A 72,089-nucleotide genomic window follows, 5' to 3' on the forward strand; every position below is an offset into this window, starting at 1 on the left:
TCTTTATAGGAGAAGACACCACCACCGCTACGTTAAGAAGTGTTTTTTTTTTGTTTTGTTTTGCAATTAATGTTCTGTAGATAGTTCATTTTATTTTATCTTTTCCAGATACTACACTATCCAGAAAAGGCAGTCTCTGTTTTCTGGACAGCGTCCCTTGATTCTAGATAGTCCAGAAAAATTCTGGACTGTTGGCAACCATAGAGACAAGGCTGCTGCACTCTGGATTGTGTAAACACTCAAATATAGAAGTAACTGAGAAGCGCTGGAAGCATGAATGGCAAAGCATTATAGAGAATGATGAGGATTATATCACAAGGAATCACCCATTACCAACAGTTCAAAAAACAGATGTGGTAGTCCATGAAAAAAGACAAAAATATTACTGATCATTGAAATTGCTACATCCAGTAATTACAGTGACTCACATGCAGAGAGTGACACAATGTCATAAATACCAAGATTTGTTAGCAGAAATAAGAGCAATGTGGAAGAAAGATACCCAGACAGTTCCAGTTGTAGAAGGAGCAACAGTTTTAATAAAAAAATAATTTAAAGTTGTACTTAAATATGCTACCAGTACATGTATCTCCATATGAATTACAGTAGGAGGCAATTCTGGGTACACTGTAGATGCTGAGAAGAGCACTCTTAGCTAATATCAAGGACTGAAACAATACTAATTTCATGAATTCTAATCAGACCCTGACTTTAAGACTGGGGTTCATTCCCGTTATGGTATTGGAAACCCAAAACACCTGGAAAAGTTAAACAGCTAAGATTTAAGATGAATTTTAAAAAGTTACAGTTGTACATGCCACAAAAGCAATTTTGGGGGTGGGAATCTCTAGTAATGGATATAGACCAGTGTTAAAGAGGATAAGGGTAACACAGAAAGTGCTTCTTCCCAAAACAGTGGCTTTTCTGGGAAAGTTTATGGTCGAACATATTTCTCTAGATAATTTGTAGATGGTTATGTAAACCTGGTACAATCACTATATTGTTTGTTTAAAATTGCAAGTGAAAGAAATCATACGGTGTAATGGACTGAAGAAAAGTCAAGTTGATGTTTTGTTTTCAAATGAGAAAAGGCATTAACTGAAGCTGTATTTGGATATATCCTTCTCACAAACAGACATTTTTTTCAACTTATATTTTATTGCATTTTCAGATTTAAATGTTAACAACAATGACAAAAAAAAAGTATACAATGAAAGAAAATGAAAAACATTATACAGACATTTAACATAAATCGCCTATATCATCCTGTCATGACAGAAGAAAAAAGAACTGGTTATCTACTGTATAGTAAATGACATTAGCCAACACAATAAGACATTTATCTAAATAAACTAAGGTAATATAGACAGAATATTAGGAAACAAAAGGTGACCAGTAGATAATATAAGTAGTAAATTAAACCTTTGAACTCAACTATTTACAGTTGTACAAATAGTGCCACTAATAGTTGAGAGTATTATTCTAATATGTGGTCTAAGATATTTTTCCATATTTTTAGGAATTGTATTTGTTTCTTTTTATCATTAATCATGAGCTTATGTGAGATTATGTAAATGTGGACCATATTCATAAATTCTACCCAGTTTAATTAAGATCTGTCTATCCAGTTTTGAGTAATATATAATTTGACTAGTTCAAATATGGGGATCAGAATTCTTAAATCTGATGTGGGTACGTGAAGTGAGTTAACATGCAGAATTGCAAATTCCCAGGATAATGTAGATTTCCTATAACCTATTTTGTCGAGTTTAATTCTTAATGAGTCCCAGAGGTTATGTGCAAATTTGCAGTACCAGAGGATATGTAATAAGTCTGCTATTTTTGATGGACAGAAGGGACAGAAAGGTGAATTATTTGGGAAAAACTTATTTAGTCATTCTGGCGTGTAATAGGCATTATTGTTGACCATTAACTGGGTGTAAGTCAATTTCATGTAGAGAGAGTATTTGTTTGCATTAAACCATGCTTGTGAGAGCTGAGCATTAGTTATTTCTGGTTCTTGTCTTTCCAGTATTGAGCAGATGTAAAGGTGGACTGGTACTTTATAGAGGTGCTTAACTTGTATGTAGCTGACAGCATTTTTTTGGAAGTTTTAAGAACTTGACTAAGGCCTGTGTGTTTATTATTACATTTTCTATTTCTTGTGGGATGTCTCTGAAGATAGATATCTTTTCTACCAATTGTCTCAATATTATTGTGTATTTGTTATTAAGGTTGACATGATGTTTGATATCTTTTAATGACCTGTTTTTAAGTCTATATAGATCCCAGACTGTAAGATCTTTGATTTGTGGATATTGATTTAGGTTGATCATTTCATTTCCTATTTTTAAATTTGGGTTCAAGTGTATTGGCTGTAATAGGGTTAAAGCACTTTTTAGTTGTAGGTCTGACAGAAGCGATTGAAAGGTTTTGATTTTGTGTTTAATGGAGGGATGAAGTTTTATATCCTTTAGGTTAGATCGATCTATAAATGGTATGGATTTAGGATTTATACTAATCTTTAAAACATGAGCGTACCATACATTAACCCATTTTGGAAAGGATTCTGCATATTTTGGGATGTGGTCGGCTATTAAAATAAGTCCATTTACGCATATTAGATCATATTAGAGTTTAAAGTCTGGCAACCCCAGACCTCCTTTGTCTTTAGGGAAAATAAGTTTTGTTATAGCTATCCTTGGGTTTTTGGAAACCATATGAACTTAGTTAGTATTTTATTGATTTTTGTAAAGAAGTTGGTAGGAATAATAGCACTGGTAGCGTCAAATTGGTATAATATTTTTGGTAAAATATTCATTTTAATTACTGCCACTTTTGATAGAACTGAAAGTTTCATTCGTTTCCATCTGTCCAAGCCATTTTCTATGTTAGTCCAGGTTTTAAGAAGATTATTTTGGTAGGAGTCATTTTGGTTATGTTCAAAGTTAATAACTAGGTAGTGGAATGCTTTTTTAACTGTAATTTCTGTGTCTGGGAGAGGGAGGAGATTTTGTCCTAATGGGTTGATTTGAAATATGAGGGATTTAGATGGATTTACTTCATAGTTAGGTATATGGTGAAATGTTTTTTGTGCCAGGTAGATGAATAGGGGCTCTATATATAGATTAAAAAGATAGGGAGAAAGGGGGCATCCCTATCTTGTACCATTTACTAGTTTTATTTTATTGGAAACAAGTTTATTTATGACCAATGTGGTGTAAGAAGACTTACATAGTGCTCTGATTTTTTTCTATAAATGTATTTGGGATATTAAATTGTTTTAGAGTCAAGAAAAGGATTTTAAGGTTGACCCTATTGAAAGCTTTAGTAGCATCTAATGGCAAAAGGTATCTAGGAGATTTGTCTTTCTCAAGAAGATGTATGGCTACATTGAGGGTCAGGGTGTTATCCCATGTTTGTCTCCTTGACATAAAGCCAGACTGATCTGGGGATATAATTTTAGGTAATAGTTTTTTAATTCTAGAATGTGCCACGGAGACCTTGTACCAGCAAGCACCACAAGCGTAGTCTTAACGAATTTTTATTTTTCACAAACGTTTTCGCCGCACAGCAGTGCGGCTTCCTCAGAGAAAAGCAATTAACAATGAGGTAAAGTGCACACCCCTTTTATACAAGGCAAAAGGGAAATGACAACATAGTTAAAAACAAAAACAAAACCCATTGTTATCTTAAAAAACAAATTAAGACTTATCAAAGTCAACATATTCCACGAAGAGAATATACAGGCCATAGTTCATGTTGATATTAGCCATTTAAAAATATAATGAAATACTACCAAAGAAAGAAGTTGCCCTGCCACATGACTCTTTAAAATTACCGAGTGTGTACAACCCTCCCATCCATCCTTCCCTTCAGCTGTTTGAAAGGGTCTGTGAAGCAGATATTAGACACTCCTTTAAGGCACGCAATAATTACACCGAAATCCCACGTTATAACATCACTAAAGAACAAGTTTCTCTTTTGGATGAATTATGTCACTTCCCAGTTCGAGTAGTTAAACCCGACAAAGGAGGTGGTCTAGTAATTATGGATAACTTAATGTACATTGAAAAAATGCTTGATGTTCTTAATTCACCAGCCTACTCCCCAGCCTCCCTAAATGAAATACACCGCACTCACAACACGATGAGGGGCCTCTTCCGAGACCTGTTCTTACAGGGTAAGATTGACCTTGAAACTTACAATTTCATTGACATTACACTGCCAAAAATACCAGTCATGTTTGGCATCCCTAAGGTCCATAAGGATGTCAACAATCCACCTATGCGTGCGCTGGTTGATGGTAGATCATCTATGACATATCCCAGTGCCAAACTGGTGGATAGGATCCTGTCTAAATACCTGAAGGACCTTCGCGGTGTATGTAAAGATTCCTGGACCTTTCTAGGTAACTTTAATAACATCCCGTTCGATGCTGAGAATAACTTTCTCACCATCGACGTTGTAGATTTATACACCTCCATTCCACATCAGGAAGCTGTGGAATGGATATCACTTTTGCTTACAGATTGTGGAGCACCACAAATTGAAATTGATTTGGTCACAGAAGTCTTGGATATAGTCCTGTCATCCAATTACTTCCTCTTTGACAAGGAGTACTTTTTACAGAAAAAAGGTGTGGCGATGGGCTCCCCTTGCGGGGCTTCCGTCGCCAACTTTTTTATGGGTTTTTGGGAAAAGAACTTCCTCTTCTCGGCTAGTGAAAGGATGCGGCCAGTGCAATTTTACACAAGATATCTGGACGACATCTTCATCCTTTTCCATGGTAGTGACACAGAAGCCATAGACTTTGTCCATTTTCTAAATGGTACGACTGACTTCTTGAAATTCACTTCAAAATTTTCATCACTAGAAATTGACTACCTCGACGTAAAGTTGAGAAAGGAAGGTAACACTTACACATCTAGTGTCTATAGAAAGCCAACATACTGTAATTCGTTCCTGCACTTCACAAGCCACCACCCCTTCAAACAAAAGAGATCTATTGTGAAGGGACAAATGGTTAGGGCTGTTAGAATGTGCAGTGATTTTGACACCTTCCAGAATGAATGTACCCTATTGTGTAATATGTTCCTTAATAGGGGTTACCCAACATACCTCGTTGATGAGATTCGGTCGGAAGTGACAGTTAAAAGGACAAATGGGGTTTATAAACCAATCCTGCAATGTCATACATCACTTGACCTTAGCACCAACGATGCCTTACAGTCACCCGTTGATGGTATCCCCTTACTAAACGATACCTCTTTGACTAACCATCAGCTACGTCCATACTTATAGTCTCAACTCTCAGACTACTACTGCACTCATTAGGAAAAATTGGCAATTCATTTTGGGGAGCCCAGGTTTCTCTGAGAAATTAGGCCTTTTTCCTAATTTTGTTTTTAAGAGAAACAACAATCTTAAGGAACTTCTACAGAGGGACCTAACCAAAAAAACTTTCAACAAACGCATGGGTATGTACTCATGCGGTTTCTGCAACTGGTGTCACAAAATGAGGGTAGGGCAGACCTACACAATACGGGATAGGAAGTATTCGATCCAAGCCCCACTTAATTGTGAAAGTAGATCAGTTGTATATGCGGCCTTCTGTGATTGCTGTCCCTCATTCTACCTGGGGAAGACCGATCGCAGACTTAGGGATCGTGTCTATGAGCATATGTATGCAATTAAGAAGAACTCTGATGTAAATGCCTTGGCTAAACATATTGACAACCATCCTGGGCACTCCTTTTCGTTTATGGCCATAGATCAAGTGACCAATAACATTCGGGGAGGCCCTATACCTCTACTTTTAGAAGTACGTGAACTGGAGTGGCAATTGCGTTTCAACGCATTTTGCTACCCAGGTTTAAACGAAAATTGCAACATCTCAGCAGTACTTAAGCTGAGGAGTTACTTAAGGTAGTACTCTACTCTGTAGGTATACTTTATTAGTTCATGCATACACAATGCTCTCCCTTTTCCAACTTTTTCCTGCTTTGTACCTGGTTATTTATTAGTGTGCTTAGGCTGAGGCACCACTTATGACAGGTTACTGCTTAGATTTCATATTGTAATAGCTATATGTTAAAATATATATCTACATGTCATTCAGCTGTGTACTGTGTCTAATATTCATAATGGGTGATTAGTATCTTCACCCCTCTCTTATCTACTGTTGCTTTGCATGATTTACCTCTTTTCATGAGTCACCATTAGATCGACCTTCATGTTGAATATTTTTGTTATCATGATTTTATATTATTTTTAAATATTTTACCTTATTTTTATGTTAATTTCTTTGGTAGTATTTCATTATATTTTTAAATGGCTAATATCAACATGAACTATGGCCTGTATATTCTCTTCGTGGAATATGTTGACTTTGATAAGTCTTAATTTGTTTTTTAAGATAACAATGGGTTTTGTTTTTGTTTTTAACTATGTTGTCATTTCCCTTTTGCCTTGTATAAAAGGGGCGTGCACTTTACCTCATTGTTAATTGCTTTTCTCTGAGGAAGCCGCACTGCTGTGCGGCGAAAACGTTTGTGAAAAATAAAAATTCGTTAAGACTACGCTTGTGGTGCTTGCTGGTACAAGGTCTCCGTGGCACATTCTTGGATTTTCAACAGTTTCTGGTTTTCGTACTTGCTAGTTTTTTAATTCTATTTTCTAGGACCAGGTAGTACATTTTAATGTCAACATTTATGAGGGAGATAGGTCTATAATTAAATGGGTTGGCACAAACAGACATTTTACATACAAATACATGTAGATGATACGAGTATTTCCATAATTTAATTACAAGAGATTTGGAGAGTCAGTTAAGACCATACTTACTCAGTTGAGACCAGCAGGATATTTTAGTCAAATGTTCATGATGGTAGTAAAAAGGGTCTACCCCATATGTAAAAAAAAAAAAATGTTGGATGTTCACTGCATGATGCAAGAGACAAAGCACATCATAGGGTTTACACCCTTGACATTGTAAGCATCACTTTGCATATTTAAATTATTGTCCAAACAACCTAAGGGTATGAGTGTCACAAATTATGCAGAATTGTTACATTTTGAGAAAAAAACATAGAGGTGGAAATAGGAACAAATTATGCTTTACCAAGAAATACAGTACAATAGCAGTATGTTTAACTGTGTACTTGGACACAATCCAATGTTACCTTCTCCTTTTGGGGCTGATTATTGACTGGGAATCAGAAAGGTATTCATTGATGAACTGCAGTAGTAACATGAAGGAAAATATATCACAGAATCTGTAGCAGTTCCTGACAAAATAAAAAACTCTAAAACTTAAATTGCCAGACTTTACTTCAGCAGAATGAACAGAGCTCAAAGCAGATTTACATTTCCTAGAAATACCAGGTTTGCCTGTAGACCTGTTCCCTGGTAGTTCATATATAGTGACAAGTTTGACATGGCATCTTACTTAACAAAGAAGGGTACTGTAGAAGTCTGGCAAACCTTTACAACATGCACACATACTAAAAATGTTGTTTTCACTGTAGAAGTCTGGCAAACCTTTTGAACCTGCACACATACTAACAATGTTGTTTTCACTGTAGAAGTCTGGCTAACCTTTACAACATGCACACATACTAACAATGTTGTTTTCACTGTAGAAGTCTGGCCAACCTTTACAACATGCACACATACTAACAATGTTGTTTTCACTGTAGTAGTCTGGCAAGCCTTTACAACATGCACACATACTAACAATGTTGTTTTCACTGTAGACGTCTGGCCAACCTTTACAACATGCACACATGCTAACAAATTTGTCTTCACAGGTCTGGCAAACCTTTACAACATGCACAAAAACTAACAATGTCGTTTTCACTGTAGAAGTCTGTCAACCTTTACAACATACACACAAACTAACAATGTTGTTTTCACTGTAGAGGTCTGGCAAACCTTTACAACATACACACAAGCTAACAATGTTGTTTTTACTGTATAAGTCTGGCCAACCTTTACAGCATGCACACATACTAACAATGTTGTTTTCACTGTAGAAGTCTGGTCAACCTTTACAACATGCACACAAACTAACAATGTTGTTTTCACTGTAGACTGGCAAACCTTTACAACATGCACCATACTAACAATGTTGTTTTCACTGTAGAAGTCTGGCAAACCTTTACAACATGCACACAAACTAAATTGTTTTCACTGTACAAGTCTGGCCAACATTTACAACATGCACACATACTAACAATGTTGTTTTCACTGTAGAAGTCTGGCCAACCATTACAACATGCACACAAACTAACAATGTTTTTACTGCAGATGTCTGGCAATCCTTTACAACATGGACACATACTAACAATGTTGCTTTCACTGTAGAAATCTGGCAAACCTTTACAACATGCACACAAACTAACAATGTTGTTTTCACTGTAGAAGTCTGGCAATCCTTTACAAAAAGCACACAAATTAACAATGTTGTTTTCACTGTAGAACTCTGGCCATCCTTTACAACATGCACACATACTAACAATGTTGTTTTCACTGTAGAAGCCTGGCAAACCTTTACAACATGCACACAAACTAACAATGTTGTTTTCACTGTAGAGGTCTGGCAAACCTTTACAACATGCATACAGTAACAATGTTGTTTTCACTGTAGTAGTGTGGCAAACCTTTACAACATGCACACATACTAACAATGTTGTTTTCACTGTAGAAGTCTGGCAAACCTTTACAACATGCACACAGTAACATTTGTTTTCACTGTAGTAGTGTGGCAAACCTTTACAACATGCACACATACTAACAATGCTATTTTCACTGTAGATGTCTAGCAAACCTTTACAACACGCACACATGCTAACAATGTTGTTTTTACTGTAGTAGTGTGGCAAACCTTTACAACATGCACACATACTAACAATATAGTTTTTACTGTAGAAGTCTGGCAAACCTTTACAACATGTACACAAACTAATTGACTTTTTAAATTTATTAAGTAAGTATTTAAACTGTGACTTCCTGTTTTTATTGATCTGAAGAAGTTTATTCATTGCAATAAACGAAAAGCACTTAATCTTTTACTACCAGTGTTGTACTACAGCGTGGTTCTTTTTCTTCTTTTTTCGATTTTCAGTAGTTTGTTTTTGCCTGTGTTTCTTGCCAGTTTGTCTGATGGCGTTAGAGAAAGATTCTCACAGTCCGAGTACCTCCCTGGATGATATTCCTGAAGTTTTCATGAATGCTGCTAATAATGAACATTCAACTGAAACTCCTTTCGAATCAAGTAACAATAATCATATTCTTACCTCTTTGATGGCACGACTAGACCTGCTTTTCGGCCGGATGGAAAATCTCGAACGGCAAGTGAAGATTATTAAGTATCCTTCATCCATTTTGGTCACTCCGACCGGTTTGATTACATCGCCAGGTCCGAATGGAGAACCGCTTCAACCTTCAGCAGCAGCGTCAGTGAACAAACGGCCATCTAGTACCGAGATAAGACCAACAGCATGTGGAGTTAATGGGCCCGACAACTCACAGGTTATTAACCAGTCTACCACTGAGTGTGGGCAGAGGAGTATTACAGCCTTAGAACTCCCTACAGTTCCCAACCATCAGCGGCAGAAGTCTAATAATCCTAGTTCAGATTCAGTGATTCATTCGAGTGTTATAGGGGCAACCAGTATACCGGATATTAATTATTGGTTAACGGATAATTTTTCGTTTACTTTAGCATCAGACCAATTACCTTCAACGAATGCCGTCTTTCAAGGTGAGCAGGTTAATATTTCTACTCATCTTAAAAATTTTGATAACTTCTTGGTGAAGCTGAAAAAGACTCAGTTAGAAATATCATATTTTCAAGAATGCCTTAGACTCAAGATAGTTCCGAAGAGTCTTCGGCATCACCAATATCCTACTGGTCTGACTGCAAATTCACAGTTTCACATAGATCTCCTTGCTCTCTTTGATCAACAAGGTTTAGAGTTGCTTAACCTAATGATTAAACATTATACTATCTTGGTTGAATCTCTGAGTAAACAAGTGGCTGAATTAGATGAAATAATTAAGCTAGACTCAGAGTTCATTCGTTACAAATATGAATATAACAGGATCTTTTCAAGCATAGAGCAGTATCTTGGCAAATTGAAAAACAAAAAAATTAGAAAGATCAACAGAGACTTGAAGGCGTATAAAGATGAAACAGCATATCCAAAACCTTCATTTGCACAAGTCTGGCAGCCCTTCAATAGACATGCCAAACTTGCTCAACCTAACAATGGTGAATTACCTTCTAATGTGAATTCATCCCAGGCAATTTATGTCCCGGGCACTGTTGCCGACTGTCTCAATGCTTTACCTGACTTGGATTCTGTTCCACTTGACAATCATAAAAAATCTGGTCATTATAACTTAAGGTCTAATTACCCTAATTTTTTAGGAACAAAGCCAAAACAACAGGTTGGTTTTCCCAACCAGAAGAACAAATAGAAACAGAGACAGTAGCGCTAGATAAATCTAGTGTCGAGAGTCCACTGAGAGACTGTGTGGATGCAGATATTGTCCCTATATGTAGACCTGTTAACGGACATCGGGACATTAGCTCAACAGTTGACTTAGACATTTCTGATGCTCCTGTTGTCAGTTATGAAAATACAGTTAATATTCCTGTTATACTTACGAACAACCAGGGTGACTTTAATGTTTATAATTTTTCCACTGTGAATGTTTCTCCTGAACTAGTTGAGTTACTATCCAAAGGTTACACTTATGTGCCAGCTCAAAAAGCAGATTTGGTAAAAACAATTATCGATCTGAAATTATATGTTAGGAAGCTCAATTTGAATTTGATGTTTGGAGGTTCTTATTCTTTCGATGATAATAATTTTAGGATTCCTAGCACTTATAATCCCCCACTTCAGCCCCTTCTACAGATGTTTGAAATGGTTTGCGAATTAGACATTCGTCAAAACTTTAATAAAATATTACATTATTCTACACCGAATGTGTATTCCAACAAAAAAGAAATGGAAATTATAAACTTGATTAAACTCCAGAACATCAGATTTTGCAAACCTGATAAGGGAGGGGGTCTTGTGTTATTCGATGAGACTGATTATCAAGAAAGGATGATCAGTTTATTGGACAGTCCTTCGTACTCTATTAGCTCTCGCTCTGAAGTAAATAGAGCTTATACCAACATTAAGGAACACATACAAGAAATGTTTATTGAGGGTAGAATAACACAACATATTTATAACTACCTATCTATCACATTCCCAAGATTTCTGTGCTTGTTTGGCATCCCTAAAATCCACAAGGATGTTCATAACCCACCCATGAGACCACTTGTAGATGGCCGTGGTTCTCCCACCTATCCATGCGCCAAAGTTGTGGACAATATCCTACAGAAATACCTAGTCAACTTTTCCCAAATCTGTAAGGACTCTTGGTCCTTTTTGGGTAAAATCAACAACTTAGTCTTTAATGCAAAGTACAGTTTCCTTACCATTGGCGTTAAGGACTTGTACACTTGCATTCCCCAAGACTTAGCAGTTGACTGGGTGGAAAAACTACTTAGGTCCTATGGTGGTAGTGCGAATGAAGTGGAGTTGGTCCATGAACTGTTGGATTTAGTCTTGACTAATAATTATTTCACATTTGGTAATAATTTCTATTTGCAGAAAACTGGAGTAGCCATGGGTTCCCCTTGTGGGGCTAGTGTCGCTAATCTAGTTATGGCCCAATGGGAACATGACCACATATTTAGTAGCTGTCCATTTAAAGATGAGATGATTTTTTTACACTCGTTACTTGGACAATATCTTCATCTTATTAGATGGCGACCTACCCATGAACAAAGCATTAGTGGAATATTTCAATTCAACCACACAGTTTTTGAAATTTACTGCCACTTTTCATACGAGTGTCATCTCGTATCTGGATATTTCACTCTCCAAAGATATGGTCTTCCAGAAATACTTAGCCAATATTTTTAGGAAAGTTACATACTCCAATTCTTTTTTGCATTACTCTAGTTGTCATCCTACCTATCAGAAGCGGGCGATTGTCAAAGGTCAGTTAGTGAGGGCAGCCCATATTATTACACTAGACAGTGAGTTTGTTAATGTATGTAGGCACCTAAGGAATATGTTTTTACATCGAGGCTACCCGGATGAAATGCTTGATGCCATTATAGAAGAAGTTTCAATTAAGCGTCAATACCACTTTTATGAACCGATTCTGAATGGTGATTCGGCTCATATTAACAACTTTGTACTACCGAGCATAGGCTCAGAGAACAAGCACTTGAATAATTTCTCATCTGATAGTCCTGGGGTCTCATTCATAAGTACTTACAGTCTGAACAGTAATGATTGTGTTCAGACACTACGCAAAAATTGGGAGTTACTCAAAAATGACAACATCATTTATCAAAAACTTGGCAACCATCCTTTTGTCATTTATAGAAAGGCTAGAAATCTTAAAGCCCTCCTGGAACAGCATAATGGTTATAAGCCTTTGACAGTTGGAATGTTTAAATGTCAGGCATGCAACTACTGTCAACACATTATAGAATCCAATAGATTTAAAGTGCATGATCATGAAAAAAAAAAAAAAAAAAAAAAAATATTTCTCCTTTCCTAAACTTTCCTAGCTAGTTGTTCCAGTGATCAGATTTTGCTGATCCCTGGGCTTTGTATTTGGTTTCTGTGTTCCTCCATTTTCTTGTGTGGCCAGAGGTAGTTTCTTTACTCACCAGTGGGAGTGGGGAGTACTGAGCTGCTTGTTTGTCCTCAGAGGAGTGGTTAGAAGCAGCAACTAGTAATTCGTCGGCCATTTTCGGTCATTTCCAGCCCCCTGCTATAAAGCACGCGTTAGCGCGCTTTAGCGCAATTTAGAGCGATTTAGAGCGGAGCTGCTACCGTTGCACACTAGGGCAGCGCCGGTTAATCAGATTTAAACTATTAGGGCTACCTAAAGTCCACTCTTCAAATTTTCCCTTAAAACTACCTTCCTCAAAGTATACTACTGTTCTATTTAGTGTATCCTACAACTATAAATTATCTCTACTTGACTCCCAAGTAGACTATTCTCTATCTGTATAGCGAAGCACTTGCTCCTACAGTACTTATCACCTCGATACAGCACTCTTGTTATATAAAGTACCCCAAAAAAGCAAACCCCATTTCTCGGTCACCCACATCCCCAGAACCTTTTCTTAAGTTTTTCTGTCTATTCCTTCTAGCATGTCGAGGGATCAGTTGCTAATGTCCTCTCCTGCTCAGCTGGTGAACCTGGGAATATTGAGGCAATGTTACAATTGCCTCATGTACACAGACAACCCTCTCCTCCTCCCACAAAACACAAATACATGCGAGAGATGCAACTATATGGCCAAACTGGAGGCTGAGCTCTCTCAACATAGGACTGGCATGACCAGACAGGAGGAGAAGGTAACCACACACACTATAGACCCAGTCTCACATAATACCATCACAACCTCAAATCATATACATAAACACACAAAGACATACTCGGAGGCTCTGATCAAAATCTACCAAAACAGCAGAGGCCACCAAAGCAGACACCCAAACAACTACCACCTCAGAACACAACACCTGCAACACATAGACCACACAGTCAGAGTGTCAAGCAGTCACAACCCTTAAGGCCAAACACAATGCCAGACACACTAGTCATTGGTGACTCCATAGTCAGACACACTGACGTCCCGCTCACCAGACTGAGTAAGGAGAAGGTCACAGTAAGCTGCCTGTCGGGTGCTAGAATCTGCCACATAACGCATGCACTCAGGTCTCTCAACAGCAGGTACAAGTACGACTCAATCATTGTCCACGCTGGTGTTAACGACCTGAGACATACCTCCTTGGACTACATGAAAAGAGACATAGAGGAGCTCTCTGATTATGTAGCCCAAGCAGGTATGACCCTGACCTTGAGCAGTATCCTACCTTCACCAAGAATGATGCCACAATACAGAGATAAGATGATCAGCTTTAACAATTGGCTTAAACTCTGGTGTCATTCAAAGGGGATCCAATGTCTGTCTGCCTGGGATGACATGCTGGACAAGGCACGCTCGTTGTCAAGGGATGGCTTGCACTTGTCACCCCTGGGATTCCAGATTTTGGCAAAGGCTCTTGCCACCCCCATAGTGCCTTTTTTAGGCAAGGCTCAAATTCTAAACCTACCACCCTAGAACAAAACAAAGAAAAAAAACTAAGGGTAATGCTGCTCAATGCCAGAAGTCTCAACCTCAAGATGCACGCACTCAAGGCCCTTCTCAGTATGGAGAACATCGATGTCTGTGCTGTGACAGAAACCTGGTTCAAGGCTCCTGAGAGCACCCCAGCACTATCAGGTTTTACCTCATATCATGCGTTCCGGCCCCAAAACCCGGACAATACCAAGAAAGGAGGAGGGGTATCCATATTCATCAAGGACACCCACACCTCAAGATTGGTGGCATCGCACGATGCATCGGAAACCATCCAGGTGCAATTAACCATAGGCAAGATTGCTCTGCAATTTGTAGCATGTTACAGGCCACCCTCGCAAACTCAGGAACCTCATATGGCCTTCCTGAAAACACTGGAGGGGATAAATGTATCTCCGAACACCATCTTACTAGGTGACTTCAACTACCCTAATATAGACTGGGAACACTACTCAAGCCCAAACACTCTAGCCCAAAAGTTCCTGGAATTCATAAACTCAAATGCCATGGAACAACTAGTCACCATCCCCACAAGAGGAGAAAACATACTTGATCTCATCATCACGAACATGGGAGCACAATGTTCAACGCCAGAAGTATACCCCTCACTGGTGAGATCTGATCACAAACTAATCTCGCTGGAGGTCCTCATCCCGCCCCCACCGAAATGAAAAGACCACAGTAAAGAACTTCTCGAGAGCCGACTTCACACTTCTAAAGACTAGTGTGGTCTCCTTTAAGGCCCCTGAGCCGGCAGTTAACATTACTCAAACCGCTGAATCACTTACAAATGCCTTCTACCAGCACCTGCAGGGCTGCATGGATCAGGCAATCCCAAGCAAAACAAAGACTCTTTGTACCAAAGGCAAGCGTCCAGTCTGGTGGACCCCAGCCATAAACAAACTCTACAACAAAAGGAGAAAGCTACTACAAGATAGAGCAAAATCCTTAAAAGGTAAGACACCGCTGATCACTATAAGTAAAAGCTAAGAGCTCTCATAAAATCATCCAAAGCTAATTTTGAGAAAAAATAGCTAAGGACTCTAAAGACAACCATAAGGCATTCTTTAGCTATGTCAGAAACCTAGGAGGAAACTCCCAGATATGCTCAGAATTAGTTCAAAATGATATGAAGATTACTGATCCTACAGACATTGCCAACATACTGGCTGACAGGTTCAGTGCAAACTCCCCCCCTCCCCCCCCTAAAGGAGAGATATCTATACCAAATGATTGTATGCCCCCAAACATCTCTAACGCCCAGGTGAGAACTGCTCTCTCCAAGGCAAAGAACACAGCATCCATGGGACCTGATGGTGTCCCCGGCTGTGTGCTCCATGAACTCAACGAGGAATTAAACCCACAGTTAGGACAGCTGTTTAATCTTAGCCTCACCTCGGATATGCACCCAGGAGTGGCACAGCGACTGTGGTCCCACTCCACAAAGGCGGTGCCTCCACCGACCCTGGAAATTACCGTCCCATTAGCTTGACAAGCCTTATCTGCAAAGCCATGGAGAGGATCATAATGGATCTCATAAATAAAGACATAGGGAACTTGCAGACTTTGGATCCAACCCAGTTTGGCTTTGTCAAAGGCAGATCATGCCTTTTAAACTTGGTTGACTTTTTTTGAAACAGTCACCAAGGCCATTGACGAGGGAAAGGCAGTCCATACAGCCTACCTAGACCTGGTGAAGGCTTTTGATACAATACCTCACTCGGGTATCATTGAAAAACTCATCAACTTAAATGTAAACCCATACATTACAAGATGGGTTGCAAACTGGCTGAGTGACAGAACCCACAGGGTCAGAGTTGCTGGCGCCATGTCAGACTCAAAGCCTGTCACAAGTGGTGTCCCACAGGGCTCAGTCCTGGGCCCACTCTTGTTTGGCATCTACTTTTCTGAAGTACAAGCAAACACAGGAGGGTTATGGCTGACAAAGTTTGCAGATGACTGCAAACTGGGCCGTAGTTGAAAACACATCCAACACAGATATCCTTCAGAAGGGTCTCATAGAAACGGATAACTGGTGCCAGAGCCATGGCCTAAAGTTAAATGCCAAGAAATGCATAGTCATACCCTTCGGGAAAAATAAGGTTACCCCTAGCTACCATATAGGTGGCAATCCACTGAACACAGAAGAAGTTATTAGGGACCTGGGAACCCAGGTTGACAGTAGCCTTTCATTCGACACTCATATTGCTAAAGTAGTTAGGAAGACCTTCTACATTACCCACCTTATCATGAAGGGATTCACATCTAGATCAAGGGAAGTCATAGTCTCCCTATACTCATCACTCATCAGACCAATGATCGAGTACAATGCCCCATTCGGAATGTATCTGACCCGACACTTGCAGCAGCTGGAGAGGCCACAAAGTTCCTCACCAAAAGGATAAAGGGTCTCAAAATCTGTCTTATGCTGCCCGACTGAAAGAACTCCAGTTATATTCAGTTGCTTACCGCTTGCTCAGAGGTGACCTATGCCTGACATACAAGGCCATGTCAAACCCAGATTTGATGAACATGCTTCATCTCAAAAAATCTAGATCCCTCAGAGCCACAAGGGCGGGAGACTTAAACCTCGACACGGTTATTAATAGGGCGTGCTGGAGGGATAGATTCATCACCCAAAGACTCCCTATGCTGTGGAACAAAATCCCGGTTTATGTGAGGCAGAGCACCTCGCTGGCCTTGTTCAAGAGGAATCTTGACCAATGGATGGGAGATCGCAGATACACCCCAGGGGTTACCTCAGTGTCACTGCTCAACAGAGGCACAGCAAAATAATGGGCATAGTTTCTCCAAACTAAAGGGGTGGCGTAAGCCACAAAACTATGGGCTAGGCTTATAAATGCCCTCGGGCAGATAGCCTAGTATGAACCTATGAACCTATGAACCTATGAATTTAAATTGAATATTAGAGCTAACTGCAACTCAAGATCAGTGATTTACTTAGCTATGTGTCAAATCTGCCCAGCTTTTTACGTGGGCAAAACTGAACAACTCCTACGTGAACGCATATATGAACACATCTATGCGATTAGGAAGCAGAAATTAGATAATGCTTTAGCTAAGCATATTTCACTGTTTCTTAACCATTCATTTAAATTCATGATTATTGATCAAATTAAACAAGATTTTAGGGGTGCCCCACTTCCAATCAAGTTAGAAGAGCGAGAGCTGGAGTGGCAAATTAGACTTAATGCATATAGTGCACCAGGACTTAATGAGAATTGTTCTCTTAGTAGTGTCCTTAAACTTAGGAGTCTCTGTAGGTAGGCTGTGTATAAGTTCTTACACAGCGCTATGATTAAGCTATGTTTTGTTGTTGAGTAACTTCGTTCTCATAGTACTACTTTACTGTGTTTTGTATTCCTCTATCATATTGATTTGTTTGATATATTGTTAGTGCCATGTCATGCACATTTAGTGTGCTAATATAGTTACTAGTATACATTTTTAGATTACGAATACTAATTAGTTTTTTATTATTTATTATTTTTTACGGCCTACTTAGAATTTGTTGTAGTAGGTTAGACATTGACACTATTCCTCTTATAATGTTCGTGAATCACGAGTTTCTTTAAATAGTTTTTTGGTTTAGTTGTGCTTTATAGTAAGATGAGTTTTGCAAGGGTGTTATCACTTTAAGTATGTAATTGACTTTTTAAATTTATTAAGTGAGTATTTAAACTGTGACTTCCTGTTTTTAATTGATCTGAAGAAGTTTATTCATTGCAATAAACGAAAAGCGCTTAATCTTTTACTACCAGTGTTGTACTACGGCGTGGTTCTTTTTCTTCTTTTTTCGATTTTCAGTAGTTTGTTTTTGCCTGTGTTTCATGCACACAAACTAACAATGTTGTTTTCAAAGGGGAATTAATACCCTATAGATGCACATTTCTGAAAGGTTAAAGGACTTCAAAAAATGACTAAAGCTGGGTTACAAGATAATAATGTAGCTAACCAAACCTAGAAACTAAGCGAACAAACTATTAAAAATGACAAATTCCAGTCTACAGAGACTCCAACTGTAACTCCTAAACCACTGTATGATAATGAATAGTTCATACAAATAAACAATACTTAAACATAAAACATGAATTTAAACACTTTTATTTTATTTAAATACCAAACTTCATCAGAACAACAGCCTTTAAAATCATTTAGTTTAAATAAGTCAATCAATAAATCACATGACAGACCAGCCCCTAAACAGCACCAATCACATTCTCTTAAGTCTAATGCAAAAGCGGTCTTGAATAACCAACCACTTAATCAGATACTGTACAAAGCACCAGTTTTATACCAAGCACTTTCTATTCAAACCAAAGCAAGAGCAATAAAACTTCCCTAAAATTAAAAAAAGATGGATAATATATAAAACTCTAATACATAATTATTAAATCTTCCCATAGATAATAAATTAATATAATAAATAAGAAGTTAAAGTTAAATAGTTAAAATGACACCCATAATACACTTCCCCTACCCAGCAGCAACATCAGCAACAACAATCCCAGTAAACAAGGTGATCGAAACAACTAAGAGCAAAGTCAAATGTAAACTATAATCAATGGAGACCAAGGCCAAAAAATCAGTTTTCAGTGAGGGGCCAAACATATTGTAAAATTGGGTCTATATTACATCGTCAAACTTCAAAAAGTTCGAATGATGTAATATCGAACCTAAACGTCTGAAACCTGAAAATAGCAAAGCCACGGCACATTGATTTTTTTACCAGGGAAGAAAAAAATCAGTGGGCTGTTTTTGGGGCTTTGCTATTTCCTCTACTGTGGTGCAATCTCGGAGTAGGTATATTTAAGTGGGGGGGGATGTGGGGGGGCAAAGCACCCCACATTAGTTTAAGTTTTAAGTTGCAGTTTTTTTTTTTTTTTTTTTTTTTTTTTAGGGAACAGCGATATTTTCCCTGGAGAAAAAAATCAGTGTTCTTTGTGTTTGCTATTTTAATGTTTTGGACATTTAGGTTCGTTATTACATTGTTCAAACTTTTTGAACTTCGACGATGTAATACAGACCCGTAAAATTGGGGCATGTGAAAAATCTGCAACTTGCTAAGGTGTACCCAAATTATCTAAAATTTCATTTCGCTACATAGAATGGTTGTACAGTATTTGTATCTCACACAGTCAGCCTTTTCTCACCTGGAATAAATGCATTTCTTATTTACCTAAGCTCACTTCAGAAATACCTGTCTGTTCAACTTTATGTCAAAAAGATCAGGATTTAACCTACATGAATTCTGACAGATATGACAGCTATATGCATTAACTCATATCTATGTTTTAGCTTTTTTATTGCGCTCATTCAATTTACCTAAACCAATGCACGACTTACAGTTTCCCTCTTTTTGTCCTGACGTATTAAAAATCATGACTTTTGTAACTATTTCCCCTAAGAGAATTATCTTGTTAATATTTTTCCACCCTCCATGATCTTTAAATAACTCACATACTTGAAGCCTGATTTATTATATTCTAAATTTTATTAAGCAACATTTTTGCTACTTGTTTCTTCTGTTAGTAGAAGGACCCTTTTTAACAAACATGTCACAATAAACCAACCTGTCATACCTCCTTTTCACACTTATGACTGAATACTGTTAGTTACGATAATACAGTGCAACATTTGCATGATCATATACACATGCTGTGCATATCATGAAAGTCATATACATATACGCTGCATATTGTGAAAATCATATACAGATACTATGTGTATTGTGAAATCTGTATGATAAATCTAAATATATTATACTGAACATTTAAATGACAATATTTTCTACTAATAAATTTTAATAAAATCTTGTGCCCTAATAACACTACCCATTTATTAACTAGGTAGGCTCACTGGATGCACAGTTCCTTTTCAGAGACAACCCAGGAACAATGTCTGGTACCCAGTAGGCACATGAGAACTTAGGGAATCATCCAGCACCAGAGAACCTGCTGCTCACAGCCTTAATCTTTTGTGCCAATTGCCAGACTCATTGCTGACACCCTTATCTTAAAGATAAGAATGTCATTGTATCTGTTTTAATAAACAAATTAGTCCCTAGATCAGTATTACTATAAAATAAAACCACAACCACAAAAAGTGTCTCACACTTCCTATCTAATCGTTACCCCTGATGCACAGACATAAAAGTCATTTGTGACATTTAACATTGGGGGGAATTCTTAAAGGTTGCCATGATGTGCACCTTTATGAATTCTTCCCTTGTCTCATACATCACATTTAATCCTGCAAGTAGTGCTGCTACTTTTGTCTCAGAATTTTCCAATGTGGTTTTCATTATTTTCTCTAACTTTTTGTAGCTAGGTTATTTTTTTCCTCCCTTTGCCCCTGATTAATCAGTCAGTTAATTAGTTACTTAATTAATTGGTCTAACTTTATTCATAGTTCCAAAAAAGGAATGGAGAATTACTAATGACACATCACTGAATATGTGCAGGAAAAACATTGAAATACAAACAATACATTTAGAATGTAATTGTATCTATTTTTCAGTAATTTTAGAAAAAAAAAACATTTGTGAAAGATCCACACATGGGCATACACATAAAATAATCTGGATACAGTTACAATATACTGGTTATTATTTTTAAAGCAATTCCCAATTCTAGTTTGTTACCACTCTCTACAGGAATGAAGGTTTCCATATGTCTGCCAATAATTTTACCAATGCTGAAATCATTTTGCAAAACTAATGTTAATTTTTTATTGACTGTGAAATAAGCATGAAAACATTATTTGTGGTTTACTGATACAAAATAAATACTTGAACTTACTATATACTACAAAACATTTAATTCCTTGTGTGTCAGATATGGACTCTCACTCTGAATCTTCTGCATTACATAATTTGCATTTTTGCTTGGTTTTCACAATAAACACAAAAGGTTTGCATTCTTAAATATTTCAGCCACATAACAGCTTATACTAGCTTATCTGCTTGGATCTCAACACAAGCTAATAAATAAGAAAACAGTACAAAATTCCTCTGTTTTTCTAAATTACTACTGATTTAACTTTGGCTAGAATCTGGAACAGTGGTGAATTTCCTAGCCCTTTGTCTGCATCATGTGACAAATCATAACTGTTTTTCAACCCACAGAGATTGGTAAAGTTTTTTCTGCACTTTGTATGTAATTACCTTTCAAATGGCTTTGGAGGCATGCCTGTCTTGTCTTTACTTCACCCTCTGAAAGCATATTTGAGATATAATTGTGTCTGATACCACACATACACACACACACACACACACACACACACACACACACACACGTGTGAACAAATGTGTCCTTCTTATAATTCTTATTAATTAAATCTACTGCTACTTTCAGTTTACTTGGGCTATCCATCTTATTACAATAAGAAAAAGATGTGAATTCAGCCAAATCAGCTTCTGCAAAAGAAAATCTTATGACATAAGAAAAATTAGAGAATTCAATCAAAAGAGCTTTTGCAAAAGAAATCTTTTTAACCTGGAAAATTACACTTGCATATTTTCTTTCCCCCTTGGCAAAACTACTGTTCTAAAAATATGATCTATGACTATATAACTCAGTATAGTCTAATGCTCTGATATACCTATGCTCTCAAATTAACCTTTATGCAGTGTATATTAAATGTCTTATTTATATTTCAGCATAAATTTCTCATCAATATCTTGACATATAACATATAACCCATATATTCATTATTTTCTTTTTGAGTTAGCAAATGCAATCTGTAAAAGCTAAATCTGACACAGAAATCAGAATACTCTCAGTTTTGTCTTTATTGGATATGCAGCAAATAAATTTGAAAATAAACCTTTTGGATAACTCAAAAACATGTATTTCCTTTTATTGCATCTTCCAGAACAGACAAGGCAGACAAAGCATTTTATTTCACTGCTAAATAATTATAAACACTGTATTTTTATATACTACAGATGCTTTATGTTTCAAAGAAACCATATTTTGAATATACCTGAATTCTTGTTACATTCTGAAAACAACCCCAACAATTCTATGTACATAGAACCTTGTAATCAAATTGTATTTCAAATCCCACAAAAGGACATACATTTTTGCAAGTCATTTGACAACTCAATGCATAGGTAGGGGTTCATGTCATAACCACAGAAATATTCTGCAAACATTCTTTTAATTGTTCCTCACAGCACAAACATGACTGTGAATATGTCAGTATGTCTATTTTCAGCTACCCATGTACAGATCTGCAAATACCTTTATATTATAAGTAATTCCTGTTTCACATGCTGTGATAATATATTGATCACTGTTTATCATCCCCCTTATTTTTCATTAAGAAAAAAAAAATAGCACACAACAAATTAAAAGTCCTCACAGTAAGCATGTAAAAATGGGAGAAAATAAACCTGGCACCCTGAAACATTACATTAATTGCCAATAAAATCATTTTGTCTTTCATTTTGTGTTATAAAACAATTACTAAAAACATTAAATTGTCAGATTTCTAAGTTATGAATCATTTGGTTTACAGCCAACATCTGGAACTCATTACATTAAAATAAAACTGTCACTGAATGTTTTTTCTACACTCTGTGAATGTGATCACCAGTAAAGAAAAAATGTTTATTAACATTTACTTTTTTACAAAAGCATGTAGTTTAAAAAAGGACACATCTTTATGTTATTAGAGCATTGTCGCCTCACAGTAAGACGTCCTGTTCGATTCTCAGTTAGAGCGTCTTCTGTGTGGAGACATGCGTGAATGGGTGTACCTTCGTTGAAGGTTGTGTGTCAGGGCTGGCAACTCGGCATGTAAAAATCTACTGCCAATCATTAGCTGACCGGAGTTCCGCTGTGGCGACCCCTAACTGGGAAAAGCCAAAAGACACAAGTGTCTCTCCCTGTATAAAACAGATAGTACTAATCACTTTCTCTCTCTCTCTCTCTCCCTCGCTCTCTCTTTGCTTGCTGCTCAAGAAACCATTAATGTCAGGAGTGTCTGAATTTACAACATGCAGAATGCAAATACGTGGTATGCTTTCTGTGCTTATACAATCCCTGGAGAAAAAATGAACTGGATGTTTTTTTTACTTTTAAACTGCACAACACATATCTTTTCTAAGAATGAATGTCATCTTGTTGTGACAGTTATCCGAATACTGTACATAGTTCAGGCTTAAATATTTCTCAGAAAACATACTTCATATGACACAACTTCCCTGGAATCTTGCTGAGTTGTTCAATTTACAATACACATGGGAAGCTCTGCTACTTTAAGACTTCTAAACAATTAATCGAAAACACCATATAGCAGTTCAACTTTGCACTGCAAAAAGTTAGACTTCGAAGCATAGTCTATTTGCCTTATCAATAACAGCAAAACATTACTTTGTGTATTTCTTTTCTGCATTTTCATGACAGGGACGTAAATATTATTTCACTATCTGCACATAAGACCATGCAGCTGCAATTGATGTTTTATAAGTCTGAAAAACATGAATTTATTACCTGTCAGCTTAAGGGAAAGGCCCTTTAAAGATGTAACACAGTTTATTCCTGGCATGTAGTTAAAAAAGGTGTTCACAAGTTATTGTCTGGAAAAGAGATTTTATCAAAGGTGGTACTGAAGACTTCATTATCATCTATTGCCCATTATGCAAACTTTCATAAGTAAAGGTCCAGCTGTCTCAGTCTCCTTGTCTTCCAACTATCTCTTCATCAGAATTTCCAAAGGTCTATTCTGTAGGCTAATTTTTGGAAACATTTTGGATCCTTATCCTTTCTTCTTTCTTGACTCTGATTATCTGCCAGTTGTGTCATAAAGTTTACAGGCGCATAAGACAACATGCTAGAAAAAACTGCCTAGCTGTGCCACTGTAAATATTAATAGTTCCATTCTGTCTACAGTATATTTACTGAGACAAAATCAAATAATGGCAAGAAGCTTTATTAGCTCATAATACTATTAACAGTTAATGAGACTATACAAAGGCAGTTAATGAGACTATACAAAGACAAATCTACAGGGGCTAACTTAAATGCAATGGCAGCTTAGGTGGTATCTTCTGCAATATTCCTAAACTGACAGTAACATCATGTAGTCATCAATTAGTGGTAGTTTAAACTGTTAGATTTCAGAATGTTTTCAAACTCTGTGCAAGTTTCTTGTGATCTCACTTGTAATGTTCTAATACACAAACAATACTGCATTCATTACAGAACTTGCAATTAAACAAGGACAAAATACAATGGCTGATTGTCTATGTTTCTGATTACCCTAGGTAGACAATGTTCCATTTGTTTATAACAAAGCAAAACTCTGATTTCCTTTGTAGGCCTGCAACAGTTGCAACATAATGTTTTATAGCACACAAATGCTTTCTGGCCTAACTTGCTCAGTAGTTCTTACAGAACACAAGTCATGTTTCTGGCATAGCTTACTTAAAAATATATCTGAAACAATTATATTTGAGAAAATCTATCCTGACAGTTATATTATGTTAACACTTTGCTATCTAAATTTCCATGCTGACAAATCAAGTCTTTTTTGCTCTGAAAGAAAGCTTTAGAGCATTTTTTGGATGGAAAATACTTTTCTTCTCTGCATTTATTCAGCATTTTTATCATAGTCATTCACTGCTTGCATTACATGGTATATTGTTTTGTTGTGCCTTGCATTTTTAACACAGTTCATGGCTGGAAGTGATCTCAAGTGGCTCAGCTATCTGGTACTCAAACAGCCAGATAAATTGGTCAACATACTCTGATGGCTGTAAAGGGAAAGTGTTGGTGTTAGTAGCTTAATTTGTAGGGAAAGTTAAAAAAAATAAACCATGCATATTGAATACATGCATATTCTAGAGTTCTTGTGTTAAACCAGGAATCAAAAATGTCTTATAATATAATTATAAAGAAGAATATCAGACAATATAGCTACTATAAAAACATGGTGAAATATTTCGGATGTAAAGATATATTGTTTTGTTCTTCTCTCCAGGAAATGTCTGAAGAAAATGATAATGCAACTGACGAAGATATTAAAACCATCCTTGCTCAAAAACTAAAATATGTGGAGCTCAGTCCAGAATATTGGCTGCCCATACTGGACAAAGAGTTGGGTATTACCTGTGTGCAGTCCATAATGAATACTGGAATTGAAGCTTATGAAAAACTGAAACCATATATTCAATTTCCATGGGAAAAGAATGCCTTGTGCACCCTGCTGGCAATATATGGGAAAAGAAAAAGTATTCAAGAACTGCAGGAGAAACAGTATGAGTCTTTCAAAGAAAAACAAAAACAGGCTCAGCTGTTACTAAATGAGTTGCATACATTGCAGACTAAAGGTAAAACCTGCACTGATGACACAGTGAAGTCAAAAATAGCAGAAATGTGCTCAGCACTAAACATACCCATTGAGCAGTGGGTGTTTTCTGGTATGCCCTTGAAAGAAATAGTAGAAAAAATGCACAGACAGTTAATCCCTTTAGAGTCTCTTGTTTTGCAAAGTGAAACATTATCAGATAAGGATGTTTTAAAATATGCATCTGGAGGTCTTGTGTTGGAAGGAGTTTATAGAACTGGCAGACTGGAAGATTTGTTAGTAAAGCGAGAACAGCTGCTGAATGTTCCTGAAGCCTTTTACCTTTCTGGTCCAAACTGTGGTCCAGTATTTGAGACAAAAGAATTCTCATCCTATGAAAAAGAATCCACCTTTAGGAAAGCTATGGAAAAAGTAGGCTTCAGTGTTACCAACACAGGGAAAGCAGGAATCTGGGGCTTCAGCCTGGAAACCAGCACACAGTATACTAAGGCATCAGAGTCTAATAAAAGTCATAGCTCAACCGATGAGCACGGCTACATATGTACAACAAAGTACGATTACATCCCACTAGCCTCTTGTTACTTTGGTAAGAACCAGATTCAGCTTACAAAGGGAGCTTTAGATGAACTTAAAAGCTTCGAGGACATTCTAAATCACAGCACAGAAAACAATGACACTATCCTAAAAATGTTTGATAACTTTTTTAACAGGTTTGGTTCTCACATCAACCAAGGACCAGTTTGCTTTGGTGGTATATTCTGCTGGAATGCTTCTTCTGTGGGTTTCAGTGCAGAAGAGCAAACTGAGATCCAAAAACAGATGTCAGGGGCACTCAACACGTATGTCAGTGAAAGCTATGGTGACTGTACCTCTAGCTGTACTGCAGGTGTTGGCGTGACAAATTCTTCTTCAACAGGCTCATTTGAAGGAAATTCTAAAAAGTGTTTCACCAGTGAGATACAGCTCTCAGTAATTAAAATAGGTGGGCCACCAGAAATTGATTCATTTCGTTTGTGGAAATCTGCTCTAGTGGCCAACAACAAAACCTGGTCTGTCATTGATAGGGGCCTACAACTTACCCCTGTGTGGGACATAATCCTCACTAATCATAGGAAGGATTTTAGAGATGTTGCAAAGCTATCCAAGAGTCTCATCAAAGCATACAAAATTATAACTAAACAGGATGTGGAGATTTCATTGGGAGATGAATATTCTGCCATTGAGCTTGAGTCATTGACAGGTGACATTAAATCATGGAATGCAAAGAATCCAAAGCACCATTTGAGAAAAATTATAGATTTTAAAAACAGACTGTTACATAAAACAAAAAATGTTAGGATGTGGATTGAGGACTTGTTATCAAACAAAGAGTTTCAAAACTTTTGTACAAATATGGTATCAGAATATGAATATATTTTATCTGCAGAGGCAGCAGATCTCAAAGCAGAAATGCACTACATTTTGGAGCCTTACATTTATGCTGTGGACAGTTTCAAGACCCGTTCTTATATTATGAAATGGATTTATCAGTCTGAACATCGGCAGCAGGATACTGTTGATGTATCAGAGGTCTCTCAGCTTATTGATATTTTAGAACATGCAAAACATGATATACAGGAAGCTGTCTGCAATACAGAAATTAATGAAGTCAAAGTTAACACCACATACAATATAAGCCTTTCTGTATACTCACTCTGTAATAAGCTCAGAGAAATAGACCAGGTGGAGATAGAATTCTTGTTATTGTCAGTTTTTGGGAGGTTTGATTATTCCCTTCATGATCAGGCATTCCATCACCTGCTTGGTTTGGAGGAAATTGGCTCAATTCTGAGTGCGTTACAGATTGCTTACGGAAAGTACTGCCATCTACGAGAGAACAGAGACAGAGCACAGGCTTATTTATTGCTGACCTGTTTGACAGCTGACGTTGGCTATAACACGTTAACTCAGGAAATGAAATTGCAGCGTTTACATTTTGCAAAATCACACCTTCAGGGTGTACTTTCTGACGAAGTGTCAAATATGCTGGAATACCATGAGGAATCTAGTATTAACTGGAAGGAACTTGAAAGTAATTTGCATTTGCTTGAATCTGGAATAAATAAAGTGAGAAGTACTAATATAAATGAAAGAGATATAATGAATGACATAATGAGGGAATGTGAAGGAGCCACACAGTCTCCAGTAAAAAAAGGTGAAAATGTAAACTATGCCCCACAGTCAGTTGTAATGGATGAAGGCGTTCTTAAACAGAATAAGTTTAGCACTTTGCTGAGGCGACTGGGTTTACAGCATTTTTACCCTCAGAAAATGACAAAACAGGATGTTTTTACTATTAATAAATCATCTGTACATGGCAGCCAACCTCAAACAGAAGAAGAACTGCCATTATGTTACCTGCAGAAGCTGATGATGCTGGATTACAATGCCAGGTACCTAAAATGCATAGGAAAAGGTATAGCAGATACAGCCATGAACACAAAGTCTATTACAAAAGGAACAGGAAACAATTGTTTAGATTTTGAAGATTTCTTAAGTGATGCTAGTATAGGAAATGACAATCTCTGCTCAAGTGAACAAACACATATACATCCTATGGATATTCAGATGGCAATTTTTCATTGTGCTGATGATTTTTTGAGACAGTATATCTATACGAAAATGTCAATATGCCAGTATGCATTACCATTACTGGTGCCTAATCCCCTTACCTTAAAAATAGAATTTGCTGTGTGGCCTTTTCAGCAAATTAAAAAAAGCTGGCAATGTCTGGCTCCCTCTAAAGAATATCAGCAGGTTATTAAGTGCAAAAATAGTCATATTGCCTCTGCTGACTTACCCCTTGTGTCATTTATAAGGTTTGGCAATTCTTCATATTCAAAATCTCAGATCTTAAGCAATGTGATAAGTAGGCAGAAGCACAATGTGTTCTTCCATCGTCACTGCAGTGGTGGCACCCCGGGTGTGAGTTTAATGGATGGGGTTGTTGAAATTGCTTGGTATTGTCCTGGTGGCAGACAAAATGACATTTTTGACCACTGTGTAGCATTTACCAATCTTCATGGAGATGCTCGAGAACATGATATTCAGTTTAAATTTCTAGATGAGATTGCAGCTATCAATGTAGTTCTGTTGTCAGAGTCTGAATGTGGTGTGAAGGGTAAGGCGATTTTGAGGGAGTTGTTTTGTTCTAAACAGCCACTTATTCTTCTTTGCAGTGACAAAGACACCATCACATCAGGAAATGCTCCTCAGAAAGTGAAAATAGCAGTCAGGAATCGCAATGAGGCTGACCTTATTGATGAACTGACTGCAACACTAAAACATTTTCTAACCCTCACAGATCAGGTTTGTCATCTCAATAACTGCACAGAGTTTGCCAGGAAACTGGGACTTTTAGTTGATGAAGACAGCAATGAATGTAAAGAGGGCAAAGAAATGGCAAAAAGCTTACACGATCTTTTAACAACTACGACCCTGTCAGTTAGGAAGAAGAAATTTCTACCTCTCCAAGGTGACCTCTGGTGTAGATGGTGCAAGAGGAATAAAGACCTTCACTACTTACAGTGCAAAGGAAACAAAAGTATTGAACAGCACAAAAGTGACATTGAATCTGAGAAAAAGTCTATTCGAGCTGAACAACTACGAAAAGCAATTCCTCTTAATGATTTGATGGAACCATTAATCCAGTATTTACATACACATCAAGACAAAACAAAAAAATACTTTTTGCAATATCTAAGTATATTTTTGGATAATCTGTCTTCAAAACCCTTAACAGAACTTCAACAAAAGTACCATACAGTTTGGTCCAGGATCCTAGAATTGAAACAAAAGAATAACGATCCACATACTCTGAGTACATTACAACAACAGTTGGATAGCTTAACAACTGAATTAAATGAATCATCATTTGGGCTTGAACATCTCTTAAGAGAAATAGGTCAGATCTTTGAAGCTGTGGAGGCATCAGCAGACATGAAGAACTTTTCTAATTTGTTATCTGAAATTGCTGCAAAAGTAATGCTAGCTGGGTACCCCCTTGAACTGATGGATGGTGACGTTGCACATGTTCCATTAAAATGGATTGGCTCGGTTCTTGACAAAGTCATTGAAAAAGTTGGGGATAAGAGATTGTTTGTTCTCTCTGTACTAGGTATTCAGAGCACAGGGAAATCTACATTGCTAAATGCCATGTTTGGGCTTCAGTTTTTAGTCAGTGCAGGTAGATGTACTCGGGGAGTGTTTATGCAGTTACTTAAACTGGATGAAGAAATGAGAGCAGAGCTGAAATTTGACTTTGTTCTAGTAGTTGATACAGAGGGTCTGCGTACTACAGAGGTCAATGATACATCATTAAATCATGACAATGAACTGGCTACTTTTGTAATTGGACTTGGCAATGTGACCATCATAAATGTTTTTGGAGAAAATCCTTCTGATATGCAAGACATTCTACAAATTGCTGTTCAGGCTTTTCTGAGGATGCGACAGATAAAATTATCACCAAGCTGTATATTTGTGCATCAGAATGTTGGGGATATCACTGCAAGAGATAAAAACATGGAAGGAAGGCGACGACTGCAGCAAAAACTTGATGAAATGGCATGTATTGCAGGAAAACAGGAGCAGTGCACTGTTACCTGTTTTAGGGATGTAATTCAGTTTGATATAAATCTGCACACCTATTACTTTGCTCACCTGTGGGAAGGGGATACACCAATGGCACCCCCTAACCCATCATATAGTCAGAGTGTTCAAGAACTTAAACAAAAATTGCTTACTACTGGTCAGAATACATCTCAATTCAATGTTTTAAAAATATCTGAACTAAAGTTACGTATACAAGACATCTGGAGGGCACTATTAGCAGAGAACTTTGTATTTAGTTTCAAAAATACACAGGAAATTGCAGCATACAACAAACTAGGGATGAAATATGACAAGTGGGCATGGCAGTTAAGAAGATATGTGCTTGATGTGGAAAATACACTACACAATCAAATTGAAAATGGCATGCTAGACAGAGTCGAAAGAATGGAACTTGATAAAAAAATTCTAGAAACGTATAACGCCATTGAAAAAGATCTTGACAATTATTTTATCAAAGAGAAGGATCGAGAGTTGCTGGTTCAGTGGAAATCAAAAATAGTACTAAAATTGCAGGACCTTAAAGATAGTTTAATTGATGGAGCAAAGCATACATGTGCTGCATTACTTCAGCTAAAAAAGAGTAGGCAAAAATTAGAAGAAAAGAAATCAGACTATGAAGATGAGTTATTAAAAAGAAGTAAAAAATTGGCTTCTGAACTAAAGAGCCAGAAATTAGATGAATCTGGACTGAATGAGGTTTTTCAAAATTGTGGATGAAATGGATGGCTGAAGTGTCCTCTGATGTACCAGCAGACAAAGTTAATGTCGGCATTGATATAGAAAATGTTTTGTTGGAGATTTTTAAAGACAAATGCAATTTGTCTAGCGATATACAGTGTATCACAAACACAACGTGTTTAAAGATTGACTTTAAAAAACATCTAATAATGAAAAATTATATAAATCTTTTTAATATAAAGCAGTTCAAATGCATACTAAACTCAGATGACAAACAACAGGCAATTGATTATCAAACAAAAATAATTAATGTTGTGAATGATTACATCAAGACTAAAGAAGAATTAAGAAATGATTACAGCCCCAACTACATTTATGAAATGTTAAATATAGTTTCTAGTATGATAACTGATGTTAATAATTCTGAAAAAAGATTCATGTTCTCAGATGACTACAGATTTGACTTAGCATTGCACCTTTGTGCTATGGCAAGAAAAAAGTTTGAGCATATTAACCAGAAATTCCAAGAGACAAATCATCCAGCCACATACCTCGAGCACAAGAAAGAGGAATATTTTGACAGTTTTAAAATTTTTTGCCAAGGAGCATCAGCCACTGCTATATTTACATATTTTCTATGCAACAAATTGAAGGCATCAATTTTGCAAGCTGTTTATGACAAGACAGCCATTGATATAGCAGAAGAGATGAAATGCAATCATCCAGCATTCAGTGGTAACAGATCAAAGCTAGAATTCCATATCCTCATTCACCTTATACAGAAGGAAGATTATGAATTATTTAAAAAATACATTCATTTTCCAAAGCATTTTTTTGAAGAATTTATTGAAGAAAAAGTAAATGCGTATTGCTTTTCTGATACTAGAACACCAAGAATAGCTGCACTCTTAAATAACAGGCTTCATGTACTTCAGACATATATTTCAAGGCAAATGTTTGAAGCAACAGAAATGGTTAAAGACAGTGGAGATGTGTCTATCCTGCTAAATGTGCTTTGTAAAAGACTTAGGAATGTAATAAGCCTCCAAAGAAATCATTTCAGAGGAGCAGAAGTACAAGAGATTAAGGACATTGATTTCCTTCATGACTCTTTAAATGAAGCATTAGAAAATGTGGTGAAAAGTTTGAAGAGTGATTTCCAAAATGTGTCTGTCATTAATATGCAGAATTTCAGAAAAAAGCCACATGAAATTCTTTTTCAGCATGTGTGTGGCTGCTGGGAACAGTGTCCTTTCTGTTACACTACTTGTACAAATACAATCCCAGGACACTATGGGGATCATATTGTGCAGTTCCATCGTCCTCAAGCAGTAATTGGTGTCCAGTGGTATAAAACTAATAACTTTGTCACTGACCTTTGTTCCAGTCTTGTTGCAAGTACAAAGCATATGGTCATTTCTGAAAAGAAAACTATACCGTACAAGAATTATCGAGATGCTGGGTCTAGATATAAAAAATGGAGCATCACCCCAGACACATCACCTCAGCTGTACTGGAAATGGTTTGTGAATCATTACCAGAAATATTTAGAAATAGACTATGAAGGAAATTTTGTAGGCAAAGGTGAAATTCCAAATGAATGGAAAAGCATATCCAAAGATGATGTTCTCCAAGAACTAAAATGCAAATTATAAGCGTTGTACCTACTTCTTCTCTTTAGTGCTTTACTGTTACTTACATGTTTTCATGTGCTACCATCATTTGCGAGTTTCGCCAGCCCAGTGCTTTGGCATTTTTTATTGTTTCCAAGTAACTTTTAATAACCTTTTTTTCTGTTCCTTGCCTGCATTCATTTTTGCTGTATACATGCTGTATTTCTTAATGGCACTTAAATTTTAAGTAAAAAATAAACTACAGGAGAATGGAAATCTGTATTAAAGGCAGGGTACCCAAATAAGAACTCCCAAATATATGAATTCATGGCAAATGTTACTAAGGAGAGGCACACAAAGAGAAATGTAACCTGGTATTGATAACCTCTTCACATTTACAAGAAAAAATTTCAGAGTAATAACATAAGAAAGCTTGCCTGGATGGTTAGAAATTGAAGAAATCACACTGGACAAGAACTTTGCTGTTTATGTGACATTTTCAAGTGGTTTGTCAAATAATGGGCATCAAAACTAAGTCTGACCTCCAAAGATCTATCCTTCTAATCCAGTCTAAACTTTGACTAGCTCTCTGCATCTCATGAAGGTTATGATCACATAACAAGTCACAAAAACCAAGAAGGACAGGACACAAACAAATGGGGGAAATTTGATCCAATACAGAGATGGGGGGTATATTTAAAATCAGAAACCAGTGTATCAGAATCACTGACATGCCAGTTTAATTGGAGCTGGTTCAGTAGAGGTGAAGCAATGTTTACAAACAGAAACAAATGTATCAGAATCACTGGCATGGCAGTTTAATTGGCGCTGGTTCAGTAACAGAATCAGCTACTAGAAACATTTCTTAAGTCTCTGAATGGAACCAACCGAATAACAGTTGACCAAATGAGATGGAGCCCAGGGCAATAACGGCTAAGGCCATGGTTGGGCCATAAAATTGGCAATACCTGCACTTTGGGTATGACTACATCTAGTGAGAAAATAAAATTGGGAGTATGTCCCCTAACAAGAGTAGCACAGAAAAAAATTCTGAGTGAAGTCAAGTTGCTCTATAACCTGGATTATGAGCTTATCTGGAAAATCATAGATATTAAAACATCTACAAATTTTACAAAAGCAAGGGTGCAAAAGATTGAGGAAACAGCTACAGGTCAATTAGCCTGTTGTGGAATACAGGAAAGGCCATGTAGAGATTAATAATGGACAAATTCCTAATTGGAACTGGGATCTTTAAAAAAGGGTAGGAGTAAATTACATAGGAAAAAAATGGAAATTGTGAGAACAATACATGTAGTGGAGGAACGAGATTTAAAAGAAGGCAGGATTTGAATAAGCTATGTACTGTTTGACTGACAATGACTGGATAGATTATAAATGATGTATAATGTTTGCAACTGCAATTATGTTAATATGGTTTGTTTTCATTTATATACATGTACAACTGCCTATGTCATACATGATAATTTAATAAAAATGTTTCTTGCTTAAAAAAATAATGGACAAACTTCAAAGGGACCTGAAGCCTCTGAACATGGTCTACATACATTAATAAGCATATGTGAAACAGAGGTCAATAACAATTTGTTACCGGTGCTTTCAAAACCATATGATTAGAGCACTGGATGATAATATAGGAACATAGTAGATTTTTTATTAACTTTACTTCAGCATTTGATAAAATAAATCATGCAAAATTGATTTTAATCTGTTGCTAAACTGGATATTTTTGGGTTTCACAACAGAAAGTGATTGAGTACAAGCCATGTTTAGGGGAATGTAAAGGTTTTGGTAGTGGAGTTCTTCAGGGGTTATTCCCAAGCCCATACCTGTTCTACCTTTATTTATCTGAAGTAATATTCCATTAAATATTTTCTTTGGTCAATAGGCAGATAGTCTTAAATTTGGTAAATATGTAACTAATAAAGAGGGTGTTAAAATTTTCAAATGCGTCTAGATAATTTGTGTAAATGGGCAGATGAGAATTACATGACCTGAAACCCCAGTAAGACTAAGATAATAATATTTAGCCCTAGACAGACTGATTTTGCTTACAGCATTGGTAGCAATAAAATAGATCAGGTGTCTAAGTACAGAGACTGCCATATGGATTGATTTGAACTTAAACTTCTCTGAGTAAGTAAGCAAAGTGTTAAGGGACTGTAACAGAATTATAGGTTGTATAAACATATTTATCAAATCTAGAATTATTTCAAGAAGTAACTTTATTTCTAAGTCCAGTTAGACTAAAACAGAATTATGAGCCCTTTAGAGGTTTCTCTGAAAAGTGCAAATAAATAAACTCAAAATGTTTCAAAAAATATATTAGAATGATTTTTGGCATAGCTCAATTAGGCTACAAGGAGAGACTTAACGTTGACAATACAGCATCAAATATAGTCAAAAAAGGATGTTTGATACAACTATATGATGCTACAGAGATTTGTTTACTCTGGGAATGCTTAGGATTAAAAAAGGGAAAGACTGATGAAATGAGGCTTTGGTGCTTATTTAAAATAAATAATGAAAGCACTTCCTTGTTCTCGAAGTGAATTGGCACCAGCTGGAACAAGCTACTAATCAAGTTAAGTTAAGCAACAGTGTATCTTCTAGCTTCAAATCAATTATTTATAATGTGTATGGTAATATATGTTTTAGGAAAATTGACAAGCTCCTATAGAAAATTCCCAATATGACAGGGTAGACAGTAAATGAAAATAAATCTGCATTTTCTTCCTGTAATACACACATACACAAAGGATTTGGTTGCCACACTACCTGTTTGAGACATTTGTAGTCTTGATCTGACATAAATGCCCATTTCTCCATGTATATATCCTTTCTCATGTTCTGAATTGTTGAAAGGCCTGGCAGTATGGCAAAAGTGTGTAGGTAATTAGTAGAAGATCAAGACACTGTAATAAGCTGTCCATAATTCTGGGCTTCTTCCAGATTGGTACGACATTGTATAACAATGCATGTTTTAATATTTGGGGAGTCCCTTACCCATTATATTATACATCAAATGACAGACAAATATAAAGACAGAGATAGGGATTTTAGTCTATACACATAGGAAATGTTGTTTACACCCTGTATTTTCTTTGAGAGGAATCTCTGAGGTCACTCCAGCTGCTATAAATGCCTAGTCAGCTACATACCAAATGGAGTATTGTACTCGATTATTGGTCTAATGAGGGCTGAGTACAGTGGGACTATAATTTCCTGAGATCTGGATGTCATACCTTTATTTATAAGTTGTGCCACTTAGGAGGACTTCCTTACACTGTGGACACATGGCAGTAAAAGCTCAGGCTACTATCTATCTGTGTACCTAGATCTTTCACCTCTGAGTCTACTTCTAGAGGTGTGCTAATGATGTTGTAATCTGACTTCCCAAAGGGTATGATTATGCATTTTTTTCACATTTAGTTTTAAGCCATGGTTCTGTCACCAATCATTTGTCTGATCTAGACCCTCCTGAAGGATATCTACATCACTGGGAGATCCAGTGATTTCCCCCACCTTGCAGTCATTGGCAAACATTGTCATCCAGAGGCCTTCCACATTAGCCTTGACTTCAGAGAGGTATATTCTGAGCAGGAGTGGCCCCAGCAATGAGTGTTGTGGCACACAACTAGTAACTGGCCTCTTGCTGGATCTAGATTCACCCACTCTAACCACAAATGCCTTTTCTGTGAGTCAAATGGCTATCCATCTGGTGACATAGAGGTTTATGCCCAGTCTTGTGAGTCTCTTTATAATACATGAGTGGAGAACTGTGTCAAATGCCTTGGCCAAGTTGAGGTAGATGGTATGTACTGTTTTACCCTCATCAATGACTTTAGTGACTTTCTCAAAGAACTCCACCAGATTCAGTAGGTATGACCTGCCCTTGACAAAGCTGAATTGAGTTGGAGGTTTCCTTTATCAGTATTTAGCAAGTCCATGGTTATTCTTTCCATGGCCTTACATAAAAGACTAGTCAAACTTATGGGTCTGTAATTTCCTGGGTCAGCAGATGATTCCCGTTTATACAAAGGGATGACTGTTGCTGTCTTTCACTCTATTGTTACAAAGCCAGTCCTGAGGCCCTGAGGCTGTGATAAAACAGAGATCTTAAGTGGCCTGATAAGTCCTGTTTAAGACGCAACCTGGTATATTGTCAGGTCCCACTGAAGCTGTGTTTTTAGCTTTAGAGAGTGCAGTGGCAATCTGTTCTTTGGTGAGAATTGGTAGTGGAGTGGTGAATGGTCTTTCTTGGGGCTGATGGGGAGGTGAAATTTGAGATGAATTTGTCAGGCAGCAGAGGTGATGCCATATACAACTAATTCTGCACATTGTTGGGTGTTGCCCTTAAGATTGCGGACAAAACTGAAAAATGCCTTATGGTTACCCTTAGCTTTGGAGGCTATTTTTACCTCAGAGTCTGCTTTCAGAGATTTGGCTAATTCCCTGATTTGCTTTTTTAGACTAATGAGGGACTTTTTGCTCTTTTATGTGCATTCCCTCTTACTTCTCAACAAGAGTTTCTTTCTTTTGTTGTACAACCTATTAATACCAGGAGTCCACCAGACTGGCTTGCTTTTGCGGTTTGACCCAGGTATAGTTTTGTCCGGTACTGCCATGTCTATACAGTTGTTTATATGGTCATACAGGACTTTTCTGTATCCCTCTGCATAGATTTCTCTGTTTTCTGAATTTGGAGGAGCTTGGAAACTAACTATGCCATGCCTTAATAGGGTGTAATTTACCTTAGAGAAGTTCTTAATGTTTTTGACGTTAGGTGTGGGGACTAGTTTTACCTTTATTTCAAGGGAGACCAGTTTGTGATCTAATCTTACCAGTGAGGACATCACACGGGGAGGGGGGGGGGGAGCACTTTCCCATATTTGTGAGTACCAGATCTAGGATATTTGTTTCCATAGAGGGAGCGCAGACTAGCTACTCCAGGGCATTCAAATGTACAAAGTCAATAAATCTTTGGGCCTGCATGTTAGTAGTCGTGCATGTCTCCCAATTAATGGAGGGGTAGTTAAAATCACCCATGACCATGGTATTCGGCTGGATGGTAAGTGCTTCCAGTAATTTCAGGTATAATGTATGGGTTTCTAGCTTCATGGTGGGGGACCTGTAGCTAGCAAGAATATTGCAATGGATTTTTTCCATTGTTAATTGGACCTGGAGTAGCTCAAGCATGTCATATTGTCTGATAAGCCTTGAGGTGTGTTTATCCTTTATGTTGATAGATACACCTCTGCATTTTGCTCATTCATGTTCAGTGGGTGGTCACAGCTATAGCCATGCACTGCTAGAGTACTTTTCATTGCTTTGAAACATGTTTCAGTAACTGCACAAATGTCAGCATTCTCCAGGGTGAGGGGAGCTTCTAGGGAGTGCAGTTTCTTGTTGAGGCTACTGGCATTCGGCCGTAACATCTTTAGCTTGTCCTGAGTAGATTTTGTTATGTTGGAAGGTTTGTCTGTTTGGCAATGCCTAAAAAAGGTGCTATATTTGTGGCTAATGATTTGGCCAGTACCTGAAAGCCCAGATGTGACAGGTGAAAACCATCCCTGGCAAAGCAGTGTGGCCTGTCAACCATGTCCTCCCAGACGGACAAGTGCTGGACCCTTTTGGAATGGTACCAGTAGTAAGCCAATTGTTAAAATCGGTCATTTCTGCTGGTATTATGTTGCTCATTCCTAGGCTTATACTTTGTCTTTGACACATATTGTGAGAGCTTAATCATGTCTTTCTTCATGTAGTCCAAGGAGGTATGCCTTAGGTCATTCACACCCACTTGAACTATGACTGAGTCATACTGGTACTTAGGGGTAAGTGACCTGAGTGCTTGCATGTTCTGGTGGATCCTGGCCCCTGACAGGCAACCAACTGTAACCTTTCTCCTTATCCAGCCATGTAAAAGGGACATCAGTGTGTCTCACAATGAAGTCTCTTATGACCAGAATATCAGTTGTGGAGTGTTTCACCTTATGGGATGAGACACAATGAGATGTAGCTTTATATGTTGTGATGGGAATTGTCTTGTTTGTGTGCATGTAGAGTTTCTGAGGACTGTGCCTAGAGCGCTTTGAGGTTTGGGTAAGCTACATGTGAGCACCTCTGCATATGTAGGTCTATGTCTGTAGTCCTTAGTGGGTGTGGTGAATGATGTGTGTGTGTAGCTGACAACCTGTTGTATTTGTGTCTGTATTTGAGAGTCTAGCCTCCAATGTCAATGTGCAATATATCTCTCACATACTGTATTTGTCTGTTCAAGAATTAAGTGGTTGTCAGTGTACATAAGGCAACTGCTACATTGCCTCAGGATACCCATGCCCACTAAGCTGGATGCAGAGATAGCAGGAAAGTACCTGTCTATGGTTGTTGTAGGTCCTATGGTGTACTTGCAAGAGATCAGAGTGGAGGGTGTTTGTAACCGGACAAGGAAAACATGCTTACTTGGTATAATCTGCAGTTAACCTAACTAGCAATGCTACCCAGTGCCCAAACCCAATACTGTCTGAACAGAGATAATCATGAGTGCTATAATAAGGTAAGGTAGACCTAAACAATTCTAACTAAATACATAAATGCTGCTCACTGTGCAAACTAGTTGCCCCATGGGTAACATGAGACTGAGGTAAAGTTCTGAGGTGTTTTTTAGGGAAATTTCAACTTCTGATAATTGCATAATTCAAGGCTTACATGAGATAAGAAAAAAGCAAGTTTTACACTAATATGCCCTAAAACCAATCAGGTAAGCACACAATGAGCTTTTCACCAACAATTCCCATCTCATATAAGTGAAAGCTGCCATCTCTGTCACAAGAGTGCAGACTTTGACCCTCTTAATATAAAATGACTGGTTTGGAGCCCAAATGTTAAGGAACCACAAATGGATGTTTAATAATAACTAAGAAACAATAGGTGCAATGAATTTCTGTGCAGAACAGCAGTCCTTACTGCAGTTTGAAAATGCAAACTTAAACTTTAAAGAAGTGCATAAACCCCCAATTAATAGCACAGTAAACTTTCACAGTATAATGAAAATAAGCAATGTTTCTAGATGTTTGCATCTCTACAAGGCAATGGCATGGCAAGCAACTCCATGCAAATGTGCCGAATTTATACCATCACTGGAAATACAGAAGACTGACTACTGAGCCCTCTGACCAATAAAACAACTACACTTAGAGCCCTTTTGTATGCTTCCCAACTCAGATAGATCAGGTAAACAACTACTGCTCCTAGATGAATAATCCCAGTTGTTTTAATGTATAAGCACAGCAAAAGAGTGCCCGGAGTGGAATGCTACCTCAAACTTAAACTTAAGGAAAGGCAATAAGTAATTCTAGATAACAGCAGTGTGAACATTAAACAGTTTATACAAGTGTGATTATTCAATAAAAGTACTTTGTTTTGTAGAAATGAGCCAAAACAAATAAACTAATAAAGAAAAGCATGTGATATGTGTAGCCTAGGTAATTTATCTCCCACACATAACAATAACACCAGGCCAAGCAGATATTTTAACACAAAAACAAAATGGAGCAGTTAAAACAGAAAGCAGCTCTATCAGTTTAAGCAACTCACAAACAAAAAAGAGATTACTTTCCTCGCCAACAGGGAGTCACCAGTAGTGCTTGTAGTTTTTGCAGGCCTTGAGTCTTATCAGAAAAGACAAGATCACATATATACTCTGTATATCTAAGTAGCACTCAAGAGACAAATTAACAAATAAGAAAAAGCATGTGAAATATGCAGCCTGGATAATTTAAGCTTCTTTTTGCTACTTAGAACAAAAACACCAGGCCAATCAGATTGCTTAAAACAGAAAACAAAATGGAACAGGTAAAACAGAAAGCAGCTCTATTAGTTTAAGCAACTCACAGACAAAAAAGTGATTACTTTTCTCACCAGCAGGGAGTTACCAACAGTACTTTGTAGGTTTTGTAAACTACAAGCCAGTCAGGGCAATGAATGTCACTCATTGCCCTGACATTTGCAAGAAAAGTAACTGAATTAAAGCTTTTATGGTGGGGGGGGGGTCCCCTATCTGGTGTTACATAGAAACAGGGTTATTTTACATGTAAATCCTTCATTCATGCTTAAAGTGGCTTCAGAGTTTACATTGAATCAAGCCATCACTCTCTTTGATTTCTATCCAGATCTAAAAAAAATGGGGAAAAGACTCTTCATACACTGGATGTGCATCGGCAACTCACTTATTATCTTGACAGAACGAAGTCATTTAGGAAAGCTGATCAGCTGTTTATTTCTTATGATGGGACAAAGAAGGGTCAGCTAGTGTCTAAACTATTTTCAGATATCTGCATTATTAAGACTCAATCTACTGGGGCTTTGTAGTCTTTGATGGTCTATTGGAAAGTGATGGACTCCAGAAGCATTCAAAAGGCAGCCACTTGGTCATCTGCACATACTTTTACTAAGTATTCCAAACCGGGTTCCTTTTCTAGGTCCACATCTCAGTCTGCTAGGACCATTTCCAGGGTCACCTGGATCCTTATCATTCCTCCTGTTGACATAGGACAGTTGTATAGCTCACATTTACCATAACAGTACTTGTTTGAAGTCTTCATTGTTGCAGCAACAACACCATCCCTCCATCCCCCTTTATTATTTTTCTCTTTTAATGTATATGGTTTATTCAGGAGAGGTGGTTGCTCTTTTCCTTCTGGGGGCAAGACATTCCTGAAGAGTTTGGTGCCCGGACTGCTGCATTATTTTTTTCATTAGGGAGCTTGTGTCCTAGCAGCCAAGGCGCATGTGTGGAGGAAAGTCAGAGACTTTTGTAGAATGGCCAGACATTATATCATGGACAGGATATAACCCAATTAGCTTAGGCTACTTCAGCAGTGAGACTGATGAACATATGATCACTTCCTACATCGACATCTACATGCAAAGACTGCACCAAACCATAACTGTTATCATATAAAATAATGTGAAATACTCCTCTTGCCTATATTTAGCTATTTATTCCAACTATCATGTATTTGTCAAGTCATTGACACCATATTTCTGTATGTTTATTCTGATAAGTGTTTTACAAGTTAGTGTCTGCAGAGTGCACTTAATATAACCTCAAAATGCTGAACAAAGTAAAAACTTCAGGATCACAATGTTACATTGTATCTTCCCCATGATCGTTTTTTTTTCAGTGATTTTTTTTATTAAAATATATGGACTACAAAGTAAGAATATGTGAGCTCCTAAACCCACAGGCTTTCACTGCATCAAATGATATTTTCAATAAAGTAAAATATTCCATTTGCCTGTATTTGGCTTTTAATTCTCAGTATCATCAAGAAGACCACATGTAAATGCATCAGGACTGTAATGCTGCGTGTCTGTGTTACTTCCTCATGAGCTTTTACTTTTACAAATGTATTCGTGCAGTAGAGTTAATATAAACTCCATATACTGTTATATAAAATAAACATCAGGACCATAATACTGCATGTTGCTTCCCCATCATGTTCTTTTTCACAACCACACATGTACAGTATGATTAATACATGTCTCAGATGCTGAACAGCCCCTGTGAAAACATCAGGACCATAATGCTGTATTTTTTTCACCATGAACTTCATAAGTGTGAATATGTATGGCAGAATTTATACAGCCATACTTGTTTTCCATAGTATAAAGAGATAAAGCCCTGTCTCTGATCCAGGTGACCTAAGTTCTATTCATGTTTAAAGCATCTAATGGAACTTGTATAGGAAGAGAGGAATGGTGAGGCTTTGCCTGCTTATCTCCTTAGGAACACACGTATGAGTGACATACAGAAATGGGCCTGCTGTTGCTGAGAACATGGTGGAGACCACAGTCTTGAAATGGTAGTCAAGTCAATCCTGCTTCATTACAGCCAGACCTAGATACATTAACATGTACAGGATAAGTCTGTAACACTAAGGCACAAACCCAACCTGTGTAAGCAGTTACAGGTTACAGCAGATTCTCAGCTCTACTACCTTGTAACATCTAATTCACTTCATCAGCCTTGCCCAGGAAGGGTTGTTGACCACAGCCAGAAGGTGAACTAGTTAATGCTGAATAAAGGGATGTGAAGATGAGGTGTCTCGAGACAACTTACTGCTGGCATTTTGTCATTCCCACTTACTGGCACTCCCACCTTTTTTTCCCCACCTTGCCTCCATGAGCATCTATATGCTACATGACCCACTGGTTGCATTTATAACATTTAACCCTTGGTCCTAGACATGTACCTGTACTACTGGCTTCCCCTGCTACTGGCGGACTCTGTTGGGGCCATCTGGGCTGTCCACCATGGCTTCCCTTAGACCAATGAGAAGCACTGGGCATCCCTTTCCTGTGCAGTGATGTCCTGCTAGGTAGGTGATACCCTCCTAGGTATAGGTCTTCCTTCTTCCCCAACTCATCTGCAGTATTGCATTGTCTATCAGCTAACCAGATTCTCACATCCTCAAGCAAAGGGCTTGTTCCCACATCAAAAGGTCTGCCAGCCCTTCAAAAGTGGTGATCTGACATCCACTCACCCACCTATGAAAATAAGTGCTTAGTTCAGCAATATATTCACACACACTTTCCTCTGTCTTGCGTCTATATGCTTATGAAACTTTTTCCTATAAACTTCAGGTGTTAACTTAAAACATTCTAAAAGACAGTTTTTCACAGTATTATAATTTAAGCAATCAGTATCAGACAATTTATAAATAGCAGTTACAGCTTAACCTTGGAGTAAGGGGGTCAGGAACCATACACAGAGCCCTTGCTCAACATTATACTGTTTACATACCCTTCAAACATATGAATGAAACTATCAAAATTATCCCACTCTGTGAATTGTGGAAGAAATTTACTGACCTTTGTTGCTTCTGGGGTTCAGCTACTCCCTTCCCCATTTTCTCCATGACCCTGGCAAAGAGACTCCTTTTCATGTGGCCTCTGCCTCTCATTCTTCTCAACTTCCAGACATCATAGTTTGTCTGCTGTTCCTATTTCCAAATGCTTGGCCTCCAGTTCAAGTCTCTTTAATGCCAGATGAATGCTTAAGTCCTCTGTGGAATGGTTGAACTGTCCATTTTCTGTGAGTGGTACATCTCCAAGACCAGCCTGGTTGTCCTCCTTATTGATGGTCTGTGATGCAGCTGTGCCCAAAGTTACAATAATTTCTGCTTTAGTCAGGTTAGCATGCACCAGTCCTTTAGTCTGGCACATCTCAGCCAACTGGCTCCTTGTCAGGTTGCCATTCTCCTCTGCTGACATGCTTGTCCACTCTCCCTGACTACCTAAGCTAACAAAAAAAAAATAAAACAATTGTGATATGAAACGCTGAATGTGTACTGTGTGGCTGATTGAGAGCAAACAACTTCCTTAGTGACCACTGTTCACAGGCTACAGGAATTCAATATTCACACCACTACAAGCCAATTAATATGTTATGTGGCTATTTCACCACTACCACAAATTAATATGTGATGCCCCTGCACTGGCCCAGTAATCAAGGAGCCTCAATCCTTACCACTGGCAACAGTGGGGAGTGTACACACTGGGAAGATGACAAGTACACACACAGTAAAGTGCAATTTCCCTTAAGAGCACACAGAGAGACCACAAGTCAGTCTGGGGATGGTTTTTCCAACCTTTCTCCAGATCCCTAATAAGACACCCCACTGGCACAGCTATAGTGTTGAGTCCTTAGCCAGGGTTCCAAGCCAAGTTCTCCCAACCCTCTTTCTGTCCAACCAGTGTTTCATGTCCCTGCCCAAGTAGCTGACACTACCCACACACACTTTGAGATTTGATTTATACACAAACCCACACCTGTGAAAGCCTGACACAGGTTCACAAGCTATGCCACCTTTGCCCAGACTATAAGGTAGTTATCACTGCCACCAGGACACCTTATCAGCTACTTTAAATCCCTTACCAAAGGGTGTCCAATCCTACTGAGTAGTGTTACTATTAATCCAAATGGTAGTCTGACCAAGAGTAAGGCTATTTAGGGGTGGCCTGTACAGTGTCACCAAAGAGATATGCAAGTACTCTAAGAGCTTAAATATGTTTCACAAATATCAGCCACAAAGACAGGTTTAAATATATTTAATAATAAATAATAAAATAACAAGATAATACACAGTAAATCAACACAATAACTTCAGAGTTCAAAATCACAGGAGATATTTAAAACAACATTGCAGGACAGTCTCAGATAAATAAAGGAAACATCTAACCTATACTTTACTATATTCCTATCTGAATCTAAAATAGTTACTATGCCCTAAAAATTTACTTACAGCAAGGCAAGTGCAGATGTAGTGATGAGTAGATGTTTCCAGGTCAAAGACAAAATGCAAAATGCACTCTCTCTCTCTCTCTTTGAGAGAGTTCTTAAATTAATATCAAATATTACTAATGGGTTAGCTTGGATGACATCAGTTTTTGTCACCTCACTTTAGTTCCTAAGTTAAACTCCCATTCTCAGAAAGTGCAAGCATTTTTAGCATTTCCCTGTGAAACATACACATTTCTCAGATGTTTGAAAATCCTGGAAGTCATAAAACAATAAAACACTCCTACATCTCAAACCTATTAATTACTTCTCTTTCAAGACAATACAACAATCTTCTAGCTCCAGACATTGTGTCTGCTTCTGCATTGAAAATGAGAGATAACATCACTTTTATTACGTGGTTGTTTTTTCTAAATTAACCTCCTGTGTTCCAATTTCCTTTAAACATATACATCTAAATAGTCACAAAATTGCAGGTATATATCCTGTTCTATTCCAATAGGGCATGTTGTGGTTACATTTTAGCTCAGTACTTTACACATACTTCTGTATAAATCATATCATATTCACAAATGACATAGAATTATTTACAAAATTCCAGATAGCAGGGCTGGAAGTATTTCCTTTTGTGACACCCTGCATCCAGTTTAAACTGGGATAAAACTTTCATAAAAGTTTTTTTTAATAAAAGGGTTTTAAATTGAAATTGACTTGAATTGATCATTAGTCATCCAATTTTAGATACATTCAAAATAATGAATCCCTGGCAGACAATTGCACAAAAAGGAGAGATGTATCTGAGTATCAGCTGCACAGCAGTCATCCTGCAGACCTCTCTAATGAGTTCACGCAGTGGAAACATATACAGGGAGAACAATAACAGGCCTAAAGTGGAACCTTAAGGAACACCAGATGTAACAAGGTGCATGTATGAAGAATAGACATCTAAAGTTATCTGGTGTATACAACCTGTAACGTATGAGGCAAAACATCCAAGGTCATTACAACAGGCTGCACACCAGGTTTCAATGTTTGGTGTTCATAAAAATTATACTAAAAGCCTAGATAGGCCTTCAAAGAGTTTGCCATCAAACAAATCAGAGTCAAACTCTATCACCACTCATTCAAAGAATTCTTAAAGGAAAGTGTCAGGCCAGTTAAGCAAGATATTGTGATATCCTGTGTCAAATAGATACAATAGTTCAGTGAAGGCTAGAAAAGAAAAATATATTTGATCCCTCAACCAAGGAGATCCTTCAAAGTCCAAGTAAGGCCAGTCGCAGTACTATGTCTGGTGTGAAAACTCAACTGGAAAGGGTCAAGGATATTGTAGTGGTGGGTGGCAGGTTAGAGTTAATTGCGGCAATTGCCATCCTGGTCATCAGGATCAAGTGACAGTTTCTTCAAAACCAGGGGAACCAAGACCTCCTTTAAGAAATATGGAAAAGTCCCATAGTTGACAGACACAGTAGCAACATGACAAGTATGAACAAGTAATCCTTTGGAATAAGGATCCAATCCATAGCTAACAGCATATGTGCCTTTAATTAAGGAAACAAGATTATGATAGCCAAAATCCTGGAACTCACATGAGTTCAAGCAAATGACCTCTTGGTTGTACCACGAGATACCATCGGATGAGGTATTACTCTCAAACAGGCCAGCTTAGCTGTGAAGAAACAAGCAGCCAATTCACAGTCGTTGGATGAAAATGCTCTACTGGCAGGGAAGCAGTGTGAATTACTCAAACTGGCAACCATGCAAGAGATCTTCTCCAGTTGATATGATACACAAGAAATTACCCTACATAGATCAGATACCTTTTTCTTGGCAATCTATGCTTGATCAATCAGAGACTCTTTAACTACTGAACCAAATGCAATCACCTGGGGTGGTTTTGACTACTTGTTTATCAACTGACAAACATACCTCCAACACCAGATATGAACAGTTATTTATTTATTTAACATTTGTTTACTGAGAAAGCTCAGCTTGGAACCAGCCAATTTTCAGTGGAGGCCCAGGGAGAAACATTCCAGACGCATGTCTTTGTAATGTGGGAGGAAACCAGAGCTCCTGGAGGAAACCCACACGAATGTAGGGAGGACATGCAGACTCCACACAGAAAGCACCCCAGCTGAGAATTGAACCAGAGAACTTCTTGCTGTGAGGCAACAATGCTAACTGCTACACCACTGTGCCATCCACTCATTCCATAACTTAATTAATGTCAAGTACTCTGACCAGACAATGCCCTGTCCTATTATGGGCTTCAGTCTCTTGTTTTTTTCTTTCTAATATAGCACTAGTCTGCTACAGTCCCCAAGTCTCTCTCTCCAGGTTCAACTCAGGCTAATAGGGCATCATATTTTACCTATGAACCCAACCCAACACTGCTTCTAACCCATTTGTAGGGGGATTTTTCTAAGACCAACCTTGTTGCATTCTCAGATTACCTAAGAAAATTTAAAAACTTCCTCCTGAGGATGCTATAAAAAGCAGCCACTTACACCACTGATTTTACTCCCATCTTATCTACTGCATTGAAGAATCCATCCCCATCCATTTCAAGTATGATGGCAAATTTAAGAATAAATCAATAAGATGGAACCCCAATGTCAGCAAATTGTACAATAAAAGAAACATTTTTCTGGCACTAAGGAAAGAAAGAAGGAACTAACTTCCACCTTTCTATAAGTGATCTCAAAAAGGTCTGGAAAGAACACACTCATGACATCACGACGTCCAAGGACTATCCATTCTGTAGCATACAGGAATAAAGTTGGTAAAATGCTGCAGGTGACCTGAATTTGAATAACAGCTTAGACACCTGTAGTAGCTGGTGGGGGAAGATGAGAGTGAGCCACTGTCAGCTCATCTATCTTGGAGGAAGGAGGTGGGAGGCAGCTCTATCTCACCACATGAGTGACACATAGCAGGAGCATCTCATGGCTCATGATTCTATCAAGCCACACTGCTGCATGCAAGCTGCAATGTGAACTGAGGGGAATTCAGCATGCAGAGGAATGCTTCATCCTGGGGGGGAGCAGCTGTAGATGACCTTGGAAGAGCTATTGCAGGGAAAGGAGGTGCTGTGCCATGGGGAGGGTGTGGACTGCCCTGCAGGACCAGCAAACCTAACGTCTGGCTCTTTCCATGAGAGGATAATATCATGGGGATTCCCAGAAAGGAAAAATCGACTGCAGGGCTATTGCTTCACCTGGAATTCTCCAGCTCCCATGACAGTGGAATGAAGGGGCTGATTAGTTACAGGTAAAGAAGCCATTTGGACTAGGAAAAGGTGGATGCAAAAAAAAAAAGAAAGAAAAAAAAAAAAAAGAAAAAGCCTTCCAAAGTCAGTTAAGAACTGAATACTACCACCTCATCCAAAACAGCCATTAGGCCTTCTGTAACTTTGTTAGGAATCTCAGAAGTAATATTCTGCACTGCAAAGAACTTAACTCACATTGTACCACCTACTCTGACCATGTCCGAAAAACACTGGAAACGTGACCCACAAAGCATCATAGAAAATGATGACGTCTGCATCACATGGTATCACCCATTACCAACAGTCCAAAAGATAGATGCTAGAAAACTGGATATAGTGGTCCATGAAAAACAGACAAAAGTAACATTGATCATTGAAATCATCACACCCAGTGACTACAGTGTCTTGCGTACAGAGAGACACAAAGTAATAAAATATCAGGATCTGCAGGCAGAAATGAGAGCAATGTGGAAGAAAGATACCCAGGCAGTTCCAATAGTAGTAGGAGCAATGGATCTTATAAAAAGGAATCTACAATCGTATTTAGATATGGTACCAATAAATGTAACCCCATATGAATTGCAGGAGTCATTACTGGGCACATTGCGGGTGCTGTAAAGTGCACTTCTGGCTAACATCAAAGATTGAAACAATACTAATTTCATTAACTTTAATCGTACTTTGACTTAGGAATGGGATCCATTCCCGTCATGGTATTAGAAACCCAAAAGACTAGGAGAAAGTAAAAAAAAAAACATGAGGGCATTGCCAATATACTTGTGAATAAATTTAGTTCCAACTTCTCCCCTCCCTGCTTCTTCCCTCCTTACTAATCAGCCTCTGCTACACCCTACAATTACCTCTTAACATTTCCTAAATGATCTTTCCAAAATCAAAATGATGGTACTCATAAATATAGATATTGGTAGCCTACATTCATATGACCTAAACCAATTGGCTTTGTGAAAGCTAGGCCCTGTGTACTAAAACTGGAAGACATCTTTGAGATGGTAAGTGAAGCACTGGATAATGGTCAGTCATGTACACTGGCTAGATGCCTCTAGTTAAGACCTTTGATACTATCCTACACTCTGGTATTATTGATAAACTCTGCTGCTTAAGTATCAACCTCTGTTTAAACTACTGGATAGCTAACTGATTCACAGACAGAATTCACATGGTTATGACTGGTGACACACTTTCCTCTACAAGGCCTTTCACAAGTATCATCCTACAGGATTCTGTATTGGATTGACTCCTCTTTGGAATGCACTTCTCTGATGTCCAAGCTGATGTCAAGGGTCTCCAGGTGACAAGGTTTGCTGATGACTGCAAACTTAAGACTCTGATTAACTTTCCAACTGATACAAATATACCACTATAATGCCTGCTGTCAACACCACAGCCTCAAGTTCAGTGTGCAAAATTGTATTCTTTGGAAAACAAAATCACACCTGCACCTACCACATGAATAATAACTCCACTTAATGACCTAGGCACATTCGTGGACAATGAGCTCCCTTTTGATCATCACATATCAATTGCTGTTTTGGAATCCTTCTACCTAGCCCAAGTAGTTATTAAATATATATCCATCATATCCAGGGAAGTTACTGAATCTCTCTACTCCCCCCTTATCATGCCCGTAATGGAATATGATGTTTCCTTTCACATGTACCTATTCCAAGCATTCTGCCCAACTTAAAAAAAGCACAGTGATTTTCTAACCAAGGAAATTATATGAAGCATCTACACACTCTTACCATTTTATTGGATCTCTTAATAGACTCTTCATAGTGTTGTCTGTCTCAGGTAATGTGAAAAAAAAATGGTAATGTCACCAATACCTACTCTAAGGGCCTAAATCATCATTGCATTAATAACAGAACTTGTTGGTATATAGGTACTTCTCCTAAGGATCCCCTCTCTATGGAATATGCTCTCATTTCATCTCATAGGGAGAAGGTCCCTAATCCTTTTTAAATCTAGCCTTAATGAGTGGTTGGAGACCTATAAATCCACCCCTGGCCTATCTTCATGTGACCTTATAGACAGATGGAGCAAGTAATGGGAACAGCAGAAGCTAGGCTTTTTATGGTCTATTGAATGATTGTCTAGTACAAACTTATGAACCTATATGTACCTATATGAAGGACAGATTCAAGGATGGGTAGAAGTTTTCCTTTGCAAAAGGTAATCCTGCCTTGTTTAGTATGTAGGTTGGAAATGCTATAGCTTTTATAGTGCACTAATATAGTTTTATTTCTAATGTTGTGGATATGAGTAGAGAGTTGTCATGACAAATGCTAAAGCATTTCTGAGTGCAAAGAAGACATTAACTTTGCTTTGCTGAGACTGGTTATGAGACTCCTGCTTTCATAGACCTGATACAAATATGCTGGGATAGAATTAAGGGATTACAGATTTACAGATAGTCTCAGATGAAGTGACAGATTCCCAGATGAAAATGTCATCTGCAAAAAAGTGAGGCATTGCATGTCATTTGGGAAACAAGAACATTAATATAGATGACAGAAAGCAATGGTTGGAGCTGAGAGTCTTGAAGAACACTAGAAGGTATTGGACATAAGTAGGATTGTGAGTCTTTGAAGACATTTTCAAAGAATATGCCTTACAGGTAATCAGTGAACCATTTTAAAATCATGTAGTTTAGGCCATAAATGGTGAGTTAGTGATAGGTCAAATGTCTTGGAGAGGTCAGTGAAAATTGCACATGAGAGGTCCCCAACATTAACTGCATGGAACAGTATATCATTCAAACTCAAAAGAGCGGAGTTAGTGCCATGTTCTTTTCTAAATCCATGCTGGTGGCCACTGACAAAGGATGGGTTTCAAATGCTTCCTGAAGCTGTACAGATGCAGCATTATGTAAAATTCTGACAAGAGGACATGGTAGGTCAATATGCTGCAAGGAACCTGGTTTGTTTCAAAAAAGGATGACACTGGTAATTTTCCAGAGGGCAGGAGAAATGTCACAGGAGGACGATGATAATGACGTGGTTTAAGGTGGAGCTATAAAAGTATTACAAACCCAAGCAAAATTTGGATAAAGGCCACCATATCCAGCCTTGACATAACAGGGAACTTTCAAGGCATTTGTTAATCTATGATAAGGTAATGATTTTAAACTGGACATCAGTTTCAAAGGCAAAAAATAGTTTCAGCTGACATTCTGGATCTCAGCTGTGTAGACACAAAGATATTAAGGGTGCTGAAAAGAGAAGTGCTCTGCAAATGCTTTTGCAATAAATTCTGTATCGCTAATTAAGTTACCATCCTCCGACAGGGCTGTAGTATAATTAGGTACTAATTATCATAAGAGATTGCTAATCTCCTTCAGAACTCTTTTATTTTATCAAGTAGTGCTTCCTGACACCTTTGCTAGTAGGATGCTATTGTCTTGTTTGCCAGCCATTTACATTCCTATCTATGAAAAAAAGAACATAACCAACTGGTTTTGTATCTATTCCACACATAATGCAATGACATCCTTCAACTCTGGAGAAAACCATGGTGTACAGTTTCCTTTGACTATCCCAGTGTTGGCAGGGTACTCACAGTGCGCGTGTGAGTGTGTGTGTATGTGTGTGTGTGTGTGTGTGTGTGTGTGCGTGCGTGTGTGTGTGTGTGTGTGTGTGTGTGCATGCGTATGCGTGCATGTGCGTGTGTGTGCGCATGCATGTGCGTGTGTGCATGTGCATCCATGCGTGTGTGTGTGTGTGTGTGTGTGTGTGTGTGTGTGTGTGTGTGTGTGTGTGTGTGTGTGTGTGTGTGTGTGTGTGTGTGTCCATCCTATGATGGACAGGTGCCTCATCCAACATTAATTTCTCTGCTTTAGGCCACTGAATGCTAGGAGAGACTCTGAATCATCCATGACCCTGAAATGGATTAAGTGGGCCATCAGAGAATGAATAAGAAATACTATATGTCTGGAGAACAGAGAGTGACAGCAGAACTCTATACATTAAGACAAATACTTGAGTGCTGCACTTTTAGAAGACAACAAATAAAAGAATAGAACAACAGCCATAAGAAAATATTCCTTCCCTTCAAAAAAATCAATGAAAATTTGTGGGATGGCTCCTTAAAAACATCAAGAGTGGCTTTCTGCAACATCACATAAAATAAAGAGAAGTAATAATATGCTGATTTATTTCATTTTATTTTACATTTGATTTTATTTATCATCCTGAACACTTTTTGCAGATTAAATCACATACTGTTACACACTACTAAAAAGCTGCATTACAAATGTAATAATTTCACTAGCAGAACAATATGATTTGCCATTCACAGACTCTCTGCACATGCAAAATTGTTTCATTCTGGTCTTTTGCCTTCAAGATCTACCTAAGGAGATTTAATTGTTATAAACCATTACAGAGAAAGTATTAGGGATAAGAACATACTTTAAAAAGGTATAATGTCAGTTAGGTATGCTGAACAGAACTGCTTGTTTCAGTTTTATAAGCTCTCGTTTTGGCCTTGCTAGTGTTGTTTCATTAGAATTTTCACTAAAGGATTCCTTACTTACCTCAGTCACTAGTTACCCTTGACATCTGCTACATTGTCTTGCATAACCCTAGGGTAGGGAATTAGTGATGCTTCTTAATTCAGGAATGCTGTTAAGCTTCATGGTGAGGTTAGGTGGCATCTTGTAGAGGTACATAATCTCATATTCCTAACCTCCTCCTCACTATAGCAGCTAAAGACTACAGAAAACCATGAGTGCTGTGCATGTCATTCCACAGAATGCTGCATTAGGGCTCGTGCATGTCATTCCACAGAATGCTGCATTAGGGCTCATGCATGTCGTTCCACAGAATGCTGCATTAGGGCTCGTGCATGTCGTTCCACAGAATGCTGCATTAGGGCTCGTGCATGTCATTCCACAGAATGCTGCATTATGGCTCATGCATGTCGTTCCACAGAATGCTGCATTAGGGCTCATGCATATCATTTCACAGAATGCCGCATTAGGGCTCGTGCATGTTTTTCCACAGAATGCTGCATTAGGGCTCATGCATATCATTCCACAGAATGCTGCATTAGGGCTCATGCATGTCATTCCACAGAATGCTGCATTAGGGCTCGTGCATGTCATTCCACAGAATGCTGCATTAGGGCTCATGCATGTCATTCCACAGAATGCTGCATTATGGCTCATGCATGTCGTTCCACAGAATGCTGCATTAGGGCTCATGCATATCATTCCACAGAATGCCGCATTAGGGCTCATGCATGTTTTTCCACAGAATGCTGCATTAAGGCTCATTCATGCTGTTCCACAGAATGCTGCAATAGGGCTCATGCATGTCGTCCCACAGAATGCTGCAATGGGGCTTGTGCATGTCATTCCACAGAATGCTGCAATAGGGCTCATGCATGTCATTCCACAGAATGCTGCATTAGGGCTTGTGCATGTCGTTCTACAGAATGCTGCATTAGGGCTCAGGATAATGCCTCATCCCTGGTTTCTGCCAGAAACTGGTCATTCACAGAGCCACATAGTAGCTGCTTTTCCATAGGTTCATAGGTTCATAGGTAGATACTAGGCTATCGGCCCTAGGGCCTATACAAGCCTAGCCAAAAAGGTACCCTGGCTTTCGCCACCCAAGAAAATTATTTTCCTGTGCCCTTGTTGAGCAGAGCCACAGAGGTGATCCCCAGGGTGAATTTCCTATTTCCCATCCAATCATCAAGATTTTTCTTGAAGAGTGCTAATGAGGAGCTTTGTTTGATATAGATAGGTAGTTTGTTCCAGAGTATGGGAAGGCTCTGGGATAGGAATCTATCCCTTCAGCATGTTCTGTTTATTGTGGTGACAAGGTTTAGGTCCCTAGAGTGTGTAGCTCAGAGGGATCGGGATTTCTTTAAGTGGAGCATGTCCAACAGTTCTGGGTTTGACATACCTTTGTATGTTAGGCAGAGATCACCTCTGAGTAGGTGATATGCGACAGAGTAAAGCTGGAGTTTTTTGTGACGGTCTGCATAGGGCATCTGTTTGAGGCCAGTAATCCTCTTTGTGAGGTATTTCTGTGGCCTTTCCATTGTTGCAGATGTCTTCTGAGGTACATACCAAATGGGGCATTGTATTCTATACTGGGTCTAATGAGTGATGAGTAGAGGGGGAACAATGACCTTTTTTTCCTGGATGAGAAACCTTTTGTGATGAGGCGTGCCACCTAGAAGAATTTCCTGACTACTGTGGCGATGTGATTATCAAAGGAGAGACTACTGTCCACCTGTGTCCCAAGGTCTCTTATCACACTTTCGGTGTAAAGTAGACTACCACCTATGTGGTAGCTCATGGATACAGAGTTTTTACCAAAGGGGATGACAATGCACTTTTTGGCATTGAGCTTGAGACCATGGCTTTGACACCAGACATCTATCTCAGTGAGGCCCTTTTGTAGGATGTCCACATCGTTAGGAGTTTCAATTATGGCTCCTAGTTTGCAATCTTCTTCTAAACTTCTGTGTTAGCATGTACTTCAGAAAAGTCGATACCAAACAGGAGAGGACCCAGGACTGAACCCTGTGGTACTCCACTTGACACTGGTCTGAAGTCAGATTTGGAGTCTGCCACTTTCACAGTGTGGGTTTTGTCAGTGAGCCAGTTAGCAACCCATCTTGTGACATAGAGATTTATACCTAGTTTAGTGAGTTTATCTATAATTCCAGAGTGGGGATGGTATCAAAATCCGTGGCGAGATCTAGATAGGCTGTGTGAACCACCTTACCCTCGTCTACAGCTTTGGTGACTGCTTCAAAGAACTCAGTCAGGTTTAGGAGACATGATCTGCCTTTTACAAACCCGAACTGGGTGGGGTCCAGAGTTTGGAGATTACCAATATCTTTGTTTATAAGTTCCATGATGATACGTTCCATGGCCTTGCAGACCAGGCTCGTTAGGCTAATGGGGCGGTAATTCTCAGGGTCCGTGGTGGCTCCCCCTTTGTGGAGTGGGATAACCGTCGCTGTGAGCCATTCAGTGGGCACAAAGTCTGAGGTGAGGCTTTGATTGAACATGGTGTTTAGGTGGGGTGCCAGTTCATTCTGTAGTTCATGTAGAACACAGCCTGGAATGTTGTCAGGTCCCATGGATGCTGTGTTCTTGGCTTTGGAGAGTGTGTTTTTACCTGTGCAGCCGTGATTACAGGAACTTTGCATTCTTCTGGTATAGAGAGGGGCCCTTTAGGGGGTGGGGGGGGGGTAAAGTTAGCACTGAACCTATCTGCCAGGATGTTGGCAATATCAGTTGGTTCTGTATATTTAGTGCCATTGTGCTGTAACTCAGAGCAGATCTGAGTGTTGCCATTGAGATTCTTGACATAGCTATAGAATGCTTTGTGGTTGTCTTTAGAATCAGTGGCAATTTTGTTTTCATAACTAGCTTTGGAGGATTTTATGAGGAATCTCAGCTTCTTACTGAGGCTAACCAGGGAGTTCTTCCAGTCATGGGATTTTACTCTTTTTTGCAACAATTTCTTTCTTCAGTTGTAGCATTTGTTTATGGCAGGGGACCACCAGATTGGCTTCTTTTTTTTGGAGGATAGCATCTTGGTTCTGTTAGGGATAGCATGATCCATGCACTTGTGCAAGTGCTTATAAAATGCATTTGTGTAGGATTCAGCAGTCTTCTGCATGGGTGTCATGATGTTTGCCACTTCTGTCTTAAGAAGCGTGAAGTTGGCTTTGGAGAAATTTTTTATGGTGGTTTCCCTAATGGGGGGTGGGGGCTAAATCTAGATGTCTAGGGTGATTAGCTTGTGGTCGGATCTGACCAACGAGGAATTGACCTCTGGTGTGGAACACTGGTCGCCCATGTTGGTAATGACCAGGTCTAGGATATTGCTGCCCCTGGTGGGGGTGTGGATAAGTTGATCCAAGGGATTGGAATTTATGAATTTCAGAAAACATTGAGCAAAAGAGTTGGTACATGAGTAGTTTTCCCAGTTAATGGTGGGGTAGTTGAAATGACCCATTATTAAGTTGTTGGGTTGTACCCTAATATTTTCCAATGTATCAAGAAATGAGGAGTGGGAATCCTGGGGCATGGTGGGGGATCTGTAGCAAGTTACAATTTGGATTGCCCAGAGTTAGTTGCACTTGGATAATCTCAAATGCATTATGCTGAGCAACTAGCCTGGAGGTGTGGATATTCTTAATGAATATGGACACACCTCCACCTTTAGTTTTTCGGTCCAGGTTAGGTGGCCGAAAGGTGTGATATGAATTAAAGCCTGGTAATGCAGTGGTGCTGTCTGGAGCCTTGAACCAGGTCTCTGTCACTGCACAAATGTCGATGTTCTCCATTTTAAGGAGTGCCTCGAGTTAATGCATTTTGAGGTTTAGACTTCTAGCACTGAGTAGCATTACCATCAGATTTTGCTTGCTTGTTCCTGTTATGGTGGTGAATTTGTCATTTGAACCTTGCCTAAAAAAGGTACTATAGGGTTGGCAAGAGCCTTAGCTAGTATCCAGAATCCCAAGGGTGACAGGTGCAGGCCATCTCTGGCAAAGCATCATGGTCTGTCGATCATGTCATCCCAGGCAGACAGATACTGGATCCCCTTAGAATGACACCAGAAGCTTAGCCAAATGTTGAAGTCAATCATTTTGCCCTTGTACTGAGGTATCATTCTGGGTGATGGCAGGATGCTACTCAGGGCTAGGGTCATACCTGCCTGTGCTACAAGATCAGAGAGCTCCTCCATGTCTCTTTTCATGTAGTCCAGAGAGGTACGTCTCAGGTCATTCACACCATCATGGACAATGACAGATTCATATTTGTACTTGTTCTGGAGTGACCTGAATGCATGCGTTATGTGGTGGATCCTGGCACCTGACAGGCAGCTGACAGTAACTTTCTCCTTGTTTAGCCTGGTGAGTTGAACATCAGTGTGCCTGACTATAGAGTCACCTATGACTAGAGTGTTGGGTAAGTTGTTATGCCTTATGGGCTGTGGTTGAGTGGCACACTGAGTTTGTGGGCTATGTGTTATTTGTGTTGTGTTGGGGGTGGAGGTTGCATGCATTTCTGTTTTGGAGGTCTCTGCTGCTTGAGCAGATTTTTATTGAGAGCCTCCGTGAATATAGCTGTGTGTTTTGTGTTGCTATGTGTGTTTTGGTGGTGTAGGTTTTGAGGGACTATGTGATTAGTGTGGTGTGGTGTGGTGCAAGTGTTTACCTTCTCTTGACTGTCTAGTCCAGTCTTGGGTGAAGAGAACTTTGCTTCCAGTTTGGCTACATAAGTGCATCTCTCACAGGTTGTAGTGTTGGGTCATAGGAGGAGAGGGTTGTCTGTGTACATGAGGCAATTGCTGCATTGCCCCAAGATGCCCAGATTCATCAGGTAGACATTCATCAATATCTCCTAAATGTACCTAATGTTCTGGAATATCCCTGATTTTGCCTAAAAGTGCTCATCTGCCTCTCATAAAATTTGTGCATTTTAGAAAAAAAGTGAGCATTACCATTGCTAATAATTGCCAGATAGTACTTATTATAGATACAGATTTCTAACTATTCAGTCAATGTTCATCCTAATGCAAGTTGTCATATTCTATTACCTTCAAAGTGAGAATAACTAATACTTTGTTGATTGTACTGTATCTTGCATAATGACTAGATCTTGTAATATGCATACAATACAAGAGAAGAAAAAGAAAAATAATATTTGAAAAAAAGAATAACTAATACTTAAAATATGGCCTTTCTGGAATATTTGCTTGCTTTTTTAACCATTATATGAACTCCACAATGGCTCTCCTACCTGTATCCTATCATCCCATTCATTTTTCTAACAGAACTGAGAGCCAGGCAAATTTGCTCCTGAAGCAAAGCAAGAACACTATGACTTATTTATTCCCTTGCTAGGCAACAGTCTCAACCTATTGTTCCCCCAGAAGTAAGAGTCAGTTGCATAGGCCCCACCCCCTAACAACTCATCGGTCTAGGAGTCCCATGTATACCTTCACTTGTGTACATAGCTCCCCAGCTTATGTGTAGCAGGAGCCACACTGACCCCAATGCTGTTACTCGCAATCCTTCAACACTTCTGTTAGGGTCAGTGGTACAGGGGGTCATATCAGCTCGTTCTATCCAGGATGGGTGAGTCACCATAGCTACTGACTCCCGTCCACCCCCTGTTACAGGCCTTCTAGCACAACAGCTGCTAAATATACCTGAGAAATAGTCAAGGCTTTATCCCTCTATATCATAGTGCAGAAACAACTCCAACTATGTTTGCTGTTGTCCCTGATTATCGACTGAAAAAGTTGATTGTTATGTGCCTCTTTTTTTGGTAAGGACAGCAAGGGAGGAGGTTACTTGGCTACACGTAATCCAACCAAAATTATAAAATGGCTGAAAACAAGGCTGATGGTGAAAACTTCAAGGGGGGTTTCCTCTTTCCCCTAAGATGATCTCAGTGTTGATTAGGTTAAATGGGAAGTGACCTTGCTTAGGAGTGTGAAGGTCTTTGTAGCCAAGGAAAAAATATAATGTTGTCAATTATGATGTCAGTCATGTTTTTCGGCCAGTATTTAACACTGGCTATATTACACTTGACTCATTTAGCTATCTCTGTACAGCAATCCAGTGATGCCTAATTCTTGCTATCATAGTCAACCTTTTGATAATTTTAGCTTTTTCTTGAAACTTGGTTAGTGGCAGTGCAAATGGAGGCCATATGGTTTCACAGATCAGTAACGTCCATACAGTTAATATGCAGCACTATTAACCTGCTTCTCAGTCACTTACTATTCTAGCCCAGTTTTAGTACTATTACTTGTGCTGATTACTGTGGAAATAATGGACAGAATATTGAAATTTCAATGAATGACAAACAACATAACCACAAAAAAGCACTTGGTGGCAACCTTGGTGCATCTATAAAATGTCAGAGAAGGTAATTGTCACAATTTGTCCTAAATACATATAGAAGGGTCATTATATCGGTTATCCTTCAAGCAGAATTATAAAACAGTTTATGGTTCTTATCAGCTGTTTTGTTCTGATAATATTGCTCATGTCCTTACCTATTTAGTTAATCATTGGCTATAACTTTTATAATGAAAACTTTGACTCACAGGCTCATTTACAAAGGTTCCATGTCACTAATAAGCAGCTCAGCAGGTAGTTCAAATGAAAACTTTAAAGTATAACGCACAGCTGGGATAACTGATAAGAAAACAAATCATGTATAATGAGCTCCTTAAACATAAGACTTAGAAAAGCATTAACTTGCTGAAATACAAAATAATGACTAAAAGGTTAAAAAGTGACTTTCACCTGCTTATTGGCATCATTTTATTCAAATGAATATGGGCCAGTTAATTTGCAACCATTTGTTCTGCTCTAGCTGTACTGCTGCAAATAATTTTCCCTATTTTGTGGTTCTACCTTTAATGTAAACTGCTGTCAAGTGGACAGCATATAATGCTTGCTTGTTTTGTGTGGGATACATGCAAGCACACACACATGCACACATGGAGGCAAAACGTCTCCTTTGACTTCTCTCCTAACATAATGCAACTAATTCAAAAACCACCTTATCTTCGACAAAGAGAATAATTCTCAAGGCAGCAGTCTCCAACCTTAACACAGCATAACAGATTACATAGACACACACACACACACACACACACACACACACACACACACACACACACACACACACACACACACACACACACACACGGGTGTATGTATATATATATATATATATACACACACACACACATATCCTTTTACATTTATTTTTCACTAGGTAGAGTGACTTCAGATTAAATAATTATTCAAGAAAAGGAGTTTACACTAAATGATACAGCAAAAAAATAGATGTTGGCTTTCTAAATGGTAAGGCCAACACCCTTGGGAAGCATTCAGATTTTAAAACGGAGCCTCAAGCAAGTCTGAAAAACTACTGTACTGAGTTTAAGGTATTTCTTGGTGAATGCTGAAAACAGATTATGTACTCATAATAGAAGAATATACAGAACTGTGATGAAGCCTATTGGGAATGAAAGAGCAAAAGTGCTAACTAATAAACCCAAAGGTTAGGGCACTGAGGACACCAGAAACAAGGAGGTAAAATGTAATAACACCTTTAATAATGAACGCATTAACAAAAATCACCTCATTTTCTTTCCTTCACACAAGGACTTCATTGGATAATCCAAACAAACTAGCCCACTGTCTTTTATACCCAGGAAACCTCATACCTAAATTAGTTGATTACATAGTAAAACAATTGAGCTACGCTAATTATTCTTAAATATGCAATATCACCAATTCTATCTAAAATGAGCTTTCTAAAACTTCAAAAAAATAAATAAATAATGCATGCTTTTACCTTACTTAAAAATGTAAATATGTATGTATATGCTAAAAACATACCTATCAGTACATCATGACATTTCCCTGGGTACACATGCTTGTACAGACACCCCCCCCCCCCACCTTTTAAAGCAATTTTCATATGACAGTTATTTTATGTGATGAAATATGGTCTCTCATGGATAGTGGGAATATTTTATTAAACGGTGTAATGTTGATTTAATGCCACAAGATGGCATATTTGTATATGGATAAATGAATAGCACTATTCATTTTTTTACCTTTATGATGTTGGAAAATATTTATTTATTGCCTAATTTAGGTATAGGGTTTACTAAGTAGAAAAGATAGTGGATTAGTTTGTTTGGATTATCTGATGAGGTCTTTGTGTAAGGGGACAAAAATGCTGTGATTTCATTAATGCGTTCATCATTAAAGCTGTTATTACATTTTACCTCCTGGTATCCGGTGTCTTCAGTGCCCTAACCTTCAGATTTACTGGTCACTACATTTTTATAGTTTTTCTTTGGTACACTTTCCTCCTGTTCTTACTAATAAACTGTCTTTTTTGGAGTAACCTGCTGGAGCTGGAGCAAACTGTTTGGTTACATATACAGAAAAATGTCAACAGTAAGAGTGTTGACCACAAAAGATCGACAACCCCAACATTGACAGTCAACTGTGTGTTCACGAGGAAAATCCTTGACACCTGAAAAAAAAATAACAATATTTTTTCAGGAGAACAAGTCACTCTGCAAGCCACACACTCCCTGTGAATTATAAATACTGTGAGATCACACAGTCCCTGGGGAAAAAGACTATACCCCACCCAGGCATTGTCAGTCTAGCACACCTGTTGACCATCTGCATATGTTAACCATCTCTGGTAAATCATGCAGCTGTCAACATTTTGCTGTATCGACCAAATTCAGGAGTCCCTTACACACACACACACACACACACATATATATATATATATATATATATATATATATATATATATATATATATATATATATATACATATATATATATATATATATATATATATATATATATATATATATATATATACACACATATACATATATATATATATATATATATATATATATATATATTCACAACCCCTTTTTCCATTTTGCATATGGGGTTGGGGTGTCACTTCAGCAATGACAGTCATCTAGAGCCAAGGTTCTCAACACATGGTGGCTAGCCCTGCCATGGCTGCTCTTTCATACTACTCACTTAAACAGAGACTCACACCTATTGCCAATTTCGAGTGTCTAATCTACCTACTGCATGCGTATAATAAAAAAAATTATCCCCCTCCACAAAGGTGGGCCCTCCACAGAATTCACCAACTACCAGCCCATAGCAATTCTGTCTCCTCTATCAAAAATACTTGAGAGATGCGTTCACAGGTAGGCTACCTCCTTGCTAACAACCTCCTATCTAACACACAGCATGGTTTCCGACCATACCACAGCACAACCACTGCCTTACTTGCTTTCACTAATACAATCCTTCAACATAAAAACAATGGTCATTTCAGCTCTGCAACTTTCCTAGACCTATCTAAAACATTCAACATAGTCTCTCATAAACAACTTATCACTGTCCTCAATACACTATTCTTGTCTCAATCTGTCACAAACTGGTTCCAGAGCTACCTGACTGACCACCATCAATCCATTGTTTGGCATAATGATATATCCCGCCATCTCCCTATCTCAATAGGTGTTCCCCAAGGATCCATCCTTGGACCCTTGCTCTTCTCCATATTCACTAATAATCTAGCCTCTGCTACCAAACAAGCCACTCTCATACAGTACGCAGATGATTTATTTATTTATTTATTTTACATTTGTTGACCGGGCTAGTCTAACTGGATATATGTCCATTTTTAGTAGAGCCCCGGGGAGATAAGCTCCAAGACAGATACATGAAAAACTTAGCAAAAAAAAATGACTAAACAGCAACATTCATTATATGCAATGCATATTCCAGGTTACAACAGAAAATTCTGTGAGGACAAAAAAGAAATACCTATAGTGCAAGAATGCATATGCAATACAACATACAGGTATAATACATAAAAAGAAGAAATAAAGTCAAATGAGAAGACAGGCTAATTGTATTAAAATAAAGAAATTCCTCAGTAGAAAGTATTCACAGAGGTTGGACACAGTGTAGTTTTGGAGGGAGTCTGTATTTATAGTCAAAAAGGAATATATAACAGTTAATGAGTAGTCTGGGATAGGCAGAGCTAAGTTAATACAGATGGATAGATGCCTAGTCAGGTTTAGTACAGGGGCACAACCAGTGTGTTCTAAGGAAAAGTTTCAGTCTGTTTTTGAAGAGTGATAAAGAGGGAAGAGAGGAAATGTCACTGGGGAGAAGATTCCAGGTTTTTCCGACAGCATTGGAAAAGAGAGAATCCCCAGCCTTGTTGTTAGGTTTAGAAGTGTGTAAAAGAAGTTTGTGTGAGGAACGTAAGGACTTCAGATTTGTATATGGGGTAATGAGGGTAGATAGAATAGGAGTACTGGAAGATTTATAAAGAGTTTTATGGGCAATGGTTAGTTGATGGAATTTAATCAGGTTTTGTAGTTCCAGCCATCCTAGCTGCTTTATATTTATGCAATGGTGGGTTCTGTAAGGGTTTCCTGTTGCAAATCTGGTAATGTTATTGTAGGACATTTCCAATTTGCTGAGGTTATTTTTAGATAGCTTAGTAAAAATGGGTGAGGCATAGAGGAGTGTAGAGATTAGATGAGTGTGAGCTATAGTTGTTCTGGCTGTGGGGGAAAGGAAGGGTTTAATCCTATAGAGAGAGCCAAGTTTTTTGTTGACAGTTTTTATAGTATTGTTTATATGGATATCAAAGTTCAGATTATCAGTAGTGATACCCAGTAGTTTGGTGGTTGGGTCTGGTGATATAATGGCACCATTGGTAGATGTAACAGAGAAATCAAAAGGAGAAGACTTGTGAGTAGGATTGAAGAGGAGGAGTTTAGTTTTTTTGGGGTTCAAACGAAGGCAATGCTGTGTGAACCATTGTTCAACTGTGTTAAATATCTTCTGGGTAAGAGAGTGAAGTTCAAATGTGGATTTGGCTGAGCATATAAGTATGGAGTCATCAGCATATTGTATGCATGTGGCTTGGGGAATGGCTAGATGAAGGTCATTAATAAATATGGAGAAGAGGAGACGTCCTAGTATGGACCCTTGAGGGACACCTAGGGTAACGGGTTGGAGGGTAGATAGAGTCTTATGCCAAATTACTGCCTGTTGTCTTTATCTAGGTAGGACTGGAACCATTTTATGGAAGGTGCATCTAATGACAGAGATTTGAGTATGTTGACGAGAATCTGATGATTAACCATGTCAAATGCTTTGGACAGGTTAATAAATAGTGCTGAGGAAAGGTTATTAAGGTTGCAGTTTTTGTTTATGCAATCCGTAAAGGAAAGGAGGGCAGTGGTAGTGCTGTGTGAGGGTCTGAAACCATGTTGACAGCTGGAAAGTAAGTTATTTTGGGTTAAGTGGTCAAGTAATTGCCTGTGGATGCATTTCTCCATGATCTTTGCCAAAGGAGAAAGAAGGGCAATGGGGTGGTAGTTGGAAAGCTCAATGGAGTGTCCACCTTTATGGAGGGGGATAATATGAGAGACTTTCCATAAGCTAGGTATGTGACCTTCGTTAATAGTCCTATTGATCAGAATGGAAATGGGATATGCTATAGCTTTGGCTGATAGCTGTAGAAATTCAGCAGGTAGTTGGTCTGCTGTGGGAGAGCATGGTTTTAGTTTTTGTATAAGGGTTAGAATATATGTAGTTGGGGCAGGTTGAAAATGAAAAGGAGGGGGTGAGGTTGAGTTATAGGAAGGTAAAGTAAAGCTATTAGGTGATAGCTGACTAGCTAGTGTTTGGATAGCATTAGAAAAGAAGGTATTGAATCTATTGGCTGTATTTATGGGATTATTATGGTCAGTATTTTGAGGGTTTGGTGTGGTGTATTGACCTGGGTGGAGTAATTGGTTAATGCAAGTCCAGAATTTTTGTGGGTTGTTTTGGTTAGTTTGTTGAAATTGTAGGTAGTAATTTCTTTTATCAGACAGTATAGCTTTCTTAGTGTCATTTCTTAACTGTCTAAAGGTTTGTTGGTCAACAGGGTTTTTAGTCATTCTCCATTTGGCCCAATATTTATTTCTAAGATGCATTTTGTGTTTGACTCCACCATCATCTGCTCAGCCCACTCCCTACCTGAACTTCAAAAGACCACACAGGAAGCCTTTTCCTCAGCTGAAACATGGCTTTCAGATGCACAATTAATACTTAACCCAAACAAAACAAAACTCCTTATCTTCCAACCCACCAAACACAATCTAAACACCCACCAATTTAATATTAAAGCCAATGACAACACCATTACCCCCCCAACAGACCACACCAAACTACTTGGAGTTGAAATTGACAATAACCTCAAGTATGACATCCACAGCTCGTTAACCATAAAAAGTACACAAAAAAACTAGGAGCTTTATACAGAAATAAGAAATTCCTCACCAAAACAGTCAAGATTTCAGTTGCAAATAGCCGCCTCATCTCCACCCTACTCTACACCTCCCCAATATTTATCAACCTAAGGCAAAGTGAGTTAGGTAAACTCAAAGCTTGCTACAACAAAATAGCAAGGTTTGCCACTGGCACAAACTACCGTAGCCACCACTGCACCTCACTTACTGAACTAGGCTGGCTACAACTCTCTCACCTCCTTTAATGGTACCAACTCTCACTCGCCCACAAACTTCTAAATCATCCTCTAAAAGTCCCCTCCCTCCAAAATCTACTCCAACCCTATCATACCACCAGACCACTATGCTCCAGAAACAATAATAAATTACAGGTAACTAAAACCAGGAACTCTGCTGGAGAAGCTCTCTTCTCCTACTCAATAGCAAAATTATGGAATACCCTTCCTCACACTATAACGTCTGCGTCATCACGCACTAACTTCAAAGCTGCTCTAAAATCTCATCTAAAAGAGCACTGCACATGCTCCTGTAACAAACCTCTCTAACATCTCTACCCCAACCTCTCTAATCTCTTTCTTCCACCCCTCTAACTACCTCGGATTGCAACCAAAAACATTGCTTGTAAACCTATATCTCAGCTGTAATCCTTGCCACTGTTATTCAAGGGTAATAGCCGCTAGCTCAGCTATTAAAATACTTGCTAGTCTTTATTGCCACCAATGATATAAGTGTAGTACCATTTAACTAAATAATTTCATTTTGAACTATCACTGTTTACTACTATTGTTAAACAAAACCTGCCTATACTTCTTGTAACTTGTAATTAATTGTTGTTTTTATTGTGGAGCTTTTCTCCCCAGGCCTCCGCTGAAAAAGGACCTGTGTCCAGTCAGATTTTCCCGGTCAACAAATGTAAATAAATAAAATAAATAAATAAATAATGTGTACCTCGCAACCTCTTAATACAATAAATCTGGACAAAGCTGGACAAAAGAGGGGGACAAAGGCTCAAAAATAGGGACAAATTTTAAAAATTGCTCATAATACTTAGAAAGTTGCTAGAGTAACAGGGTTTGTGTTAACATACATTTTCTGGAGGGTATGACATCTGAAACTGAAATGTATGTCATTATTTACTGACTTCAATCTTCAGATCACCCCAGTGATTTACCAGACAACTACAAATTTTATGAGGAACAGACCATAAATTTGGGGCAAAAATCTGGACATTCTGTGGAGATCTGCATAGTTGAGAGGTATGACTGCATGGCTTATGGGATGAACCCAGAACACCATATATCTATCTGGGTCAGTTTCAATTCATCGAAAAATCAGTTTATTGAATGGCATTTTCAGCGCAATTACATTGAACATGCTGTTCATCGAACTGTTCATACTGAGATCATGGCAGAGTGAGGATGAGGAAATACGCCTTTTCCCCACTGTAGTGCGATCTTGGAGATGGTATATATAATTAGTGAGGGAAATTTGATGAATAGCATTTTCGATGAAAGGCTGGTCGTTGAAGTGATGGTTTGATAAATATACACACACACATAAATGTATAACATATATATAAATTAATCTACTTTGGAAGCTTGAACTTTCAAAACGTTGAACTTCATATGGTTGAGACCATAACATCAACATTTTGAAAGTTTGAAACTTCAATTAAAAAAAAATGTTTGCATTTATGCAGGGGGCAAGCCCCCTGTGCCCCCCACATCCCCTGCTAATTAGATATAGCTCTGAGATTGCACTACAGTGAGGAGAGTGGTAAATATCCCATTCCACACTGTACAATGATCTCCATTTAAACCATTCAAAGCTTCAAAACTTCGATCTTATGGTCTCGATCTTTTGAAACTTTGAGCTTCCCAAGTAGACCCATATATATTTATATGGGAACCTGACTTTAGATCAGCTACACAAACTGTCATTCCACAATGCATTAAAACTCAAACATCGAAAACGACAAACATCGATCTGCAAAGGATCACAAAACAAATAAAGCAAATGCTTTTGCACCTCCCATGTGAGGAGCTGATTCTTCCCACTCTCCTGCAAATTAAATATATCAGTTCTGAGACAGCACTACATTGGAGAAAGGACATATTCCCCTTCCCCACTGAACCCAGTCTCATAGTAAAAAAGCCAGTAATTTTCGATCAACTGATTTTCGATCAGTTGTACCAGCTTTTTCACTCATCAGTGAAAAGTCACTTAGACCAAAGATAGTGCATCCATATACATGCACACACACACACACACACACACACACACACACACACACACACACACACACACACACGCACACACACACACACACACACACACACACACACACACACACACACACACACACACACACATATATATTTTCAAACATGTATATTTTGTGTACATGTATGTATACATATATATATATATATATATGTGTGTGTGTGTGTGTGTGTATTATATATCTATATACATATTATATATATATATATATATATATATATAAAATATATATATATATATATATATATATATATATATATATATATATATGTATATATATATATATATATATATATATATATATATATATATATATATATATATATATATATATATATACATATTTATAGAGAGAGAGAGAGACAGAGATAGATATATATGGGTCGCTTTCAGTAGATCAACTTTTTGGAAAGTTAAACTTTATACAGATGTGACCATAAGATCAACTTTCCCAAAAGTATATATTTTCTACTGAGATTGTGATATTGTGAGAATCAGGGATTTTACCCTTTCTACACTATAATGCAATGGTTGTCTACAGTTGGTATACTATTTCTTCTCTATCTGTGTTTACTGTGTACATCTCATTTTGTAATTCAAACTATACGTAAGAAATAGGACCATCTTGATCAGCTTCTTTCCCACACTTCTAGCTATATTTCTTCTTGCTGTACTCAAAATACAATTTTATACTTGCTTTTTCAAAATTTAATTTGCTTACTTGAAGGCCAGACTTTCATGGTAGAAGATATTGCCTCCAACTACCACAGGTATTTTGGTCTCAGTATCTAACTCTTGTACAGAAAAGGCAACATATACCAGTATCCTTTAGTGTCAGTTGCTATCATCATCCCTTTTCTTTATGAACTTTATATGCAGAACCTTCTCCCTATTAAATTCTGTATTTATTTTTACTCAACAGGAATACCATTAGGGCTCTGATCAAGGCTATCTTGCCTTTTAGTATACATTACCTTCTCCTTTTCCTATGCTTTATGTTGTTTTACTTCTTTTTGGGGTGAATGAACACCAGCCTCTGATTTCCTTTCCTTCTCTAAGTTGCTTTTCCTCTTAAAAATGTACCTCATAACACATTATTTTTAGTGTTAATTTTCCCTTATTCATAGATAAATGCTGTTTACATTCTTCCCTTACTTGTTTATCTGTTTTCCACTAACAAAAGTGGATTTATAGCTCTAATTACTGTCACTTCCTCTTCAACAACACTAGTAAAATAATTTCTCTTCAGCACTCATCTACTGATTAGAATTCTTCATGACTGACATTTGCCATTTTAGCTTGCCAGAAAGTTTAGATTTCTGCTAAGGTTTTGATACCTTTTGTATTTTCTAACTTCATTCCTTTAGAACATATCCTTTCAGTAAGTAATTTCTTTGCTTTAGTTCTGCTTATCACTTTTATTCTCACTTTGCAACTCTTTCAGTCTGCAATAGCTTACTGTGCAGTTCATTCTTTCTATTGATTCCACCTTTGCAGGGGACTCTGCCAGAGCTGTATGCTTACATATCTCTTTAAATGATATGATGCAACTTCTTCTCTCCATATTCTTTTTCTTAAGAAACACCTTTATTGAATTATCACTTGTGACATAGGCAAACTTTCATTTACATGGAAGCAATCAAACTATACTAACAAGGTCATTTTTACAAATATTATACATCACAGATATTGTTCAATGCCATATAGTCAATCCAACATTATATTAATTGTTCAATTCCTACCTTCTCTTGAACTTCATTCCTCTTCCAAAACATTTTTCTGCATGTATTGTTCCCCTTGTTTTCCATTGTTTTCTGTGTAATTTAATCCTATCCTTTTTTAAAGATCCCACTTCCTGTTCTTTTTATCTCTGTTATGATATTCATTGCTGTAAGTATGGTTGGATTAGACTTTGATGTCCATCTCCTAGTATTTGCTTTTTTTTTTTTTGGCAACCACTAGAATTAAATTTAACAAATCCTTGCTATGTCTAGGCAATTCAGGTCCTGTATCCCAGATCAGAAAACCACTTCCTTAGTTGCACTTATTTTTCACCCTGTATTCCTGACAGAGTACTCTGTAGGGAATGTATAAAGTCTGCAAATTCATTACACTCTGAGAACATATGCTCCCAGGTACCTCTTCCCATTACACCTCCAAGATTTGCTATCTATCTTTACATTCTGCTTGTGATATAACAGCACCTATGCAAAAACATCCAGGCAAAAATCCTACATCTTCAAGATTTTGTTGCGTGTTTGGGAGCCATACATATGTCCTCCCATTGCTTCTTTGTAAATTACTTGTCTAATCTCTCTTTTCAGTCTTTTCTGACATCCTCTGATTGATTTCTATAGTTATTGTGCAATATTTTATATGCCCTACTAATTATCCCTTTTTAAGAGCATTTTCCTTACTAGATTCAACTAAAAACTCGGCCAGTGCAGGTTTGTCATTCAGGATTCCCAATCACTTTCTCTTTACCTATACTCTGATATCAATCAATGATAGGGAAGGCAATCTCAAGTCTGTAGTCCAAATGTCTTCCTGGCCTCTTCCCATTCTATTACCTTCCCATCTCTAATTATTTGTTCCTAAAACCTTGTTGCTTTTTCCATCTTCCTCCACTAAATTCCATCTCTTTCTTGCTTATTCACTGTACCCCTAATTACAGTCACTCCTATTAGCAGAATTTCCTTTCTCCATTCCCATGTTGGCTTAGTTCTTAGTATACTTTCTGCTACTTTATGAATATAATATTCTGTATGACAATTGTTATTCTCCTTAAGGATCTGCACCCAAAATTCAACTCTTTTCTTAGTTCTTGAATTACCCCACTGCTTCATCTATATATTTTTTCACTTGGAATTGCAACTTTCTGCTTGCGTTAGGTATTATTTTGTGTAGCTCTAAGATATCCCTTTATATCAGGAATCCTAAACCTCCTTGTTGTATTGGATGGATCAACTTATCCCACTTGACTCTTGCCCTCTTCCCCTCCCAGACAAAATCCTACAACTCTATTAATTACTATTCACAACTTCTCTTTTGTTGATGAAAATATGCCTGACCTGTATATAAAACTAAAGGATTAAAACATTTTACTGCTTTTATCTTGTTATCCATATCCATAGGCAAGATCTTCTAGTTTTCTGTTTTTGAATTATCTTTTGTTTAGTCTCTTCCCACATATCAATAGCTGTCATAACAAAATTATTTTTAACTCATACTCCTAAATACTTCATTTAATTATGTCCCCATAAGTATAGATATTGCTGAGCCAATTCATGTGTGGGTGCATAGTTTATAGCTATAGCCATTGTTTTATCTTCATTAATTTTATATACCAAAAAAAACAGAACTGTCTCAGAATGAGCCACAACACTAGTGTCCTTTTCTGGTTCTATCAGGTACAAAATAATGTCTTCTGCAATTAAAATCAACTTTTTTTGAATACCATACCAATTATATCCTTGATTCTCTGAGTCCCTTATTTTATTTGCCAAAGGTTCTAAATATAATGCAAATAACAAAGAAGAAAAAGGATATCCCTATCTGCTTCCTCTGTCCAGACAAATATTATCAGAAAGAAATCCTCCCAGTTTGCCTTTTGCTTATTGTCCCTCACATATCTTCCTAATTAATCTTATTATTGTATCAGGAAATGCAAATACTTCCATTGCCCTATTCATAAAATCCCAACTTACTCTGTCAAATGCTTTCTCTGCATCATGAACCAACAACTACAATAGTTTCTTACATTCTGCTTCCCTCTGAATCATCATACTTCGATTAATGTTGTCAAATGTTTACCTTCCCTCCACAAAACCACAGTGATCCATATCTATCAATGTTGGCAATATCTTTGTCTTTCTTTAAGTCATTATAAACATAAACACTCTATAATCATGGTTTAAAATTGAAATGGGCCTATATGAAGCTAGACTTTAGGTATTACAGCCACCACAGCTTTTTCCAGGATGTTAGTGCTTCCCCTCCTTTTAAAATACTGTTAAACAAAACCTTCCAGATCTTTATCACTTTCTTTACTTCTAGCTCCCAACCATTTCCACAGATTTCTTATGTATCATCATTTCATCTTATTTCCTCCTATCTTAACAGTTAATTGTTGAGCCTCAGCTACCTCTAACCTTGGCATGTTTAAGTCTTCCATAAATATTTGCATCTGTGATTTTTCTAGATTTCCCCACTTCTCTGCTTTATACAAATTTAGCAGTTCCATTTTTTAAGCCTTTTACTTGTTGGGTGTTCTTTATTTTAATCAGCTCCTACCACATTTGACTTATTTTTCTTTAGATTACTGGAATCCATTTTCTTGTACCAAACATGGAGCTTAAACTGCTTTCTGCTGAACAGCTGCAAAATTCTTCCCAGTCAGTGTCTTCTCTTCATCTTTTTAAGTTGATTATCTTACAGGATCTCTTACTTTCTTCTTTGTTGGCATCCAGGTAGTGTCCTTACTTGCCAGTAACTGAATTTACTAAAAGTGACAGAGCTCCTGGCAATTGTTTTTCAGTTTCTTTTTTCACTCCAGGAAAGCTGAAGTTAAGCTGTTGATCAGTGTGCAGCCATCTTGGAAAGTCCTTTTCTCCATATTCTTAACCATTTTTTGTACATTTAGAGCTTTCTAACATTATGCCTCAATCTTTATTTTGTTTATGCACTCTGATGAATGTGCTTGGTGTTTGATCCCTCACTTTCACAAGTTAAGCAAAGGTATATCTGTAGGTTTATTTGCCTGATGATTCCCCTAACCATACTTAATATG

The 72,089-nt window shown here is 38.0% G+C and overlaps 1 pseudogene; it reads left to right on the forward strand.

The window, feature by feature from the left end:
* The first annotated feature begins 25,252 nt into the window (after window positions 1–25,252).
* Window positions 25,253–33,822, forward strand: LOC122788750 (annotated as a pseudogene).
* The last annotated feature ends 38,267 nt before the right edge of the window (window positions 33,823–72,089 follow it).

The sequence above is a fragment of the Protopterus annectens genome, chromosome 14.part0, assembly GCF_019279795.1.
Source record: "Protopterus annectens isolate FY-2018-M chromosome 14.part0, PAN1.0, whole genome shotgun sequence".
Classification (NCBI taxonomy): domain Eukaryota; kingdom Metazoa; phylum Chordata; order Ceratodontiformes; family Protopteridae; genus Protopterus; species Protopterus annectens.